Source organism: Haliotis cracherodii, unplaced genomic scaffold (assembly GCF_022045235.1).
Source record: "Haliotis cracherodii isolate W230 unplaced genomic scaffold, xgHalCrac1.p SCAF_30, whole genome shotgun sequence".
NCBI classification, from domain to species: Eukaryota; Metazoa; Mollusca; class Gastropoda; order Lepetellida; family Haliotidae; genus Haliotis; species Haliotis cracherodii.
This window is the reverse complement of record NW_027266287.1, coordinates 2,827,133-2,892,753: the sequence shown is the minus strand read 5'-3', so window position 1 is coordinate 2,892,753 and position 65,621 is coordinate 2,827,133. Positions and strand designations below refer to the sequence as shown.

The 65,621-nt window shown below is 38.1% G+C and overlaps 1 protein-coding gene across 1 annotated transcript; it reads right to left on the bottom strand.

The window, feature by feature from the left end:
* Positions 1 to 46,182: 46,182 nt before the first annotated feature.
* On the bottom strand, positions 46,183 to 54,759 carry LOC139477053 (glycoprotein 3-alpha-L-fucosyltransferase A-like). The gene is made up of 2 exons (XM_071259615.1): positions 54,703 to 54,759; positions 46,183 to 47,461 (listed from the first exon to the last, which is right to left on the bottom strand). Exons 1-2 carry the CDS (start codon positions 54,711 to 54,713, stop codon positions 46,279 to 46,281), a joined length of 1,194 nt encoding a protein of 397 aa, XP_071115716.1. The 5' UTR covers positions 54,714 to 54,759; the 3' UTR covers positions 46,183 to 46,278.
* Between the last annotated feature and the right edge of the window lie 10,862 nt (positions 54,760 to 65,621).

The window sequence follows — 65,621 nt, the reverse complement described above, 5'->3', positions numbered from 1 at the left end:
AGTTATGATCTCAGAAACCGCCATGATTTTGTAGTTCCATTTGCACGGACATCTACGTTGAAAAGGTCTTATATTATAGATACATTAGGCCAATGGAATAATCTATCATCAGTAATCAGGGATAGTCCGTCAATATCTTATTTTAAAGCTGTCGCATCTGAGCAGCCTAGATCACCACCTATGCACTATAATTGCGGTGAGAGATCTACAAACATATTGCACTAGATTGAGACACAATTGTAGCATACTAAATTCCAACTTGTTTCGTGTTAATTATCTGATACTATTTCCTGTAAATGCGGAGCTCCTTGTGAAAATTCATTCCATTTCTTCTTCCAATGTACCTTATATGATGATATTAGGGAGACATTACTGACTGGATTTTATTAGCATATGTATGAGATGCACACTGTCTTCACTTTCCAGCACATTGTACATATCCTTCATATGAGCACTGTATATAAATTTATATTGCGCACTATGTTTCCACAATGTGATGCTTCAACTGTAAATTGTTAATTTTCATTATGCAATATTATTTATAACTGTGTATAGGGAGAAGGTGGTAATAAGTGCTGCACTTGTGCCCAATCCCTTTGTCTTCTTGGTCAATACAATATGTTTAATAATAATAATAAGCAACCAATGTATTATGATCAGGGTCCACTGGTATCCCTTCAGCAAGTGCGAATCAGGTCCTAACACATCTGTTTTGTCATGTATCACGCGCTATACAGTCGAACCTCGCTTATCCGGACAATTGCTTTTTCTAAAATGTTGTCCGGATAAACGAGTTTCTGGATATCTGAATACCTTGTTAACTGACCAGAAGTCCTTCCCCTACATCAATTCTACCGAGGCATATGTGAAATGAATGGCAAAAATATTATTTATGAAGGATCGACAAAATACTAATAAAATACATTGTGCTGTACAGACCTACGCAGCATGCTGTGACAGCGCACTGCATTATTGAAACGGCTAAAGAAATGCATATGTAGCCTAGTTTAGACAACGCACTTGTTTTGTGTACAGATACGACGGCGAGGTTGGGGCAACCTGACACACATGAGCATTAATAGTCACGTTTACCTGTACTAGTTGACTGCCAAGGTTGAAGTCATTCATTTGTGAAAAATGTTGTCAAGGCATCTATAAACGGCTAAAGAAATGCAAATGTAGCCTAGTTTAGACTATGCGCTTGCTTTGTGTACAGATGTGACGGCGAGGTAAGGGCAACCTGACACACATGAGCATTAATAGCCATGTTTACCTGTACTAGTTGACTGCCAAAAATGCTTTCGAGGCATCTGTACATCTTCTTTGTCGAATTGCATTATTAAAGTACATCAAGATGAGACATCATATACATTCATATATATTTGTTGAGCACGAAACCTTGAAGTGTAGCCAGGACATTTCCTCGAAACTATGGGCGGCCATGTAGCTTCAATATCTTATCAATTCTATCACTGAACATAGGTCAAGGTGTATTCAGTAAACAAAGATCTGACGGATTACGAACGAACTAGCACTTGTTTGGCATGTAGGTTTTGTTAAGATTTGTTATCTTTTTCTCTCTTTACCCTCTACTTCCTTCACAATTTAAATCCTAAATAGACTTTCGGGCCTAACACTGTGGCAATTTTAGACCCTCTGTTTCTGTATTTACTTGAGCTCATTTCCCCTAATGTTTACAAATCTCATAAGACTAAGTCATCAATGATGTCAAAGCTGTCTGACATGTTTCTTATGAACAGTTTATGAAGAACAATGTCCAAGTGACTTAAGCACAAAAATACGCGATATCCATTTGATCGACAGTCGTATGTGATTTTGGGGGAGAGGGGGTGCTTACTACTTAAAAACAGAGATCATATTAGATTACTAATCAGATGGTGATAAGGCTCAGGTTATGAAACAATCTGAACTCAGAGTCTTGAAATACTACACAATACACTGCCTGGGACCCCAGCTTCAATGGCTACAGTGTGCAAAGATTGTTTTTGAATGAGATAAGCTATAGTGTTAGATTTAGTTCTCAGGATATTAGTTCTTGAAATGCGTGACGTAGCATTCCCCTCATGTACTCAATATATGCTATTTCAGTATCCAAGTATCTTCAGGCGACATTTCCCAGACAGTGGAAAATATTCATCCTTATTCCAACACATATTTACAAGCAAATGAGGAAAAGAGACAAACGATTTCTGTGAAGCACCGTGTGTGTGTGTGTGTGTACGTGCGTGTGTGTGCGTGTCTATGTGTGTGTGTCTATATATATATATATATATATATATATATATATATATATATATATATATATTATATATATATATATATATATATATGTATGTATATATATATATATATATATATATATATATATATATATATATATATATATATATATATATATATATACTTTTTGCCACTTCCACGCTATATATTGTATATAGCGTGGAAGTGGCAATAAGTATGGCACTTGTGCCCCATCCCTTTGTCTCCTTGGACACTATTTGGAACAAATAAAAAAAACCACACACATCATACCCTATTACATGTCTCTTATTCCTGTGTGTAGTATATTAGATACACTGCAAAAAAACAGAACAAGTATGTGTGTAGACTTTATGGTCAAGAGCGGATTAACAGTGACAGTGACAAGTGACAAGTGACAAATTGTTTATTTTTGTCTCATCGGAGATACAGATTGTAGGCATATACATTATTATAAAGGTACACTATAAAGTATCTCTGCCACCAACCATGTGGGTTATAAGAGACCATACATAATGCATAGTAAAACAAATTGAGTTAAAACATATAAAAAGCAGTATAAATATATATGGTGTTATTGATAGTGATATTTTCTTCGAACAGCCGTTTTGTAGCACATACTACCTAGTGTTGAAATAATATTATAATCATTTAGAATATATACAAGCTCAATATTATCATTTAAGTTGCCATTTGTGGGGTTAAGTACTTGTGGAAGGTGGTTAACACGAATATCATCATAAGGTGAGCAGTGGAGAAGAAAGTGAGTTTCATCTTCTACACATCCAGGGCATTATTTACAAAAACGTTGGTTAACTGGCACAGGAGGATTAGAATAACGTCCCAATTCAATCTCGAGCTTCATTGATCCGCATCTTAAAGATGATAAAACCGACCTTTTATAACGGGGAAGGAGGACATAAGGCTCTGTATAAATAGCTGTTTTAAATGTTCTATAGGTTCTCATTTTCAGTCGGGGGTGATTGCATTGCATTCTTAATTATAATCACTTGGTTTGAGCTCAGATTGGTTTGTACGGGATGCCGCGAAGTGATTTGTAACATGCTCTCGTGCGCATAGCAGATTAGCCAACTGAGGGGATTGCACCGAGGATAAAAGCTATATCATTATTACTTAAATGTGTTGAATTTGGTCTGAAGGTTTAATTGTACGGTATACATTGTTGTAATGTAAAATCTCCGCGGAAAATCGCGTTTTTTGAAACAGTAGTCCGCGGAAAAATCATCCTACGCGTAAAAATCTAATCAAAGATTTAAAAGTACTCCAAAAAATCGTCGCGGATTGTCCTGTTTTTTATAAGAGCTTTCAGCACCAAACATACCTTTATTATTATTCATAACACAATACCATTATTGTCTGATCTTAAGTTTCCGGACATCATACGTTTTCTATCACGAATACTTGCACTATAACGAGGGGTGTGGCATCACACAGAAGTTGTAAATACTCCGATCATGACTTGTTTTTATGATAACGTTGTCTTTTATAAATGAATGAGATGTTTTACAGTTGTTCATGTGAAAAAACTATGAATATTTATTCAGCGTCCGAAAACTCATAACACGGGGATATATGTTGTATTAATGTCTTATGTTTTACAAAAGGTAAGTAAGTACAAGGTAAGCTTTTCTCAATATGCTTTAACATGGGAAAGGGTCAGACATTGCACGTTTGTAGCAGTATTGCTCGCAGACCTGGCGGGTGCGCTGAAGCTATTCCCAATTTTTTTTAAAGGACTGATTTAATTTCGAAATTTTACTGCATCCGCCACCTTTGTTTATTTGACTTTACTTTTGCCACTGACTTATTACATTTGTTGGTATGAATATTGTCCAAACGGCACGAAATTGCTAAAAATGCAATGTTTAAAATGTTTCTGGGCGCTCAGTCAACAAACTACGACTGTAAATGTATTGTACAACCGATGCAAGAAAATAACAAAAGATGTTACAAATCCAAATTATGAACATGTGGAATATGAATACTAATACCTGTACTTTTTAGAACAAGACATTTACACATTGACGTATTCAGATTTAATTGATATTTTGCTTTACTTATATAAATGCGAATTGTATTTATTGTGTTTCTTCTTCATCTACAATTCCACAGGGCACAAAACTTGCTTACATTTAAAACAAATAATACTCTGGTTATTGCGCAAAGAAGTACCATAGGAATCATATAACATATCGCAACTCATGGTTGTTAACAATCAGGCCGTCAATATAATGACGGTATTAGTGGGCACATCGTAGTATTTGAAGTTAAAAAATGATAACTTCGTATTTATACTCATACAAAATGAACTCTTGTACGGTAATTCAGTTCATGCTTTAATTGGCAGCTTCAAGATAAATATTGTGTATGATTAAAATAGATGAGAGAACGACAGTATCGCTAAATGATCCCCCGTGCCGTACCAATTCTAGGAAACGAGTGAACAGTTTGGTATCAACTGTTTGGTTTCGCAAGGTTCGTAAAACATGCTATTACACATAGGCTCGTTTCGTATTTTATTAATCGCCTCTTTTATGCAAACCCAATTATCGAAAACGAACGGAGAATTCCATGCTTGTTTTTCAATAGGTCAAAAAGGGATAAATCAGCCTTCGCCCAAGTCCGAGCAGCCAGGACAAAAGTAAGACAACTCATAGACGATTCTAAAAAAGAGTCATGGCAGACCTTCTGCAAATCCCTTAATGAGAAAACAAATGCTAAAACAGTCTGGAGCAAAACACACGCAATCAGGGGTAAGCGTAAACCCACAAAAAGTCCCAAGTTAGCCAACGCCCATACAGTCAAAGAAAAGGCCAACATTCTAGCCGAGCACTTCTCATCTGTCAGCAGCAACACAAATTGCAGCGAAGAATTGCCATGGAAAAAATGCTTATGCCTAAGACCTCAAACCCGCCGCAAAGCAAGCATCTGGTATACAATATACCATTTACTGTGACAGAGTTTGATGATGCGATACAACATAGAAAAGGCACAGCACCTGGTCTTGACACAGCCAGCTACGAGATATTGAAAAACCTACCTGATCAAACCAAAGGCTTACTCACTGAGTTGTATAACACGATATGGTCCAGAAGTCCCAAAAGCATGGAAACATGCTGCGGTTATCCCGCTGCTAAAGCAAGGGAAAGACGAAGCCCTACCAAACTCTTATCGACCGATCTCACTCACCTCAAACATGTGCAAAGCCATGGAAGCCGTGGTTACAAAAAGGCTCATGCTTCACCTTGAAACTGGCAACCTGACCAAAGTGGCTTCAGGAAGGGACACTCGTGTCTAGATCATATTCTAAGACTGGAAAATGAAATAAAAAAAGCTCAATTAAACAGACAATACCCAGCCGTAGTATTTCTGGACTTCAGCAAAGCCTTCGAAATGGTATGACATGACGGAAACTCTCAAAACTAGCACAAAATGGAGTAGAAGGGAACATGGCAAACTTCATAGACAGCTTCCTGCAAGACAGGTCGCTATCAGTTAAAATAGGGAACAATCGATCGGATCCTATGGCACTGGACAATGGCACGCCACAAGGCAGCATTATAAGCCCAACGCTGTTTAATATCATGATCAATGATCTTTTTGACCATGTCAACTCTCCTACCCAAACTTCTAAGTTCGCTGATGACGGAGCAATATGGGTAAAGCACAGAGATATTTCCCAAATCAGAAAAAAATTCCAGTCAGCCCTGGACGGAGTAGAGCAATGGTGCAATATATGGCGATTCACCCTCTCAAGTGAAAAAACTGTTGGAATTCTATTCAAACGCCGGGGGAAAGATGCTATGATACCCCGTGTCTCCATAAAAGGCAAACCTATCAAATTCGAAAAATCTGCAATATTTCTTGGAGTGATCCTTGATCAACACCTCACTTGGCGCAAGCATATAGAATATGTGGAAAACAGATGTCAAAAAGAGCTGAACGTATTACGGGCAATTTCAGGCACATCTTGGGGCACATCGAGGGACACTCTGCTGGACCTCTACAAAGCTCTTATCAGATCAAAAATTGAATATGGTTGTGAGGCTTTTCATTCAGCATCAAAAACTGTCTTGAGGCGCCTGGACAGAATACAATACAAAGCCCTAATGCTAGCCACAGGCGCAGCGACAGGCACCACAATAGAAGCACTACAAGTAGAAACGGGAGAACTCCCATTGAAACTAAGAAGAGAGCAGGCAATATTATCGTTCTGGGGACGAACATCAAACCCTTTGGTTAAAAAGATATGGCAAGACAGAAACACTCGAGATGAAGCCTTAGCTCGTAAAAATCACTCACTAAAGCCATCTGGGATATTAGTACGTGAACTCATTCGAAGTCACAATTGCGATGACATTCAGTCTCCAGAAAGTCACTACAAAGGGTTACACCCTCCCTGGACTTTAAAATCTCCCAAAGTTGACACTGCTTTAACATCAGAAGTCACTAAAAGAGAAAAACCCAACCCTACTACGATCAGTAGCTATCACTAAAATTCAAACTACCTGGGACAGCTGGGCCCATATATACACTGATGAATCCAAGAATCCTATCAAGAACAGTGTTGGTTACGGGATCCATATCCACAGCTCCAAACCCCAAGCACATTCAGTTCGCTTGCCTGATGGTCAGTCAGTATTCACGGCTGAATTGGAGGCAATTCATCATGCACTCAAACTCATACCTACCCGGAAGCAAAGGCAGTCGTCCTATCAGACTCGCTAATGCACTTCAGGCCATCAGTGGCAGAAACTCAAACTCCAGGCCAAACACAGTCAACAATATTCTATACGAATATACAAAACTATCGGACCAAGGGCAACAGGTGGAGCTGTGTTGGATCCCCTCTCACATAGATATTCATGGAAATGAAAAAGCAGACTCACTTGCGAGTCACCTAATGCAACAACAACAATGTAGATACTTACTTACTTACTTACTTACTTACTTACTTTGGAGATTTAACGTGCGCTTTCCGACTGATGCTTATTTCGCACACGGGCCCGGCCAGGCCATTTAATGTGTTTCCGAAAGGGGCGAAGGTCGTCTGTGCAACCCAAGAGGGGACTTTAGGGGTTGCTTGTATATAATTTGGGAATTTTGAGATTTGGAATAGATGCCGATGGGGTTGGGGAGGAGAACTAAGGGAGCTGGGTATGGTTTGTTTATGTGATTTTGATTTGGTAGGTTATTATGTTTTTAGATGCGTTTTATTAGTTCCGTTTTTATTAAGAATACGCCTAAGGCCTTGAAGTTTTCTACTTCATTTTGTGGGTTTAGTATTGTTTCTAGAGTGAGAGCCTTGTTTAGATTGAGGGTGGTTTGTAATGCGGTTCGATGTGTGAGGTAGTGTGTGCAGTGGATGAGTTCGTGTTCTGGGGTTTCTAGTTGTTTGCAATGTGGGCAGTTACCTGTAGTGTGTTTTTTTTAAAAATTTAGGTGGTTATTTAGGTTGGTGTGTCCTGTTTGGAGTTTAGTGATTACTCTGTCGATTTTTTTTGATGGATGGAGAATTTTTGGTTTGGTTAGTGGTTTGTTGAGCACTTTTTTGATTTGGCTATTTGAGTTTAGATATAGGTTATGCCATTTTTTGGTGATTTTTTGCTTGTTTACACTTTTAATTTCTGATTTTGAGATGGGTAAGTTTAAGCTTATTTCTGGGATTTTGAGGGATAGTTTAGCTGCTTTATCGGCGCTTTCATTACCGTATATTCCTACGTGGGCGGGGATCCACAAGAAGGTTATTTGTTTGCCTGCCTTAGTTAGGTCGTTGGAGCTTTTAAGTATTTGATTTATTAATTTAGGTCGGTTTTTGGTATTTTTGTTTTGGAGGGCTTGCAGTCCACTTAGGGAGTCGGTAAGTATTAGGATTTTTTTTGTGTTTTTGGATTCTTGATTGTGGAGGGCTGAGGCCATGCCCATTAGTTCTGCCGTGAATATTGACTGGTTATTTGGGAGTCGGAAGGATTGGGTGGTTTTAGTTGGTTATGTGGTATGGACTCCGAAACCCGTGTGTTTGGAGGTCGGATTTGAGGATCCGTCCGTGTAAATGTGACACCAATTTGGCCAATTTTTGTGTATGTATGCTAGTTTGGTAGTTTTAGCTATGTTTGGGTCGGTTTGTTTATTTATTTGGCTAGCTAGTGTTGTGTCTATTTTGGGTATTTTAAGTTAAGGGGTGAAGATGTTTGATTGTTTGCAGTTTTGTTTAAGATTTTTAATTTGGTGTTCATTTAGGTAGTTTGTTATTCTTTGGGATATTGGGGTAAGTAAGGGATGTTTACGAGCTAGAGCTTGGTTTTTAGGGCTGATGTTTTGGTTTATTAAGTTTTGGATGAGAGGGTTTAATCTGGACGCGGCCCAGAAATTTAAGCTTAGCTGTTCCCTGCGTAGACTTAGGGGCATTTCTCCTGTTAAGGCCTGAAGTGAGGTGTAGGAGGTGCCATGTTGGGTGCGTGTAATGAGTTTGAGGGCCTGATATTGTATTGAGTCAAGTTTTTTAGATAGAGAGTTGTTTAGGGTGTTGTATATGGCGCAGCCGTAGTCTAGTTTTGATCTAATTAGTGATATGTAGAGAGAGAGGAGAGTATCTTTGGAGGCTCCCCAGTTAGAGCCAGTTAGGCATCTTAGGGTGTTTAGGTCTTTACTCCATTTAGTTGTTAGGTTTTGGATGTGAGCATCCCAGGTGAGATGTTCATCGAAAATAAGTCCTAAGAATTTGGTTTGTTTTTGAAATTTGATTGTTTGATTGTTTAGCTGGAGGATTGGGGAGGCGGGTACAAGATAGATAAAAAAGTTGCAATTTTTATATATACCATCAAATACATACTGTATGTATTCCTCTCCTCTCCTCTGTTTGAACAGCACGGGCGCTAATCTAAACTACGATAATCCGGTGTTTTTCTAGCCATTACTCATTTCTCGTTTTCGTAGGACAAATACCCCAACTTGGGTTTTCGCTTTACTGATACTAGGGAAAATTGGATTTTCGCTAACCCGGCATGACCCCGTATGGCCTGTCCTCATTTCGCCTACACCTCATTTCGCCTACACCCTTATCAAAACAAATTTACAGCTGACTGCACATAAGTCAAGTGCTGTGTTACCTTTAAATTATGAACTGACCCAAAAGAAGGTTAAACAGACAAGACAATCTTAAAGCTTCATACATTGTTTAATAGCTGATATTTACATTATGCAGTAATAATAATAATGACTCATGATTACTGTAGCTTTCGTACATATCCAACGGCATCAAGAAATTGCATTACAGTTTTTCTTCCACTAAGAAGCTGTGTCTTTAGTCTTTTAATTTTTTCGTCCCTTTGTCTGTCAACACGAGCTCGGGGTCTGCATGATCCTCCAAGATCAATTTGTTTCCTGGAGCGTCTGTCTGCCTTTTCTATCTTCTTAATCTCCTTCAAGAACTGATAGATGTTAGGGTGAGATCGGGGCATTCTCTTTTTCAGTCCACAGTGGAACCCTTCCAGATGGTTGTTGGATCGGTGACCAGTGTTGTCGTGCTGGTTCCAAATATGGCTGGGGAATCTAGCGTCGTCATGTGCTGGTGACATAGTCGTTAAAATCACCAATCTGTTGATCATCAGGTCCTTGCTCCATCACCTCAACCCATGCATTCTGTACCTGGTCAAGTGGAAGAAGTGGTAGGGCTGCGGCACGTCGAACATGGGACTGAATTGCTGGATTGTTCGTGTATTCTCGTACAAGACAAGACATTCCACACTGCAACACAATAGATTATCCATCATTATGCCTTTAATAAGAAACACACAGACACACATATGTTATAATTCACATTGAGTATCTATAGTTTGTTGCGGTATTCGGTGTATTATTACTCTCGTCCCGTCTATAGGATAATTATTAAATTTTCACTGTGTTCATTGAAATTCCTGCATTCCGATTATCTAAATTGTTCACATGTTATTGCATTCCTTTCCCAATGAATGTAAAAACGTAAGCCATGCCCACCGAGGCGGACTACTTTTATTACTGCGGAATGTCGGGGAATCCGTATATTACCATCGAGGGAATTCCCTTTTTTGCTTACGTGTATCATGAACAGGGCATTTAGCGACTTTCATGCATATTCATTGTCCAAACAAACCTTTGAAACCGAAGGCCGAGAAGGAATGAAACAGCAAACGTGCAGGCTCGCTCGCCTGTTTTTTTCAGGGAACATATCTATTTCTTTTGAGTCATTGAGTGATTATTGTTTAACGCCGCATCAACAATCGTCTAGCTATTTGCGTGGATTGTTCCCAAGAATTATGGCTCACATTTTACCGTACCGTTATTTTGCAGATTGTTCTCTTCATTGGTGAAATAGCACACACCTAAATCCTATTCACTTCCCCCAACATTGTTAAATAAGTATGCAAACTGATCAACATGTCTTTATGATATTTGTGTCAAGGCGTTAAACAACAATCACTCAATCACTCCAAAGAAATAGACATGTTTCATTTTGTAACACCCTAAACAATACAAATATAAACCATGTCATAATTACTTATAAGCACCGCGCCAGGAAAAGTACCAGACGCCTCAATCGCTTACCCGTCAATATCATTGCAAGGAGAGAAAGGACTTCCGCTAACAGTGAGGAGTACTAATTAAACATTCCAGTAATGTTACAAGCCACTATATCAGTTTTATTTGTAACTTGCTAATAATTTTGATCGGCTTTTTGCACATACAAAACAATTATAGAATAATACATGGCAATACCCCCCTTTACCAACATTTACAATGCAACACAGTGCTCAACTTAAAACTCTTCATTTTGCACATATACAATAATTATACACGAATACATAACAATTATCTCCCTTTACTGATATATACAGAAGAAAAATTTTGGATACATCATATTTACAAAATTGTATATTTTTGTATAGTCATATATACAAACTTGTATATTTTTGTATATATCATCATTCCAAACTTGTATATGCTTTGGATATATCATCTTTCCAAAGCATATACAAGCTTGTATATATATATTTTTTTGCAGTGTGAATGCCCCAGAACACTCTTCGCAGATTTATTCGATCAATGAGAAGACGTTGCATGACCTGTGTTGCTGCCAATGGCGGACATACCAGATATTGACTTTACATTTTAACCCTATGTGTCTTCCTTACACTGATGACGTAATTGTAATCAATGTGTGGTATTCCTGTTACCTTTGTCGTCTTTCTTCATAATCCGTCTATGTCTGTTCTAATTAAAATCGGTCATTGCTCAAGTTGTTTTTGTAATATTTCAAGATTTATTGCTGGTGCGTTTTCAATGCTGTTCAGTATATATATCAAATATACATTAACACATGTTACCGTTCCAGAGTCACATTCTCATATAACCTATTATTGTTCATAGTATCAAAGTTTAATCAACAATATCAAGAGCCGCAATTTCAACTACTGAAACACCCAAACACAAGGCTGTTAGCAAGCGCTAGTGCAGACGTGATGCATCGTAAAAACTATATCGTGATGTCTTCAGAAACACAATTTCTTGCAATATTTATACTACGAGATAGTAAAGCTAACGATTACGCACCGGTGGAGCGTAGACAATATCGCTAATACAGATATAAAGTATTTGAATGTTAATACTAAAGACAAACACTCATTATTTTTGCAGTGACGATATAACACTTATACACGTTTATTTGGGAACTTTCATCAGTTTTGCTCTTCATTTTAATAACTTTGTTTTCAGATATACATGTTATACCCGACTAGCCTGTCATACATAATTATGGGGCAGTTTTCAATCTTGTACTGACTTACTCTGGTTTTCCTGAGCGAAGCTCATTGGCTTGGATTTTATACCTCGTTTTTCTGGTAATCCTATTTTATATTAATTTATTTTTATCTAATGACACCCTGTTCTCTGGATCACGGCTCTGTGGCTATCCATAACAATTAAGATGAATATTCAGTTCAAGTAAATGAATGAGTTTGTTTTGACACCACAGTCAGTCAAAGACCAATGCTGTGAGGTTTGATTACACACTTCTACCAGGTCGAACATCGTGGACCCTCATTTTCTACCTAAAAAGAATCATAGTTCATATGCTAATCCATTTACCGTCCCGCTCAAGATGACATTACTTGTTGTTAAATCCATCATCTATCCCCACGCCCCCCCCCCCCTCCCACCCCAACACATACACGCACACACGCACGCACGCACGCACGCATGCACGCAGAATGTTCGTCCAACACTGCAGGGGGCATTCTCAGTGGCTTCAAACGCGCTGAAATGTTTTCGCCTTACATCCAAGATGGTGGACAAGTGAAATCGTATGATATATGACTATCTTAGGTCACTATCTCTTTTTGGATTACCCAATAAAGTCAATTCATAGTTACACGGTAGTGAAGGAGCTTTCAACTTTATAACACTTATTCATCTCATTCCAACAGAGCTACTCGTGCTCAAATAAAGTTGTTATTATTTCACAGTTTTATTTATTTAAAAAATATATTACGTGTTCATCAATAACAATTGAGATGAACATTCAATTTCCGATCCAAGTAAATGAATAAGTGTGTTTTGCCACGATCAAAGACCAACGTTGTCCGGTTTGATGACAGACAATATACCAGGCAGCACATTGTGTTCACCCGATCCCCATTTAAGTCTCCTCTGTGGATATTCCTGGTGCCGAAAAGGTCCCATGTACCTGGGAATCTCAATAATACATTCATGCCTGTCATTCGCTACCTTAAGAAGATCATAGTTAAAATTCTTATCCAACTCAAACTACCATCCCGATCAAGAGGAATGTTTTATGTAATGTACAACACACACACACACACACACACACACACACACACACACACACACACACACACACATTAATTGTTTTATAAAATGTATCCTCGAGAGTCATGTGTTCTGTTAATCTCACAAAGTTTCAGCTATCGCCTCTTCCTTTGTGGAGTGAGGTTTCACATTTATAAAATGATCTCTCTTATCTCTCTGTACCATCAACTTAACTGCCCTCACTCTGTGCAGTTTTCCCGTTCCATATTGCCAAACGGGTGACCCACAAGGAAGATTACTGCCCTCCCCCAGTCCAGTTATACTGTGCCTAGCACAATATGTTGGGAATATGTAACGTTGCTGTGGCCAAACATTATGTACCAATTTGGCAAATTTGGCAAACTTTCAAACCCTCCTGTTCATAAAATGGATTTATTGCCGCGGTCGGATTCTATTCAGGGAGTCATCATTATGTACGGGTAAATATTTTTAAAGCATGCACTTTTTCCTAATCTAACAACCTTAAAGAAGATGTACTAATGTTGATATCTCATATAAGAAATAAACGAGTCGTGGTCGTTGTTTATCGTACAATAAACAACACCCACTCGCGGTTTGTTTCTTAATTACATGACCATATACACTGTCATTATATTTCATGTAATCAGTTAACAAAAGCGACATACGAGTAAGCCGTTCCATCGTCATAAGAAACCCTTGCCAAAAGTAGCGCCAACTGCACGATTCCGACAACACCAGGAGCATGTTTCATTATTCACCATAAAAATGATGACTCTGGGTGCTCGCAAAAAGGCGAGCTCATCCCGATCCACTAGTGGCACCCGCCACAAACACATGCAAAGGCAAGCCAATTGTTCACCCAAAAGGCACGGAAACACACGGTACAAGTCAAATTAGAGAATTCCATCAGACATCATTTTGGTCATTGATACGTCAAACCTGGAAATGCCGTCTTTACGTCCAACACCAGGACCCGAATCCTTCAACCCGGCCAAACATCCCCCTGAGCACGAAGCTTGCATACATTTTCCCCTAACCTAAAGTAATCTATACCAGTTCTGAAGTAAATCGTATTTACCCGCATGAATCGCCTTATGTCATTTATTGCCCATAAACAGAATATGCACACTTTCTGACAGTAATGTGTGATAAGTCACGCACCAAACCTATACTCTCGATACCCATGTTGCTCTTACTTGAAAAACTATTTGGCTAACCAGATACGTATATTAAAGTGCCATGCTTTCCTGATGTGCTATCATTCTAATTTGAAAGAATGACATAAATAGTTACCACTCATCCTTCAATATTTTTCAAGGTAGGTATAATCACAAACATATATGAATGTATGCAACAGCTATATTTACTTATCTTTATACTTAAAAGTATTAGGTTTGTCTGTCATACAGACCACGAAACAAATATGTCCAATACAGCCCAGAATTTTGCAAAATGAAGAAAGTTTCTTGGCTAATCATTTATTATATTTCTTAACTATTGTTTAACAACTGTTTTTTTTCTGTAAAATATGTTCATTTCAGAGATTAGATGTTATTCTAGCATCAGGTCTGTGATACGTTCGCTGCATCAGCGCTGACATTAAAACGATATTTACATATATAAATACATTCAGAGGAAATGCTAAGTATTTATCTTTTAAGGAAGAATGTGGGACATGCTTAATACATATAAATGTGGATATATATGTATGGACATTTGGATGAATATAGATATACCTCCTTATAGTTAGTGATCGTAGATGATTGTAGAACGTGCATGAAGAAAATGGAATAATTATGTGAGTAATCGGGTAAATACCACGTTTAGCAATATTCAGCCATTTTGCGATATTGGTTTCCAACACACACGACGGACCATGAAATTATGACTTGAATTTGAACCTGGCTTTCTGGTGTGATGTAACACCCCATAATCTCCTGCAGAGAAAGTGCTAAAAGCACGAATAAAGATCACGAGATGAAACTGATGTGTACATCTGGACATATATTTGCGCTGTATTACTAAGTTTATTCATCAGTATATAAGTATTTTGCGCAAAAGAATATTGTAGGATCGACGCTGACATGCCCATACAACCTAATCACCAGTGCTGTAATATTTAATTCATTTGACTTTTGATACATATCGATAGGAACATGGAGAGTCTGTCTCATTTTGATATTCATGATAACTCCACAAAATCTACACAATGGCGACAAAACGGTACCAGCGTCACAGATACCTATAATACATTTTTGAACATGAGATACATACAATTACTTTAAAGTTAAATCATGTATCTAATTAGTAAATTAGAAGGATCAAAAATATACATTACTACAGTAAACATGTACCTGATCATGTCCTTCGTAATATCAAATACTAATATGTTATTTTGTGATGAGTTTTACTTGATCATTGGTGGCATATTCCATCAGTTTATTTCCTGGTTGGTCTATCCATGTCTACAAAATAAAAATAATAAAATTAAAAAGGAGGACAGAACAATTCTTAATTTCAGACTAGAGCTGTGGAAATCTAGACTTTCCCAATCATTGTAGCCTTGCGTTGGTCTCATGTTTTACTTTATTCTCTTGGGTCTACGTCACAGCTCATAACACACAATAACAAGACCAGTTTGCCCCCTCCGCAAATCAATATGACATGCGGTATACAGTATATCAACTGCAATATACTGTATACAACATGGAGTATACAGTGTGTCGCGAGCTCCGCGCTGGGCTGGACCACACATTTCCTACCCCTCTCCCTTCCGCAAACACCTCATGGGGGTTGTAACGAGGTCACAGGTCAGGCGTGCTCTCGTCAGTTGTCTTATACGATCAAGAGAAAGATCTTCCGGACGATCACTGCACTAGAGGTAAATGCATGTGGATTTTTGATGAGGTACTACGTGTTTGGAACTGGGAGTTGAACACTAAGCACTGAAAGAGAAGAGCTCACAATATAACGTTACGGACTCGCGGACGGACTTGTGTTTTCAATTCAAGACGTACATGTACCAGGTTGAACTTCTACGACAGATAGAACTTGGTTACCGCTCCCTAACTAACATTACCTGAACTTTAATGCGACAATGCGACAACGAGACATATTTTCGCCCTTTTGTAAAATATAGAAAAAGATTATTCAGAGAGCGACAATGCGACCACGCGACAATGCGACAAATGACCAAAATGTCGCGTTGTCGAACTGTCGCGCTCTGGTTAATTTTGACACGTTTCGCTTGTTTTTTTTAGGGCGTCAATGCGGCAATACGACAACGCGACAATGTCCTTTCCAAAATTCCATAGTGATCTGTGCAAATAAAGCTGAGTTATGAAATAGAAGTATAACATGCCAATTAAAAGATAAAGTGTAAAAATGCTCTATAGCAGCTTCTGATTTCATAGCTCTTCAAGAAGGATTATCAATAATGGGATGGGTGATGAGTTCATCTGAATGCCGAGTCTATACACCTGTCTAGCAAGATACGCTCACCTTTTCTCGAACACATCAGTCTGATACACCGTGATATAACTGAAATACTGTTCAAAGGGGTGTTTCATGGGATCACCGTAGTGTGTTACTGCAACTGTCCAAATTTTGTGTAATGATGTTATTTAATATGTAAAATAAAGCATATTCAATTATCCAATTGATTTGATGAGAATATACTTGCGTCAGTGTATTTTATTAACGTTCAAACCCGTATTTGTTAAACAACGTGAAAAACGCCATGTGACCACCTCTCGTCCTATGGAAAAGCCGTATATCGTGTAAACTTCACATTACAAATTTAGTTACTGTTATAACCAAATGAAACACAACCCATTATCCGATAAAGGTAACTGTGCATAGCGGAGGGATATGTTATCTCAATAAACTTGGTAACATGGTTTGGTTTGACTTCTTGGCTCGTGTCTGAATTCCATTAACATGTTACATATCCTAAAACTGACTAATCAGCAAATCTTGCTGCACTGCGCGCGACAGACACTAGAGCAAGGCATGCCAGATATACGAAACCTAATAATTCCGAAAGGAAACCCTGGGCATCTCGTGCGTCGCGTGACCAGCGTCATCTGATTACCGTTAACAGTTGTACAAGTCGTTTTCGCATCGTTTTCCGCCCAATTTACGCTTGAAAACCTCTACTTTTCCGTACACTTTCTTGACGCTAACCATTTAATAAATTTTAATGACTTTTTAGTCGTTTTTCCGTCCAAAGACCATATACGGAAAAAAACGACGTTTTCGTGTTTGCAGTGTAATACTCTTATCGGTTTCTTGTGGAGATTGAGTTCTTTACTGGGACCTCTAAAGGAGAGGTGGCCTTTCGTGTTTGCGTGGTTTGTTCTTTCTGCTGCTTCTTTTTCAATAATTTCGTTTCCCTGTTTGAAGTTTAACTGGTTCTGGTGTTGGTTTAGGAGTCTGAGACTCACCATTCATTACAGTTTTGCGTTTGGGAGGCGTCACAGACGATGGTGTCACAGCTTGTTTAACGGGTGAAGCAATGGAAAGTGGCTGGACAGACTTGACCCATGTCAGGACAGTTTGGCTGTCGATAGAGGCAGTGGTGACAGGAGGACGAGAGACAGCAGCAGAATAGGAAATGGCAGAGATGGTTACCAACAACCCTCTGTTTTGCTTCATGGTAGGAGAGATTGTGTTCGTCTTTGACCTTCATTAAGAAAGACAAGTTCTATGGATGAACAACTTCTTAATTACAATTAGTGCGACATTTCGGGGTAGATCCTAACACCTTTATCAAGCAAGCGATGAATAGTGCTTACTTACTTACTTATATTGGAGATTTAACGTGCGCTTTCCGACTGCAAGCGTATGTCGCACACGGGCCCGGCCAGGCCATTTAATGTGTTTCCAAAAAGGGGAAAAGTGAGTTTGTGCAACCCAGGAGGGGGCTTTAGGGGTTACTTATATAGTAATTTTGAAATTTTGAGATTTGGAAAGAATGCCAAGAGTGGGTGGGGGACGAACTAAGGGAGCTGTGTGTGTTGGGTGGTTATCAAATAAGGTAGTTTTGGTTTTAATATTTTATTTGGGGTTTAAATGCGACTAATTAGTCCTGTTTTTATTAGGTATATGCCTAAGGCTTTGAATTTTTCTAATTTATTTTGTGGGTTTAGGATTGATTCTAGTGTAAGTCCGGTTTTAAGATTTAGGGTGGTCTGTAGTGTTGTTCGGTGTGTTTGGTAGTGTGTGCAATGAATGAGTACGTGTTCTGGTGTTTCTTGTTGTTTTCAATGTGGGCAGTTTCCTGTTGTGTGTAGTTTAGCTATTTTACGGTGATTATTTAGTTTGGTGTGGCCTGTTTGTAGTTTGGTAATTATTCTGTCGATTTTTTTGGATGGGTGTAGTATTTTGGGTTTATTTAAGGGTTTTTTGAGTACTTTCCTGATTTGGCTATTTGAGTTTTGGTATATATTTTGCCATTTTTTGTTAATTTTTTGTTTAGTGACACTTTTGATTTCTGATTTTGAGCTGGGTAAGTTTAAGCTTATTTCTGGGAGTTTAAGGGATAATTTTGCTGCTTTATCTGCCTTTTCATTTCCAAAGATTCCTACGTGGGCGTGCAACATAGGTATACATACTTATTAACATCAATGTTTATACAGTAAATTGATTGATGGACACAGAGAGCTGATTAAGATGATTGGGAGCCAGTGAATGACTAATGGGACAGGGTAAACAACCACGGAAGCTGGTTAGGATGATTGGAAGCCAGTGAATTAGAAGCCAGTGAACTGTCTAATGGACACAGAGTCAGCAAGCAGACTGATAGAGATGATTGGAAGCCAGTTCTTGTTTACCCTTCAAATGATGGGTAGTCTTTAAGATACTTGTAGTAATTCCCTTTTGAAGAGCTGACGACACCACTTCTCCATGACTGGATAAACTGAAGGCGGTGGGTTTTAAAATATAAATAACATGTACGCTTTGTTATAATCATCAGGTGAATCAAACTGCACGTACCAATCATCAAATATACTTTTGATATACTAAAGCGTTACAAATAGGGTTTCCTTTATGTAATTGTGATTCATCATAACCTTTAACATACAAAGCGCGATACTATTTTTATTTTAAGAAGGCTGACTCAACTTGCACCAATAACTTACCATTCTTCTAGCAAACGCTTAAACGGAGCGGTTCGCCACATACCATGAAGTTTGGCGTGGACCGTCTTATACCTGCAGCTAATTTTAAGAATTTTAGATGTACCCTTTCGACTATTTTGGTGTTATGAATGATCCATATTTCAGAATCAAAGAGAAAGATAGGGACAACAATTGTATCAAACGTTTCGATAAGGCAGTCCAGTGGTAAATGTAAATTGCTGGAACGTTTTAATAGGCTCATTATACCATTCCTGCCAATTGCAGCAATATATTTAACATATGTATTCATTTTAGTATTTCGGTGAAAAGGGAGTCCTAAATTATTATAAATTAAATTTGTCTTTTCACCTCGAGCTGGTCTAACTAGCACTTGTTTGGCAGATAGGTTTCGTTAAGACTTTTAATCTGTTTGTCTCTTGTTACCTCGGACTTTCTTAATGACAAGTCAATACGCTAGAATCCCATTGGCTCTTAAATTGTCTACAGTAAACTACGGTTATAACGAACATGCTTATAACGAACTAACGGATATAACGAACTTACTGTTTTGGTGCCGACTATTTGCTGTAGTTATGCTGTATATATGCTTATAACGAACTACAGTTATAACAAACTAAAATTAGTAGTCCCTTTGAGTTCGTTATAACCGTACTTTACTGTATATGGTCTAGCAATTGTAGACCCTCTTCTTCAGTATTTACTGGGGATTTTTTCCGTAATGGTCACACATCTCATAAGAATGAGTAAGGTATGGTAGTTAGTTTATAAAGCTACACACCGTCCAAAATGTTGGGTTTTTTTCTATGATAACACACATGCTCTGTCCATTTTAAAGTATTCTTGTGGTATGAAGGTTGGTATGTGACCTGGACAGGTGTGATAAGATCTGGACAGTAAAGCAGTAGAAGAATGTGCAATAAACATTTCAGGACATCGTCCGGTGTTGTGTTCATTGTTATTCACAGTTACAAACCAATATTATGAAACCTGTATCCGGTTGAAAAGCAGTAATTTAACTTACTGTAAGAGACACCAGACTATCGTTGTCACAAGAAAAATTTTTTTTTACGGCTATGTAAAATTGTATTGTTTGTCCACTGCACATCAACGTTCAAGGTGACTGTAGTGTATTCTCCTTATAGTTGTTTAGGGGCGGTCGGGTAGCCTAATGGTTAAAGTGTTCGCTCGTCACGCCGAAGACCCGGGTTCGATTCCCGACATGGGTACAATATGTGAAGCCCATTTCTGGTGTCCCCCGCCGTGATATTGCTGGAATATTGCTAAAAGGGGCGTAAAACCATATTCACTCACTTATAGTTGTTTACATCTTGTGTGATACAGTTTCCCGCAATATCCAAGTACACATTATCTCGTTACGTCATATGATGACGTCATGTATGGATGCAATGTCTGAGTAAACTATGATGGCTTCCTTCGAATTCCATGTTCTGTTGTGTTTGGCGTGCATACTCCCGAGCATAAATGTGTGAATACATGACAGTTTTGGCGACGAGGATGGGATCCCTAAGGAGGGGATACCTAAGGGAGTATTTTGGAACTGTTTACTGAATGTGGTAATTCAGGAAAAGTGACAGAACGAACACATCAGCTACGGCTTTGTGTGGTTGCGCGCCATGTGACATTCGTTCTTTCGGAAGGAAAATACTGAAGCCAGTAATAATATTGGAATATCACACATAGTGAAGCCAGTGATAATATTGGAATATCACACATTCCTAGGTTGGACAGTAACCTATTTCACGTTAAATGAACAGTGTTAGTGCTAAGTAACACGACCAAAGTTTGTCGAAGCGACAAACAGGGCTGACCCGAATTCTCCAGATTTTAAGTCAAGTGATCCAATATGGCCGCGCCCATGGTAGGATGCGATGTCTGAGTAAACTATGATGAATGTGTGAAAATATGACAATGACGAAATAATTTATTCATCTAGAATATATAGAGGCAAACAAGAGTGGTGCATTGTCACGAGAATCGTTATATGGATTATGCTACATTTCAGTGCATTTTAGTGTAAATATTTCAGCAAATAAATCATATGAAATCTATACCTAGAAATGGTCTTTGCTGATGTGCTCTCTGCTGTACGGTTGTTATGTTGTTATGGTTGTCTCAAACAACAAACCTTGGGAATCAGCGGCGTTGTCTTTTAGAGGCGAAATCGAGTGCCAACAGTGGCCTGTCCGTAGCATTGATCGCTCAGCAAGACTCGACTTCCATTCCAGATATATATCTCACTAATTTCAGAGACGTAATCATTTTTGTCTGTACATTGCAGATATTCCCAGGAAAAAGCACTATGGTTAAGACAGTTCTTGCAAATTAAAGTAAACTAGGCTTTTATCTATATAGTCAAAATAAAGCGAATATGACATGTGTGCAATATATATCGAGTTTCAGAAAAAAACGTGGTACTGTCACTGTACGCACAATCAGAAATGAGAAAGAAATATTACATGCTTTTGCTTCATGTTAGAAGCATAATTTATATGAAGTATGTTCAATACTGTATCAGAGTATTGTAGCTACAGCACGGTGTGACGAGGTGGTAGGTTACTTTAAAGTAACAACAGCAACAACAATGCCAGCAAATGAGCTATAATTCATCATGACATAAAAGAACCCTGCACCTATCCTGCCATATTGCGTTCGAGTCATTTCTTCCATGAAAATAAATTAATTGTACACGGTTTAGTAGAACCGTTTATACTCGTCCGGACTAATGCCGGTTTTATAATGCTAGTCAACGGATATATTCGCCGACGGCAGGTACCAACTTTTAACGTCTTTTGGTAAGATGTGGTCCGTGATAATACACATTTTGACAGTAAAAAAATAAACACAATATAAAAAAAGCAATGCTCAGGTGAAATATTTACTTTGTGTTGCAAGTCAAAATAGTGTAAACGAAAATCGCAAAATTAACAAGCAAGTGACTCATCAAAACCCACAAAGATACCTACATTTCCTTATTTACTCGAAAACTGTATTTCATTTTGTTGATCAATGTGACCATACGCCCTTACTACTACACATAAAAGTGACTAATGCGCTTACGAATAGCGCAGCAGATGTCGCCATCTAGTCTAGATTTCTGCTATACACCCGGGTACTCACTGGGAAAAAACAATAGCAAAGGCAACAACCAGTCCCGGGGAATTGCTTTAGATCAGTGCCTCTTTAAGGTCGTTTCACAAAGACAGACCTCTTAGTTTACACAACGTCAGAAAATCACCCTAAATCACCCGACAGCACTGGGGCTCTCTTAATGTATACAATATAATACATCATGCTGTTACAGATATGCATGTCAACCACATCTACTGACCCCAGTACTGAACCCAGCCAACTCCAGTGAGGTGAGGTACAATAGGGCCCACACTTGTACACGCAACACCATAGAGAGGGCCTTAGGGGTATGTAAATCAAGATTTAGGTAAGTATATACATGTTATTTGGGGGGTTCTTTATCAAAGTATTCTTGAATGACTAATGTATATTTACAGTAATTACAAATGCAGCGAGTGATGTCAGATTCTGAGACAGAACATATTCTACAGGTGCTTGCACAAATCCTCCGCGTGCGTTTTATTTGAACCTGAAAAATGCATAGCTGTCATCACTGCATGTATACAGCTTCATAACCTGCAGTAAGCCTAAGACTTTCAGTTCCCCACAACACACCTGACACTGGTATAGGAGGTGGTGAGAACCACACAGTTCATCAGCAGACCCATAGTGATGATGGCAAACAAGTCAGGAGACTTCTCATCCAGTCTAGATTTTCAAGTATGACAAAAACACACAATCTATTTAAAATGATTTAAGTTGCTTTTATCATACATTTATTTCAATATTTCTTAAGGTCCATGTATTGAAAACTTTATGATTGAAGACAGCAAGCTCTTACTGTTGTCCATATTTTGCATGAACTGACATTTTTCCCTTTGAGCCTCTCCTGCTGAATCTGTCCTCAGCTCGCACAGAATGCTCCCAAGGATTTGACCTTTCCTGTCTTCATGTAGTCATCGTCTTTATCTGACAAACAGAGATTATTTATTTCATTCAGTGTGACAACTTTGTTAAGGGGGTCATTCACTGTGGGACACCAGAAAACTATGTCTGAAGGGAATTTTATGTCAAAATTTAAAGGATTATTCAAAATAATAATTGTTAAGTGAAGGTTAATATTATTATTTACCTTGAACTGATTGTGATAATCTATTCCTTATATTTCCACCAGCAGCTCTATGGGATGGGGTGGCCTGATTGTTTGATGCCGCTGTAACATATTTATACATTATATGTATTTACATTAAAAGGGTGAGTGAAAGAGAATAGTGAGTGGTGTTCTTGAAACACAACTTCCTGTCACTGATTACTGTGAATGACTATTTCACATTAATATGACTGGTATATGGTGTCTGAACTACGGTGGCCCATACACGCCACTGCTGAGATCATTTTCACTGTATGCCTCTATATTTATCTCACATATACATTTTTCCGATATTGTTATTTTAATGTTTATAAATAGTTTTAAGGTTCGTCCGCCTATTTGATGGGATTCCCCTTTCCCCTTTGTACATGACACGTTAGCAGTGTCCTGTTACTGTAAATAGATTAGTTTCAAATTCCAAACTGGTGATGTCTATTCAGACTAATGCTTAGTCTCTAAAACTGTATAGTTTTGAAAAAAACAAGTAACTCCATTTACATTGAAGAGGAGCCCCAGTGATATGGGAGATTCCGAGCCTATTCTATGGCTATCTGGCTGCCACCCAAATCGATTCAAACGGGACCCCAAAGCTTGTTGTATGCTATATACCCAAACACAAGGCTGTTAGCAAGCGCTAGTGCAGACGTTATACATCTTAAAAACTGTATCGTGATGTCTTCAGAAATACAATTTCTTGCAATATTTATACAACGAGATAGTAAGGCTAACGCTTACGCACCGGTCGAGCGTAGATAATATCGCTAATACAGATATAACGTATATGATTTTTAACACTAAAGACAAACACTATACGATATAACACTGACGATATTACACTTATACACCTTTATTTGGTAACTTTCATCAGTTTTGCTCTTCATTTTAATAACTTTGTTTTCACATATACATGTTATACCCGACTAGTCTGTCATATGGGGCAGTTTTCAATCTTGTACTGGCTTACTCTGGTGTTCCTGAGCGAAGCTTATTGGCTTGGTTGTTATACCTCGTTTGTCTGGTAATCCTATTATTACTTAGTTTTTTTATCTAATGACACCCTGTTCTCTGGATCACGGCTCCGTGACTATCCATAACAATTAAGATGAATGTTCAGTTCAATCAACTCCGCCGCTCTACCGCACGCAGAATGTTCGTCCAACTCTGCAGGGGGCATTCTCAGTGGCTTCAAACGCGCTGAAATGTTTTCGCCTTGCATCCAAGATGGTGGACAAAGTAAACCGTATGATATATGACTATTTTAGGTCACTATCTCTTTTTGGATTACCCAATAAAGTCAATTCATAGTTACACGGTAGTGAAGGAGCTTACAACTTTATAACACTTATTCATCTCATTCCAACAGAGCTACTCGTGCTCAAATAAAGTTGTTATTATTTCACAGTTTTATTTATTTAAAAATATATTACGTGTTCATCAATAACAATTGAGATGAACATTCAATTTCCGATCCAAGTAAATGAATAAGTGTGTTTTGCCACGATCAAAGACCAACGTTGTCCGGTTTGATGACAGACAATATACCAGGTAGCACATTGTGTTCACACGATCCCCATTTAAGTCTCCTCTGTGGATATTCCTGGTGCCGAAAAGGTCCCATGTACCTGAGAATCTCATTAATACATTCATGCGCGTCATTCGCTACCTTAAGAAGATCATAGTTAAAATGCTTATCAAACGCGAACTACCACCCCGCTCAAGAGGAATGTTTTATGTAATGTACAACACACACACACACACACGCACACGCACACGCACACACACACACACACACACACACATTAATTGCTTTATCAAATGTATCCTCCTGTTAATAAAATGGATTTATTGCTGCGGTCGGATTCTATTCAGGGAGTCATCATTATGTACGGGTAAATATTTTTAAAGCATGCACTTTTTCCTAATCTAACAACCTTAAAGAAGATGTACTAATGTTGATATCTCATATAAGAAATAAACGAGTCGTGGTCGTTGTTTATCGTACAATAAACAACACCCACTCGCGGTTTGTTTCTTAATTACATGACCATATACACTGTCATTATATTTCATGTAATCAGTTAACAAAAGCGACATACGAGTAAGCCGTTCCATCGTCATAAGAAACCCTTGCCAAAAGTAGCGCCAACTGCACGATTCCGACAACACCAGGAGCATGTTTCATTATTCACCATAAAAATGATGACTCTGGGTGCTCGCAAAAAGGCGAGCTCATCCCGATCCACTAGTGGCACCCGCCACAAACACATGCAAAGGCAAGCCAATTGTTCACCCGAAAAGGCACGGAAACACACGGTACAAGTCAAATTAGAGAATTGCATCAGATTGTCATTGATACGTCAAACCTGGAAATGCCGTCTTTACGTCCAACACCAGGACCCGAATCCTTCAACCCGGCCAAACATCGCCCTGAGCACGAAGCTTGCATACATTTTCCCCTAACCTAAAGTAATCTATACCAGTTCTGAAGTAAATCGTATTTACCCGCATGAATCGCCTTATGTCATTTATTGCCCATAAACAGAATATGCACACTTTCTGACAGTAATGTGTGATAAGTCACGCACCAAACCTATACTCTCGATACCCATGTTGCTCTTACTTGAAAAACTATTTGGCTAACAAGATACGTATATTAAAGTGCCATGCTTTCCTGATGTGCTATCATTCTAATTTGAAAGAATGACATAAATAGTTACCACTCATCCTTCAATATTTTTCAAGGTAGGTATAATCACAAACATATATGAATGTATGCAACAGCTATATTTACTTATCTTTATACTTAAAAGTATTAGGTCCTTCGTAATATCAAATACCAATATGTTATTTTGTGATGAATATAACTTGATCATTGGTGGCATGTGATATTTATATTCCATCAATTCATTTCCTGGTTGGTCTATCCATGTCTACAAAATAAAAATAATAAAATTAAAAAGGAGGACAGAACAATTCTTAATTTCAGACTAGAGCTGTGGAAATCTAGACTTTCCCAATCATTGTAGCCTTGCGTTGGTCTCATGTTTTACTTTATTCTCTTGGGTCTACGTCACAGCTCATAACACACAATAACAAGACCAGTTTGCCTCCTCCGCAAATCAGTATGACATGCAGTATACAGTATATCAACTGCAATATACTGTATACAACATGGGCTGGGCTGGAGCACACATTTCCTACCCCTCTCCCTTCGGGAAACACCTCTTGGGAGGTGTAACGAGGTCACAGGTCAGGCGTGCACTCGTCAGTTGTCTTATACGATCAAGAGAAAGATCTTCCGGACGATCACTGCACTAGACGTACATGTATGTGGGTTTTTGATGAGGTACTACGTGTTTGGAACTGGGAGTTGAACACTAAGCACTGAAAGAGAAGAGCTCACAATATAACGTTACGGACTCGCGGACGGACTTGTGTTTTCAATTCAAGACGTACATGTACCAGGTTGAACTTCTACGACAGATAGAACTTGGTTACCGCTCCCTAACTAACATTACCTGAACTTTAATGCGACAATGCGACAACGAGACATATTTTCGCCCTTTTGTAAAATATAGAAAAAGATTATTCAGAGAGCGACAATGCGACCACGCGACAATGCGACAAATGACCCAAATGTCGCGTTGTCGAACTGTAGCGCTTTGGTTAATTTTGACACGTTTTGCTTGTTTTTGTAAGGGCGTCAATGCGTCAATACGACAACGCGACAATGTCCTTTCCAAAATTCCATAGTGATCTGTGCAAATAAAGCTGAGTTATGACATAGAAGTCTAACATGCCAATTAAAAGATAAAGTGTAAAAATGCTCTATAGCATCTTCAAGAAGGATTATCAATAATGGGATTGGTGATGAGTTCATCTGAATGCCGAGTCTATACACCTGTCTAGCAAAATACGCTCACCTTTTCGCGAACACATCAGTCTGATACACCGTGATATAACTGAAATATTGTTCAAAGGGGTGTTTAATGGGATCACCGTAGTGTTTTACTGCAACTGTCCAAATTTTGTGTAATGATATTATTTAATATGTAAAATAAAGCATATTCAATTATCCAATTGATTTGATGAGAATATGCTTGCGTCAGTGTATTTTATAAACGTTCAAACCCGTATTTGTTAAACACATATAATAACAGATCATATACACGCATGGTGCCTTGACATACTATTAGCTTTAATAGGCCATTTCGGAAAAAAATAGTTCCCCAAAAGCGAAGAACATCTGTTTTAGTTTGTTTACAAGAAATGTATTAAAAAAAATATCCTCATTAGATGACAAGGTCTGTTAAGAACTACCTCAGTAAGTCAATCACAATGACAGAGCGTCGTAATACATTTACATCAAGTACAAGACGTCAAAAAGGCCCACACGATAAACGTGACGGGAGATATTTCCGAAGTTGTTAATTAACCCTTGGCGATGTCAAGCCTTTGTCATCACTGATAAATTGTCCGATCATTGAACAGTGATTGTAAAGATGTGCCAAATAGATACTAAGGTAAATTCAAAGATTGCTGTAGATTGTCACTACGATAGTTTGGATTTTTATTTTTTCGTTTTTTTTTCTCTAGGATGTGTTGTAGCGAGGGTATCCTTGAACGGGCATGCAACCAAACTCTATTACTTATCCCAGAGTATGCTAAGACGCTAAGTCTAAATGATGAGAAACAAGGCTTCTGTATGAATTCAGGAATGTTGAAGTAGTCAGTGTTTACGTCATTTCAAGAATACAGTCACGTGAAAAACGTCATGTGACCACCTCTCGTCCTATGGAAAAGCCGTATATCGTGTAAACTTCACATTACAAAATTAGTTACTGTTATAACCAAATGAAACACAACCCATTATCCGGTAAAGGTTCGCCACATACCATGAAGTTTGGCGTGGACTGTCTTATATCTGCAGCTAATTTTAAGAATTTTAGATGTACCCTTTCGAATATTTTAGTGTTATGAATGATCCATATTTCAGAATCAAAGAGAAAGATAGGGACAACAATTGTATCAAACGTTTCGATAAGGCAGTCCAGTGGTAAATGTAAATTGCTGGAACGTTTTGATAGGCTCATTTTAACATTCCTGCCAATTGCAGCAATATATTTAACATATGTATTCATTTTAGTATTTCAATGTAAAGGGAGTCCTAAATTATTATAAATTAATTTGTCTTTTCACCTCGAGACTAGCACTTGTTTGGCAGATAGGTTTCATTAAGACTTTTATTCTGTTTGTCTCTTGTTACCTCGGACTTTCTTAATGACAAGTCAATACGCTAGAATCCCATTGGCTCTTAAATTGTCTACAGTAAACTACGGTTATAACGAACATGCTTATAACGAACTAACGGATATAACGAACTTACTGTTTTGGTCCCGACTATTTGCTGTAGTTATGCTGTATATATGCTTATAACGAACTACAGTTATAACGAACTAAAATTAGTAGTCCCTTTGAGTTCGTCATAACCGTACTTACTGTATATGGTCTAGCAATTGTAGACCCTCTTCTTCAGTATTTACTGGGGATTTTTTCCGTAATGGTCACACATCTCATACGAATGAGTTAGTTTTGGTAGTCAAAGCTATCTGACATGTTTTTTATTGACAGTTTATAAAGCTAAACACCGTCCAAAATGTGTTTTTTTCTATGATAACACACATGTTCTGTCCATTTTAAAGTATTCTTGTGGTATGAGGGTTGGTATGTGACCTGTCCCCTCCCTGTTCCGAAACATCTTTGTAGATATCACTGATGATATATATTATAACAAGGATAAAATATACTGGATTTTATTAGTATGCTTACATGAAAATACCATGCTAAGTTTTATTCCACTGATTCAAGTATTTACTAGCGCACACGCTAGACAGAAGGGCAGATAACCAACGAAGCATAGCATCGTGTCCTGGCGTCGGTGGAATAAAACGCCATATCAACTGTCAGCCATATAAATCAGGAAAAGAAACATGACAAAACTTAACGATCGTGACATTTATATTACGCATCATTAATCTGACTTGGGGTGATTAAATCATGCTGTAGTGTGATAACTATTTCAGGACATCGTCCGGTGTTGTGTTCATTGTTATTCACAGTTACAAACCAATATTATGAAACCTGTATCCGGTTGAAAAGCAGTAACTTAACTTACTGTAAGAGACACCAGACTATCGTTGTCACAGCAAAATATATGGCTGAAATATTGCCGATGTGACGTAAAGCATAAACTCACTCACTCACCCACAGCAAAATATTTCTTTTACGGCTATGTAAAATTGTATTGTTTGTCGACTGCACATCAAAGTTCAAGGTGACGATATAATTTATTCATCTAGAATATATAGAGGCAAACAAGAGTGGTGCATTGTCACGAGAACCGTTATATGGATTATGCTACATTTCAGTGCATTTTAGTGTAAATATTTCACCAAGTACTGTTGTTGTGTTGTTAAGGTTGTCTCAAACAACACACCTTTGGAATCGGTGGCGTTGTCTTTTAGAGGCGAAATCGAGTGCCAACAGTGGCCTGTTCGTAGCATTGATCGCTCAGCAAGACTCGAGTTCCATTCCAGATATATATCTCACTAATTTCAGAGACGTTATCATTTTTGTCTGTACATTGCCGATATTCTCAGGGAGAAAATCACTATGGTTTAGACAGTTATTGCAAATTAAAGTAAACTAGGCTTTTATCTATATAGTCAAAATAAAGCGAATATGACATGTGTGCAGTATATCGAGAGTTTCAGAAAAAACGTGGTTCCATCAGAAATCAGAATGAAATATTATATGCTTTTGCTTCATGTTAGAAAGCATAATTTATATGAAGTATGTTCAATACTGTATCAGAGTCATTGTAGCTACAGTTCGGTGTGACGAGGTGGTAGAGTACTTAAAAGTAACTACAACAACAACAATGCCAGCAAATGAATTATAATGTATCATGACATAAAAGAACCCTGCACCTATCCTGCCATATTGCGTTCGAGTCATTTCTTCCATGAATAATATACTAACTGTGCACGGTTTAGTAGAACTGTTTATACTCGTCCGGACTAATGCCGGTTTTATAATGCTAGCCTAAAGAGATATTCGCCGACGGCAGGTACCAACTTTTAACGTCTTTTGGTAAGACGTGGTCCGTGATAATATTACGAAACATCGCAATGATTAATTAACGAAGATAGCTGCATTGTGCTTATATTTATAAAGGTAAAACATCACCACGGAGTTTTGATCACGTTGTTACAAATTGACTGAGGACCGTCAGTCAGGTGACCACTAGCGGTTGTATCCAGCTCTAAAAATCCAAATCAAATCATATCAATACGAAAAAGGAAACCCTATCAATACAAAGTCAGAAACATTATCACAAATAAAAATCACAATTGATGTGTACCCTCCTCAACTCACACGCATGAGTCCCAAAGAGGGACTGGTCAGCCGAATTTGCTGAGGCAGAAGGCGACCTCTTAAACACCTAAAGCGAAAACAACAGGATTGACGTTTGAATATGGGACGGACTAAATCAGGGAGTTTGAGAAACATAACTGGAATCCTTTCTACAATTTAATACCAAGAAGGTTGAACACCGTTTTTAAGTGGTTGATTTTTTCTTTGTTCGTTTGTAGCAATCCTGACAATATGAATACATTCTCGTCACGTGTACCTTATCACTTACCTTATTTATTTCACGGATATATCCACTTGGTTGAAATATATGATATATAGTTTATGCCATTCGATGTATGAATTCACAACGAGGTAGACTTTTGTAAGGTATCAAAGTAATCCGCCAATCGTCCGGAGAAAATTTACCATCATTTTATTTAATCCACAAAACACACATGCACGCTAAACATTATGTTCTTACCCAATGTGTTTGTCATCCAGTCGATGGTATACTTCGGAATTGGCAGGAACAAACTAAGTCTGCGACGTCTTTTAGACGATCCAAGACACAAGGGTATGTAGATATTCCTAACTTCTCCAATTTTGTACAATATGAGGATAAAAAGTATATGTTTTTTTCGATTTGTTGTTTAGAAAGAAAGGCTGAACACTGCATCCTGACGACGGCCTCATTAATTATAAGAAGACACCGTTCAGGATACGGATCTCCACCGTCCTATATTTTATAAAAATAACATACAAAAATAATATACAAACACGATTAACGAACGCCGAATTATTAATAATCAAAACACATAAACACAATTCGCTATCGCAGTGTATTTATTTATGCCTTAGATGTTATATAATTTATGTTGAAATTTATTCGTATTTAAAGTGTTGAATTTTAGAATATCCAATATAGCTGAATTATTTCACTCCTAAAATGTATTGGCAATAAAATTAAAAACAAAAACCACAAATAAAAAATAGATATTTCTTCTGAAGGGTAGAGGGGCGCCTTTATAACCCTGAACATGGTCGCAATTGCCACAATCATGTATCTCAGTCTATTTTCTCGACTGAACTCGGGCTGCAATGGAAAGCTAAAACATTTAAACAATAACTCATCCGAATTAGATATAGTATAATTTTAATCTAGTAATCATAAAATGTATTATCACTAAATATTAAATCGCCAAGCTAGTGAGTTTCCAATGAAAGATCCCCTCGTCTGTCGACTGGGTAAAGGCAACTCGCAACTGAAAATAACGACAATTCACCTCGAATAGTCTTATTTGAACGGCGTCTTTGTTAACTTAAAAGTAAAACGCACTAAACTGTTAATTATATATCTTCTTATTCTTTTGTTTCTCGATGTAGATTAAGTACAACATTACCCTTTAATTTTTACGTCCTAATTTTATCCAAATGATACCAAAGAAACAACATTTTCGTCAGTGAATATGCGAATATATTCAAACTACCGTGCAAACAGATTAATGGTTGTTAAGAATTACGTTGCCATAAGTATTATATGTAGACCGTTATTATTAAATAATAAACGTATTAAACATAAGGACAAAGCTTTTAAGTTTAGTTCTTGTTTGAAACGATCGAGACATTCTTGTATCACGGGTACGGGTCTGACAATGCCTGCGTTTCTTCATGATTATCTTTTCCCAACAAAAGAATAACATTTAAATATTATAGCGTTGTGTTTAGCAAAATGATTTGATTGATATAGCCTTGACTGGTGTTTGAAAAAACAACGAGAATATTTTATGTTATTCCTCTTTAAAACATGGGCCTTTACAGGGCTTGTATACAAAACTATTTGATTGAACTATGACATTAACATACATTAAAATAATAATGAGTATCATTTGTATTCCATGACTGTTTCTTTTAACAACGTAGGGACAAAATAGTGTGTATTTGTTCACTATATACGCATAAGGTTGCAAGTTTGGTAAATTAAAACAATTAGTACAATAATTAGATTTTGTAACCCAAAATTGAGAAACCAGAGAATATCCATATGTATAAACAGTTAAAAAGATAAATAAAACCATGGATCACTGACGGTACTGAAACTGACCTTATGAAATGCTAGTCGACAGTCATCATCCTTAAACCGCGTGTGCTCGTCCCTGGGGAATATACGGGAGCTGCACATACAACACAAATACCAACACAACACAAAGCTCTTTCACAGTTGAGCAGTCACTTAAGGAAACTGATATGTGGAAATTGCACGGACGATAGACGGGTGGTGACACGATACATTCATTGCTTGTCACAAAGGTATGGCAAGGGAATAAAGATCTTCTTTCGTTGTAATCCCATTGTTAGCTTTTGGGACTTTTGTGTGCAGATCCGGGCTTCATAGTATTTATACAACGCCCATGCAAATAAGGCAAAAAGGACAACTGTAACATGAAACAGTTGACGTAACCTAATTTTTTGTGTGTGTGTGTTATTCAAAAATCTGGACTAAACTTTTGCAACGAGGACAGAGGCAGTATAACTACATTGTAATGATATCTGATAAGATTGTTGCAACGGAACTATATCAAAATAGAGAAATGTTAACAAATGATTATAAATTAAAAATATAGCTGCAAAGCAGCAATGGCGGGCTCCAAGCTATACTGTGCACAAACATCCATGTTCGAAGCCTCAGAGGGTTTCCTTGTACCAAATCCGTCAAATGTAGGCACCACTTGTAGGGTATCACCGCTACGAAATCATCGTGTGCCGGAGTATCCAAGTGTGTTCTTAACCCATTTCCGACCTCGGACATGTTCGAAACCATTTAAGGTTTGCTTGTACCAATTCCGTAAAGAAATAGTCACCGGAAATCGCCCTAATGAAATTGGCGTGCTCCAATGTTAGGGGTGTCCCAAATGTTAATCAAATATTAACACCAAATATTAACACCATGCAACCAAGAACAAACAATGAGATGCATATGGCATACTAACTTCATGAAAACTTTCAATAGTTTCTGTGGAGAACCTTACAACATGTGATCTTCAAAGTGAAGTTTCGGTGAAAAAAATGATCAAAATCAAAATCCAATAGGTCTGCCGCTATAAAAGATGTCCAAAATCGGCTAACCGAGTTTGATGTGCTATGTAAGGAGACCATTCTCAGAAAGTTTGAAAACATTTCATGCAATGGATTCAGAAGAGTATGCATTTAAAAACAGGTACCCAAAAGACACTGTGAAAACCTTGAATTCAATATGGCTGCCAAACCCCGTGACCAATGACCAAAGTCAAAGAACATAAAATGTCAAGCACCCAAAGCAGCAGACACATCTAAAGTTTGAAAGTAATTGGAATTGGAAGGGCTAAATATAGCTTTAAAAAATTGCTTATTTTTCAGTTATCTGCGCTTGGTCTTTGGGCCTACGGCCTTGGAATTTGTGTGGTATCTGGTACATAAGTATCTGGATACACATACAAAATTTGAACGGAATCGAGACAGTGGTTATTATGCTAGCTCTGGTACAAAAATCGACGGAATAATAATAATATTAAATCGAACGATAGCACTGAAGCTTTTCGGCTTGGTGACTCTTTAACAGGCTGTAACTTCTTTATAAGTTGAGCTCTAAGTCAAATGGATGAGCGTTCTGAGTTCGTCGGGCCCCGGGTTAATGTCGTATTGCTGAGATGAAGTGCTAAACCTGTTTTTTCGACCTCGTCCATGTTCGAATCCTGATATGGTTTGCCTGTACCAACGCCGTCATATGTAATGACCCGCTTGTCAGACATCCCCACATGTGTCCCAGTGTGTTCTTAACCCACGTTTGACTTCAACCATGTTCGAATCCTCAGATGGTTTGCCTGTACCAACGCTGTCAAATGTAATGAACTGCTTGTGAGACATCACCACATATGTCCCAGTGTGTTCTTAACCCATGTTCGACTTCGACCATGTTCGAATCCTCAAATGGTTTGCCTGTACCAACGCTGTCAAATGTAATGAACTGCTTGTGAGACATCACCACATATGTCCCAGTGTGTTCTTAACCCATGTTTGACTTCCACCATGTTCGAATCCTCAAATGGTTTGCCTGTACCAACGCCGTCAAATGTAATGAACTGCTTGTGAGACATCACCACATATGTCCCAGTGGGTTCTTAACCCATGTTTGACTTCAACCATGTTCGAATCCTTAAATGGTTTGCCTGTACCAACGCCGTCAAATGTAATGAATTACTTGTGAGACATCACCACATATGTCCGATTGTGTTCTTAACCCATGTTTGACTTCGACCATGTTCGAATCTGCATATGGTTTTCTTGTACCAACTCATCCAAAAGATAGTCACCGTTTGCAGGACATCACCGCTACGAAACTGGTGTGTGCCAGAGTTAGCCAGTGTTTTCTAAACCCATTTACCACCAAGACAATGTTCGAATCCCGATAATCGCCTCTTCAGACAAGCATGGGTTGCTGAAGACCAATTCTAACCCTCATCTTCAAGGGTAGTATACATACTGCAAAAGACACTTGACGGTTCGAAGGGAAATAACCCTAGATGTATTCGGTATTTTGTCAATATTACCACCAAGTGGTGTTACTTTTAGCATGCAACCAAGAACAAAATATCATGTACATATATCCGACTAACTTCATGTGAACTTTCAATAGTTTCTGTGGAGAACCTTACAAGATATGATCTTTGTATAAAGTAAAAATTCGGTGAAAGAAATCATCAAAATCAAAATCCAGTAGCGCCGTCACCAAGAAAGAAATAAAACAACGGCTATGGCAATTTGTTGTGTTCTGTATGGAGACAATTCTCAGAAAGATTGAAAGCATTTCATGCAGTGGATTCAGAGGAGATAGTATTTGAAGACAGGTACCCCAAAAACCCTGTGAAAACCTTAAATCCAATATGGCCACAACTAAAAAAGATATCCAAAAAACGGCTATGGCAATTTGTTGTGTTCTGTATGGAGACAATTCTCAGAAAGATTGAAAGCATTTCATGCAGTGGATTCAGAGGAGATAGTATTTGAAGACAGGTACCCCCAAAACCCTGTGAAAACCTTAAATCCAATATGGCTGCCAAACCATGTGACCAATGACCAAAGTCAAAGAACAAACAATGTCAAGGAACTGAAGCAGCAGATACATACAAGGTTTGAAAGTAAACGGACAAACGGTTATGGAGCAGCAGGGCAAAATATATATTGTCCAAAAATACTTGTTTTTCAGTTATCTGCCCTTGTCCTTTGGGCCTATGGACTTGAGTTTTTTGGGGAATCTAGTACTCAAAGGTCTCCATACACACACAAAATTTGAACAAAATCTGTCCAGTGGTTATTTTGCTAGCGCTGGTACAAAAATCGGCGGAATAATAAATAATAATAAATAATAAATCGAACGATTACAATAGGGCTTCCAGCCTTTCGGCTTGGAGCCCTAATGATATTGATCCTTAATAAAAATGTTTCAACAAAGATAAACATAACATACGTTCAGTTCTCATTGTCAGTTAACTACACAAATGATCGGATCTGTTTTCGTAATTAGTTAAAATATTATTTATCCTTGATAAAAATGTTTCAACAAAGATGAACATAACATACGTTTAGTTCCAATTGTTAGTTAACTTAATGTTATTAAGTTAACAAAGAAGATTGCTTTATGTCAACAAAAGACGTGTTCTATTCCTATTGCTAGTTAACGTAACAACATCGTCATAAAACTTATAGGCTGTGGTCAGTGCTAGTGAACGTAACAACATCGTCATAAAACGTATAGGCTGTGGTCAGTGCTAGTGAACGTAACAACATCGTCACAAAACGTATAGGCTGTGATCAGTGCTAGTTAACTTAACAACATCGTCACAAAACGTATAGGCTGTGGTCAGTGCTAGTCAACGTAACAACATCGTCACAAAACGTATAGGCTGTTGTCAGTGCTAGTTAACGTAACAACAGCGTCATAAAACGTATAGGCTGTGGTCAGTGCTAGTTAACGTAACAACATCGTCACAAAACGTGTAGGCTGTGGTCAGTGCTAGTTAACGTAACAACATCGTCATAAAACGTATAGGCTGTGGTCAGTGCTAGTGAACGTAACACCAGCGTCATAAAACGTATAGGCTGTGGTCACTGCTAGTGAACGTAACAACATCGTCATAAAACGTATAGGCTGTGGTCAGTGCTAGTGAACGTAACAACATCGTCACAAAACGTATAGGCTGTGATCAGTGCTAGTTAACTTAACAACATCGTCACAAAACGTATAGGCTGTGGTCAGTGCTAGTCAACGTAACAACATCGTCACAAAACGTATAGGCTGTTGTCAGTGCTAGTTAACGTAACAACAGCGTCATAAAACGTATAGGCTGTTGTCAGTGCTAGTTAACGTAACAACATCGTCACTAAACGTGTAGGCTGTGGTCAGTGCTAGTTAACGTAACAACATCGTCACAAAATGTATAGACTGTGGTCAGTGCTAGTGAACGTGAGAACATCGTCACAAAACGTATAGGCTGTTGTCAGTGCTAGTTAACGTAAAAACAGCGTCATAAAACGTTTAGGCTGTGATCAGTGCTAGTTAACGTAACAACATAGTCACAAAACGTGTAGGCTGTGGTCAGTGCTAGTTAACGTAACAACATCGTCACAAAATGTATAGACTGTGGTCAGTGCTATTGAACGTGACAACATCGTCACAAAACGTATAGGCTGTTGTCAGTGCTAGTTAACGTAACAACAGCGTCATAATACGTATAGGCTGGGATCAGTGCTAGTTAACGTAACAACATCGTCACAAAACGTATAGACTGTTGTCTGTGCTAGTTAATATGATGTACTTTCTCAACATAATTTCCCAATCCCTTCCACATGCCTCAGAAAAAAACAGTAGTTGAGATGTTTGCTTAAATACAGGATCTTCTTCGCTCTCTACTTACCCTTAGTTCCCTCCTCCACCCACTTCGGCATTTATTCCAAATTTAAAAATTCCAAAAATTCAATATAAGCAACCCCTAAAAGCCCCCTCTTGGGTTGCAGACACCACTTTCACCATTTTCGCAATACAGTAAATGGCCCGGCCAGGCCCGTGTGCGAAATACGCTACAGTCGGAAAACGCACGTTAAATCTTCGATATCAGTCAGTCAGTTCGCTCTCTACCTTGAACACAGTGTTTGTTCTGAATGTTCCGAATAAAGGAGACGCACTCTTTATTCACTCCATTATTTCTCTTCACAGCCCAATTTCTATTCACAGCCTTATTTCAGTCCTCTTTGTGTAAACATGCATGTAGGAAAACCCTTTCCATAGCCAATAGAAATCTCTGCTTAAAGCAGACTCGAAAGGAACGCCTGGTAAAAAGGCTGACATGGATAAAAAGTCTCAGATGCCTGCTGAAACAGTACTTTTGTAAATAAAACTTCCATTTTGTGTGTTTGCAAGTCTATGCATTAAAGCAGAACGCGCGATAATAACATGGCGACTTATCGATCCTCGATGTGGTGTATTTGTGAATGAATTGGTTTAACGCCGCAGTATTTCAAGGCGTGTCAGCTTCAGGTGGAAGAAGTGATCCAACTCTTAGACGAGACAAATGGTTAACCTCTGAAATATACATAATTTTCATAGAAACAAACAACTCCAATTTAATTGAAAAAGAGCCCCAGTGTGGTGGGAGCCTGTTGAAAGTCTAGACTTTCTCAATTTGGGGCTATAACATTTCAGTGAGATCTGAGCAGGAAAGAACATGGCATGGTTCAGGAAAAGTGAGACAGACTAGTCTTAGATGTGTACTGTTTTGATGAATTATATATTCAACGCACGCACGCACGCACGCACGCACGCACGCACGCACGCACGCACTCACTCACTCACTCACTCACGCTCAAACCATTACTCCTTTGTGTTATTAGCTTGGTGTGACCTGTTTGTAGTTTAGTAATTATTCTGTCCAAATGAACTCTATTTGTTTACCTGCCTTAGTTAAGTTGTTTGATCTTTGAGTATTTGATTGATTAGTTTGGGGTGGTTTTAAGTTTTTTTTATTTTTTAGGGCTTGTAGTCCACTGAGGGAGTCGGTTAGGATGAGGATTTTTGGTGTTGTTTTAGATTGCTGATTGTGTAGTGCTGAGGCCATGCCCATTTGTTCGGCCAGGAATATGGATTGGTTGTTTGGGGCTCGGTAAGATCGTGTGTTTTTGGTTGGTTGTGCGATGTGGACTCCGAAACCTGTGTGTTTTGAGATCGGATCTGAGGATCCGTCTGTGTATATGTGACACCAATTTGGCCATTTATTTGTGTCTGTATGCTAGTGAGGTGGTTTTAGCGATGTTAGGATCGGTCTGTTTATTTAGTGTATCGGGTAGTGTTGTATCTATTTTTGGTATTTTAAGTTTTGGAGTGAAGATATTGGATGATTTATTGTTTTGTTTAAGATTATTTATTTTGTGTTCATTTAGGTAATTGGTTACTCTTTGGGAAATTGGAGTAAGTAGTGGATGTTTCCGGGCTAGGGCTTGGTTTCTTGGGCTAATATTGTTTGTTATTAAGTTTTCGATTAGAGAGTTTGATTGGGACGCGGCCCAGAAGTTAAGGGTAAGTTGTTCCTTATGTAGTTTAAGTGGCATTTTTCCTGTTAAGGCCTGGAGTGAGGTGCCATGTTGAGTTCGTGTGATTAGTTTTAGGGCCTGATACTGGACTGAGTCTAGTTTTTTAATGAGAGAGTTGTTTAGGGCGTCGTAAATGGGAGAAATAGAAATGCCCCATTGCAAAGGATATGGTCGTTATGCAATTCAACCTTACCTAAATACTTCTGCTACATTACTGCTGTGCATCCACCCATGGTACGAGCAGTATGCGCCCGTTGAACACACATGTGCAGCTCGTAAAGCCCCGATGTGCAACGCCTGACTAACAGCTGTGTCATGAGTATTGGGGTTCAGCTGAAAGTGCGTGTTTAGGTAGCTTCTTGTACTTATCCGGACAAAAGCCGTTTTATAGTGCGCGGCCACTGAGATCCCACCGATACACGAGATACCATGACTCCAGTTTAACATGAATACCCCACTCAAACACAATATACTGACTCCGAGACGACCAGCCCTTGTTCTACTCCATTAATGCCGGATTAAAAGGATAACAACATCTTTTAAGGTCTTTTGGTATGAAGCAGCCGGGAATCGAACCCCTCATCTTCCGCTCTCCGGGCCGACGCTCTACCGCTAGACCAAGAAGGCAGTCATGAAAACAATAAGATGTCAATCTTAGGTTAATAAGTGTCCATAGGTGTCCATAGTGTCCATAAAAGTATCCCCAAACGTTGTTTTTTTTAAATTTTGAATGTAGAGCGAAGGTCGAGGCGCGGTTTATTTCACGATAAAACATAGTCATGGCGTCATTTCTGGAGATCCACATTTCATGAGCTCACAACTTGATGACATCGTAAATTGGACGACGATATTTTTTTGGGAAGTATCTAGTGAGTTGTTCCTTATAGATGTAGCTGGACAACGCATATGAACGTAATGGCCGAACCATCGCATTCAAAAGTGGGCGAGATATAACAATCGGTATTTGGAGTAAGGATAAGAATTTATGGATGAACAACTTCTTTTATTACAATTAAGAGCGACGTTTCGGTGTAGGTTCTATCACCGTTATCAAGCAAGAGATATCAAGAGTGTGGTTGGCAAGTATAGATACAAGTAGGAGGCCATGTTTCTGCAGTAGAGTAGGTATTGTTAAACTGGAGTAGAGAAGCCTGTTATGTCCACACAAGGGTAGTGATGATAATGTTTATGTCTGGATTGCACAGGATTGTGGAAACACGGAGAGTTTCATAACTATGTTTAAACAGAGATGTGTATATATGGAGATAAAGAAATGTTTTCAAAAGATTATCAGCTCAAAATTCCTGTCACATCATAATTCATACAAGTCATTACTAGTGCCAGAGATGTATTTCACATCGGGTATTTTAGATAAAGACTTGATCTGTGTATTAGCTAAGTTCTGCACTCTTTCTCATAGTTTGAAAATACAACTGCATTATAGTAAAAATAATGTGAAAACAAATGTTCATCAACTGCTGCTATACTGTGACCATTTGGATGAATTAATTGTTGAGAACGAGTGCCTTTTTGTACAAGTCTGTTCATATTATAAGCAAAGTAGAAATGCATTCATTCAACAATATGATCATAAACATACTTTGTCCTAATGGAATGTACTATTTCTAGTATAGTATTATACTGTCGATATGACAGTCGAGCAATTCTCTTTCTGCTCACATGTATCGGATGGACAGGACATTTAGCCAAATGCATGCATATACATTGTCCAAACAACCCTTTGAGACCGAAAGCCCAGAAGGGATTAAACAGCAAATGTGTCAGGCTTGCTCGCCTGTTTTTTCCCCCACTTGCCTGGGTTCCACAATTTCATGTCCTCGTGTTGCATTTCTAATCCGCCTTTTTCCAACTCTATCTTCACATTCTCATGGAACTAATGTTTGAATCTGACTGTAGCTGACCATGGCATTTAAAACAGCCGCCTTCTCCCGGACATACTTGTTCCGGTTCGTTACAGTGTGAATGGTCTTCTCGACTCTTGCCTTGATTGACAGGTCCTATGAACTTTGTTTTTACCCTACCCTCCGTTGATTGGCTACTGACTTTGTGGGCGTGTCAACGTTTGCGCATAAATTAAACAATCCCCTGATTCATGTCACTCCACAATATGTATTCCTACACAAGAAATGTTTATCATTCTTGTCATTTCTGTCTGCTTTGATATGTGCAACTTTCTTTGGTTAAACTATTGTAGATAACACGTTTACGTTGTCGAGTTCAATTATAAGGATTGACTGTCTATTGTTTTCGGTTTATTGAGATATGCAATGTGCAAAACTTTTGTAAGAATCCAAAGTAAATACTATTGATGTTCAGTTATTTAAGCGGAATGCCATTGAGGTAAATTGGAATTATATTATGAATGATGGATACATTAACATAACTGGCATAACGTTAGTAGATACTATCACTGGATTCTGCCAAACAAATATTCCCCCAGAGATGCTCCCCGGATGAATGGGAATATTAGAAAGCTCATGCGTAAGGGAAGTGGGATTCATAACAAAGCCAAACGTAGAAATTCACTTGATGATAAGAATTTTATTTTAGAAAATATCGTAATTTAGATATAACTGTGATAAAGAACAAAGATAGAAGACTTAGATAATGTGATAAACACGGATCACGGTAGCAATTCATGGTGGCGTATTTTCGAGTATTATCCTAAACAGACTCATAGAATTAAGGACATTTTCCAAACATAAAAAAATGATTTTGCGGTTAAAGATGATGTTGATGAAGCAATTATATTGAACAATTACCACGTAGGCATTGCAACTGTTGATAATCCTAATGATGACATTAAGATGATGACACAGTTGAAAACGCTGACTATTGCCTTCAGAGTATGTCACCTAAAATCTGAACCGAGAGACATTTTGCTTCTTCTCAACGTTTCCAAGCAACTTAGGACTGACAAATTTAGTAATCGTTTTCTAAAGTATTTTGCAGAACAAATATCATTTCCGTTATGTAATTTCTTTAATTCCTCTTGATTAATTATATTCTTATTGTAGAACTGTCTCTCTTACCAGTTCGTTATCACCTGTTTGAGAAATGTGTGTTTAAACATGTCAAATCATTTCTCAGATGATGGAATTATTACTTCTTTGCAATCGTGATTTACAGCTGGTGATTGTACTGTGTATCAACTGACCCATTTATATAAAAATAAAAAGGCAAAGTGGACGATGGTAAACAAGAACAGAGAATAGGTAAAGAATAAAAAAAACAATTAACTGTTATAAATGGATGTAACACACTTTATTTGAAACTAAGATAGGACTATATGTTTGCCCTCCTTGAGCAATAGGGATGTACAAGATATTAAAACTGTGCGTTACTCATGGTAATGTGGGAAACAGTGCACTGATTTGGGGACAGGGGGACAGGGGTTGTAGAAAAAATCAAATCCCCCTGAGTGAGTTGGGGTGGGTGGGTCGTTGATTGAGTGAGGGACAATTCAAGGTCGCATCGGCATTTTTACCATCTTCACGAGGCTAGAGAGTTCACTGACCACTTAAAAAGTCCACTTTCCACCCTTGCCGAACTAGACCTATGTTATGGAGTTACATTTTGGCTGGACTAACGAGTCTTTGCATAGTCCAATCAAAATCGCGCACCGAAATCGAAATCTGGTTCGTAATAATGGTGCTCACGTGATTTGATGATTTTGCGATGTAAGACCCGTTTTATCACAATATAGATCTTGATTATCGAGCAGATCGTCCTGACTGGGCGCGACCCTTTTGTGTGAAGCAAACGCAAGTGATACGAGAGGTGGAATCTGATTGGTCCATAGGAGAGGCTTAGAAGGGACATCACTGGTAATAGCTATAGCCACTGGTTGCTACGATCGAGTCAAGTCTAGTTCGGCATTGGTGGAAACTGGACTTTTAAAGTCAGTTAACTCTTTTGCCTCGGGAAGATGCATTTTTACATTCATATAGTATTTTGAACAAGTTATTCATTAATAATAACACATAATCTTCACTTAAAACCTGTCTATCATGGACAATAAAGCAACTAGAACTTTACAGATGTATATTTAAAACCAACACTCGTCCATAAAAAGACATCGCTATGTGTGACAATACATGATAACAACGAGCTAGAGCATCTTCAGCAACCAAAGTTAGGCTACCCATGCCCATTGAGACTTATAGTATTTCTGCTACCTGCATTGTACCCTAGCAGGATTTACATCATCCCTCTGGCCAACAATTATATGTAGATATAAGTGAAAACACACATCAAGACAAGAGAAAATAATATAAGTTGATAAATTTCACTGAATGTTCATGTCAAAAAGAGAATAAAAAACCTTTGGAGTATAAACACCTTTATAAATCAAATTCAAATATAAATACTTTTAAAGGAGCAAAGTACTAAATAGCATCAAAAGAATAAAGTTATACTTCAACTGTTTTAATTTGTGGAATAAAGGAAAGGGCAGCCGGATTTTACTACCTTTTAAGGGTGTGATTATTAGACATGTTAGAATGTTGTTAAGAATTAATCAATTAATTAACATTCGTATTACTAATCTCTGTTATACATTTTTTTTTGTGGGCGTATATTGTAGAATTTCGTCATAATAGGGTTTGGATATAAACATCAGCCCACTCATTAAGCTCATTATGTAGATGTTGAAGATAAGAGTCATGTCATTTTATGTAAAATTGAAATCAACTGTAAGGAAACAAATATTTACCTCGTTCAATTGCTATAAAAATGGGAGAAACGCTTTTCCCATATTCATCAGAAATCTCAGCCACTTTCACTGTTCAGTTTGGACCCGGCAAAACCATAGGTACTTCTGATTTCTCATCGCGTTTGACACACCAACCGGATTTGGTTGATTTACGCAGTCGTGTTCCCTGTTTGTTTGATTGTACTGATAAGAACAGTGTTAACACTGACCTCGCCCTATCCGCGTCCAGATAGCGTTTAAGTATTAAGTGAAGTATTATTTTGCTGCCATCGCAATATCCAATCATTCTTAATGCTGAAACCAATTTATCATTTTTTGACTGTCATGTTGGCAGTTTGGTTTGTTATGCTTCTCAGGTGTGGCGTTCGTATAAGGCTAGATGTATTTAAAAAGAATAATCTTGATTATTGTGAGAAATATAAAACATATATCAGAATGTTTAATAAGGATAGAATAGTGGATACTGATAATTGTATGCTAAAAGATTGCTATGGATTTGTGTATGTGAAAGCTGAAAATGGAAAGTAATTAAACACTACAGGACACATTGATATTTTGATAAAGTAAAAACTGCATAAATAAAGGTTATCACGCGAGTGTGTTTGGGGATGGTGAATATCCTGTATTAGGAATAAATTCGGCGAGCTAAATACATAGTCTTTATTCCTAATACAGGATATTCACTATCCCCAAACATTACCAGTGATGACCACTTTATCATATCCAACTATTTTTGTGTGTGGAAAGGATTCCAAGCCGCAGAGGTCTACAAGCACAGATATGGCTAAAGATCCTGCTTGGCCAGGCATAGTGCCCTCACAAAATTGTTTCGCAATTTATATCTCCAAAGTTGCCGAAACTTGTAAAATACATCAGCTACGTCACAGTTAGACACTGATTTTCAGTATATGAGACTAACTTCTTTTGATAATGATAGCAATTATCCCAGTAGTTTCTCCAGATTCCCGATGGTTACTTCTGTATCGATGGCTGAATGACAAGGGCAACGTCATGTTTGTTGACAAACGCTGAAAGTAGTCCCTACTTGACCTTTGATATTTGCATCTCAATCCGCATATGACCCCAACGGATATCGTTTTTATCAATTGCCTTTATCCTGCCGAGAAACTCACCTTTTATATGATAAAAGGCATTTACCTATTGTTAAACAGTGTGTATTTGCCCAATGTATTCATGCAATAAGATAGCAGAAATCAACGTCAGCAAAATGTGCTTTATATAGCTACTTTATGTCAGACATTTCTCACAATTATATTTGATGTAAAAAGTCAACGCTTGAGAATAACCAGTCTCGATAATCCGACGAAACAAATAAATCCATTTGGCGCCAAAGGAAAAACAGAAAATTGATACCCCTCTTTATAAATCAATATCTTGTAAAAATTTGACCATCCTTACAGATGTTAGCAATAGAAACTGAAGATATAAAGGGTTAAATGTTACTGAAGGAAAAAGTACTATTTGTTTTGATGTTGAAAGGGAGTCATTTCATACTAAAATGTTTCATTAAATTCTGAATGTCGTCTTAACAATAGACACATTTGCCTCATGTCTACAGTTGAGACCAGGAAACCCGTATGTTTTTACATGTTACAGGAAATGGGGAATATACAGCATAACATCCTCGTAACTCAGCTTTTACAAACGTACCCCACCTGGGACATCCCTTGTTGCTGTTTGGCTATTCTCTAAATACACGTACGTATGTTGGCATATTTTATAGACATATGATTCCTTAATCAATGATGTTTTAATCCCGACTGAACTGAACTGAACTTTTTTTTACACTCAGGCCACTACCAGCGGCATCAGAGGTACACAGTTATTTTAACAACACAATACATATACATATAAATATGGAATATGTACAAAAACATCTTGGCCGAGCATGCATGCATATTTATACAGATTTATGGGTACTCACGAGCAAAGTCCCGATTAATGAGGTTTTTCACTGTGCATGTAAAGAGTCAAACTCTGGTTTAAAAGGGTTTTGTAGGATTTCTACAAATACCATCTTTCCACCATGGAATAATGTCTGGTATTGTTTTCGAGTGATTTTCAATGTTTTTTAGCTTCCTACAAATTTCACATAAAGACTCCTGTTCATAGTAGTGCTCAAGGAACAGAGATCCTCCAGGATCCGTGTAGAGGTACTCTTCTGCTTCATAATAATATTCCTCTTTGCGTTTAAGGATGTCGATGTACTTATCAGTATTGTTGTGTAGAAACCATAAGTACTCAGCCAGATGCTTGGGAGACTTGAAGTCGTCAACGTTGATGTATGTACCTGGTGGAGCATCTCGACTGTAGTTACCGCCGCCACGAACCACGGTCACAAGGTCAAGGTTAAAGTTATTGAAAAACTTTTCAGTTATGTAGTCCTTACAATAATTATTTTCAAATCCAATGTAAAATTTGTAGGTTTCGTTTACAAGTTTTAGCCAATCCTTATTTTGTTCTCTGCGAAATGTCATTTTCCCACATAGGCCATAAATATCTACTGGAATGTGTTTCTGCAGTTCCTTGCCATACGCCATTCTTTTGCTCCAGTCAAGACAATTACTGACCATCCATGCAACCAATTTCGTCTTCTTCTTGACAATAGCACTATAGTTCTTCAGAGGCACTGTTCTTGTCTTCTTCAGTAAAGCATACGGCCTGAATATGTCAGAATCATGCCTAAAGGTCATGGTCCAGTTGAATGCGGACGACCATGGTTGTTTGTAAAAATCTCTGTCATCGGCAAATAGATAAGGTGGCTCATTGTTGTGAAAAATCCACACTTGGCCTGCCTTTCGAGGTGGAAGGGCGCCCTTGATGTACTGTGCGTTAAATATCACTGCATTACTGCTTTGCAGAAATGTTCTATTTCGAGTCACAAAACAATTGGATTGAGGGCAAGCACTTACAGGGACCCTGCTTGTGAGATTCATGGGTAAATATCTCGGTGTAAAGTACCAAAGGATTGTCTTGGGATCGGTTGGGACCACCTCGTTGGTGGCTCCAGGCCCCGTGTGCTGTAGTCCATTGAATGCTTGTTTGGAATTTTGGATGATTTTGAAGAGCAGTTTCCCTTGGGTATCACTTCGAGAAGTTACGTATAGTATTAAGATACACACGAGCAGCATTCCTCCACATACTGTGAACGCCCATCGATTTGCACTGAAACAAAGAAGATTATATATGAATGTTTGTCCGAATCGTTCCTGTTTTAAGTTCAAACAAGCTTCATTTATAGTCGACTCTGTCGTTGGCGGAGAATTCTTATTAATATCGAAAGGGTTTTGTCACTTTTATTCTATTGTACAACACAAAATGGCAATGAATGTTATATTATATGTTCAGGCTTTGAAACACATATCTACCCTCTAGACATCATAACATAAAATTTGTATCCTATATTATCAATATTATGGAGCTGTACCACTTGTCGTTTGCATGAATAGGTCAACTTTGAATTTCATTCAGCTGAATCAATATGAACAGTAGATTGTTGTGTCGAACTCTGATGTGTCAGATTCACGGTCGGATTCCTTTAAACTTCTCATTATTTAACCTCTGATAAGTCAAAGTGGATGATGCTCTTGTCAATCACATTTCTTTGTCCGAAATGACAACTGGAAGCACAAAATTACCCTAAGAAGTCCGCCCATCGTCCATCTTCCATCATAATTATCTTGTCATCAGAAACCACCGGACAAATGAAGCTAAAACTTCACACGCTTGTTCCCACCAAATCAAAACAATGATCCCAATTTGCAGATATATCCTTGTCACTTTTCTTCAAATATAGGGTTCGTGATGCCACAATTTGTCCGATGTATAAAACTTTATGTACAACATTGATGGATGCATTTTATAGTTGACCATGGTCTAGCTCTAAAGGTTAATTTTGCGTTTTTGACAGATGTCTTACATTGATGGAATTCTCTTGACAACTGATAATTTCAAGGTCCATAATATCTTCTGTATCCTTAGTCCGTCCAAACTGGATTCAAACGCGGCAGGTTAGGAACATCGTACGAATGTCGCAAGTGAGTAACGTTTAGCAATTTATCAACATCCCCCGGCTCTCCTAATGATCTGTTTTCCATGACATGAATAATACCACAATCGTGCTCTTGGTGTCAATCACTAGGTTGTCTTGTTCAGACTCGATTATTTCCAGACTGTCGTCATATAGATGAAATATTGCTACTAATATGGGTACCACTGCTACTGATGATACTACTTCTACTGTAATGAGTGACGTTGTATATTTGTGTGGTTCACAAGGGGTTCAGTTTGGGTTGGGCGGCGTCATACTTGGTTGAGTTAAGCTAGCTGTCTGACGGGGAGAAGCGTGGTTGTAGGGTGATTGGAGTTGGCTTGGTGATTGATTAGTGGGGGCTGATCAACCTTCTGTTGTGTGCTAAAGTAGACAGTTTACTTGGAATTTTGTATTACTATATGAGGGCAAGTTATCTTATAAAAAAACGGGGAAGGAAAAAGAATTGGAGAGGGATATATATGGTATGACTGAACGAGGGCAGTTCAGCCAAGCATTATTCCTGGAGACAAAGTTAGACAAAAAGGACAAGAACTATGTGAGACTGAATACGTTGTGAATGTGATGTCAAGGAATCTGAGGTGACTATTATCTATATTGTACATTTGCCATATAGCTTTGCCTAAACAGATTAACTTTGTATATGAGTGTCTTACCCAGTAACTGAGAATTGTTGTGAATTTCCTTTGTTTTAATTATTAAATCTAGCTTTAAACTTCAGAAATTATTGTGAGATTCTTGTAATGGTTATTCGTGGTATTAGCAGGAACCCCTGCCGTTCATCCCACGCGTAACACAACTACTACTACTATAGTAATAATATAAATATAATATTCCTTCCACCTATACAGACCGCCTCCGTGGTCTAGTGGTAGAGCGGAAGGTCCGGGGTTCGATCCCCGACCGCGTCATACCAAGAGACGTTAAAAAATGGTACTTGTTGTTACCCTGTCTGGCGCTCGTCATTAAGGGGCTAAAACAAGGACTGGTCGGTTCGGAGTCAGTATACTGTGTCTGAGTGGGGTATTCATGTTCAACTGCGGCATGGTATCTCAGTGAGCTAGCACTATAAATCGGCATCAGTCCGGACTATTACAAGCAGCCACACAAACACACACACACATGCACGTCACTATACAAGTGCAATTATCTTGGACGTGACGATAAACCCCATTTCACCTCACCACAGATAGGAATTGTTATCTTAACAATCACTGGGGATGGGTTTTACTTCACATTAGGGGTTGTGATTTTTACAATTGCCCAAATAATCCTGCTGAGTATTGGTGCTTAGTGATGTCACAAGGTAACATTTCATCATTAGAGGAAATTAGTAGTGAATACTTCATACCATGTATACAGGATATCTATACATCCAGGACTTCCTAAACAATCGTAAAATAACCGTGGGTATAGACCAAGCACTATGTCCCCTAGAAAATAGCACTCCCCAGGGCAGTATCCTCAGCCCCACACTCTTCAATAAAATGATAAACGATCTATTCGAGGGCCTAGCCCCTAAAATAAACACATCAAAATTCGTGGATGATGGAGAACTCTGGATCCGCACTAAAAGCATTAACATGGCCCAAAATTTACTACAAAAATCTCTTAATAAATACAACAATGGGCTGACAAATGGGGCTTCTCCCTTAACTCAGAAAAAACAACAGCAATAGTATTCAAACATAAAAACATGAAACCCGCCTCCCCAATGCTCCAGCTAAACAACCAAACAATCAAATTTCAAAAACAAACCAAATTCTTAGGACTTATTTTCGATGAACATCTCACCTGGGATGCTCACATCCAAAACCTAACAACTAAATGCAGTAAAGACCTAAACACCCTAAGATGCCTAACTGGGGAGCCTCCAAAGATACCCTCCTCTCTCTCTACATATCACAAATTAGATCAAAACTAGACTACGCCTGCGCCATATACAACACCCTAAACAACTCTCTATCTAAAAAACTTGACTCAATACAATATCAGACTCTCAAACTAATTACACGCACCCAACATGGCACTTCCTACACTTCACTTCAGGCCTTAACAGGAGAAATGCCACTAAGTCTAAGCAGGGAACAGCTAAGCTTAAATTTATGGGCCGCGTCCCAATCAAACCCTCTCATCCACAACTTAAAAAACCAAAACATCAGCCCCCAAAACCAAGCTCTAGTTCGTAGACACCCCTTACTTACCCCAATATCCCAAAGAATAACAAACTACCTAAATGAACACCAAATTAAAAATCTTAAACAAAACTGCAAACAATCAAATATCTTCACCCTTAAACTTAAAATACCCAAAATAGACACAACACTAGCTAGCCAAATAAATAAGCAAACCCACCCAAACATAGCTAAAACCACCACACCAGCATACATACACGAAAATTGGCCAAATTGGTGTCACATTTACACGGAGGGATCTTCAGATCCGACCTCCAAACACACAGGTTTCGGAGTCCATACCACACAGCCAACTAAAACCACACAATCCTTCCGACTCCCAAACAACCAATCAAAATTCACGGCAGAACTAATGGGCATGGCATCAGCCCTCCATAATCAAGAATCCAAAAACCATAAAAAAAATTCTAGTACTTACCGACTCCTTAAGTGGACTGCAAGCCCTCCAAAATACCAAAAACCAACCCAAATTAATAAATAAAATACTTAAAAGCTCCAACGACCTAAATAAGGCAGACAAACAAATAACCTTCTTGTGGATACCCGCCCACGTAGGAATATACGGAAATGAAAACGCCGATAAAGCAGCTAAACTATCCCTCAAAATCCCAGAAATGAGCTTAAACTTACCAATCTCAAAATCAGAAATTAAAAGTGTAAACAAGCAAAAAATCACCAAAAATTGTGATTAACATATATCTAAACTTTTAATAGCTAAATCAAAAAAGTACTCAGCAAACCACTTTCCAAACCAAAAATTCTCCATCCATCAAAAAATATCGACAGAGTAATCACTTAACTCCAACCATGACACACCAACCTAAATAACCACCCAATTTTTTTTTTAAAAACACCACAGGTAACTGCCCACACTGCAAACAACTAGAAACCCCCAGAACACGCACTCATCCACTGCACACACTACCTAATGTAACACATCGAACCGCATTACAAACCACCCTCAATCTAAACAAGGCTCTCACTCTAGAAGCAATACAAAACCCACAAAATAAACTAGAAAACTTCAAAGCCTTAGGCGTATTCTCAATCAAAACGGAACTAATAAAACGCATCTAAAATCACAATAATCTACCAAATCAAAATCACATAAACAAACAAACATCCACCATACCCAGCTCCCTTAGTTCTCCTCTCCAACCCCATCGGCATATATTCCAAATCTCAAAATTCCCAAATTCTATATAAGCAACCCCTAAAGCCCTCTCTTGGGTTGCACACACCACTTTCGCCCCTTTCGGAAACACATTAAATGGCCTGGCCAGGCCCGTGTACGAAATACACATCAGTCGGAAAGCGGTTAGAATTCATGTTTATCCGTGACAACTTCCCACTCACATTTTAGTGAACTTGGCTAGTGGTGATGAATTTTTGTATATTCATATTATTATAAACTGTACATAAATATGTAATTTTATGTTAAATCATAAAATCCAAAGGGACTGTTCCCTACTCCCATCGATATCTTATTGAATGGTCATTAGTTTAGTTTATGGATTATATATGGATCTCACTGAGTATATGTTTTGCGTATTGCATGCATGAAAGATGGGATTAAGGGAGAAAAGAAATATTTCCTGAACGTTTCCAATAACGAGTTGAAATGGCTGTACCTGTAGATGGCACCAAATCCGTGATAGATTTGACAGATCTCACAGCGTAACATTCAACATGATCATCACGTTGTGATCATGTCAACGTTTTTCTTAACTGTTTAGAAAAAGAGAAGAAATTTGAAGGGAACTGCATTGAAAAATGAGAGAAGAAATTTATAGTTAATGATTTATCAGAAAAGAACTCTCTGTTCAGTAAATAACAGTTGTTATTTTAGTACTTTAGTACTTTCAAGAGGAATTGTATATCCGCTTACTGTTGATATTTTTCAGATTAATTAAAACATATACTATATCAACTATAAATTTCTTCCGTGTGTCAATGCGTGTAATACTTGCTATAATGTTTCATCCCCGCGATCTAACGTTATAACGTTTCAGGTCATAGACATCCTCTTATACACAACAGATGCCTTCTGAACATATTATCTCTCCGCTCCAAAGCTTGTACTGTCTTAAAATTGTCTCTATTAATCTTCGGATGTTACTAGAACATACAAACAGTACCGTTTAACCCATATAAGGAATGTAGCAGTCAGTGGGTATGCCAGTTAGCTGACTTACTGTTGGTAATATCCGTTTTCCTATAGCAAATACGAGGATAGTAAGTAACAAAAATATACGATATACAACGAATATTTCCACAACTATCACAAAACCATTCGACACTGACGCCACATCAAAGCCCGCGGTAGACTGGACACATGTATATGCGCACTGGATAAACAAGATTCTTTCTTGTTGCATATCAAGGCATCAAGTCATCGGACATGGGGTTTTGTTATGTATGTGTGCCCAGTGTATCCACAGTTAAGTAGAATGATTCATATCTACAAAAATGTATATGCGTCAGTGTGGTTTATCAACAAATGTACTGAAATTGAACTTTATGAAAGTGCCAACAGGGATACTAGCGGTAATAAGACATAACTTTATTTGCTTTTCTGGTCACAGACCGTGACATATGAAGATCATACATAAATAAGTTTAAGTTACATGGGCAGCAGGCTAGATTATTTACATCAACAGTGAGACAACGTGGCTGTTCACATTCATTTCCAATATCCTCTTAGAATTAGTGATAAATGTTAGCGTCACACAAAAAACTTTCTCTTCATAATTCTTACAAAGTACCAAACAGAGAGTGGGGTGTTTGGAAATGGGACATAATCCTACGTGAAATAATAGGACATAAGTTGTGGTAACTTTTCTATCATAATTGTACTATCTAAAGCATAAATTTGGCGAAAGAAAAACGTTATATTTGTAGTCACCTGGGATGACTCACGTGGGCAAAACTTAAAACGAATATGTCCGCAAACCACAAACGATCACTATTAAAGGCGAATATTTACCGAAGTCATATAGCTGAAATATTGCTGAGTACGGCGTTAAACATCAAACCAACCAACCAACCGACGTATGCAGGTCGGCGGGATATGTTTATCCCAGGCAGTTGATCATCATTATTTTTGTTTAGAAAGACTCTGTCAATTATCCAACAATGATACAATGATACATTTTGCAAAATTTCTAATGTCCGTGTTCTCAACAAAATTAGATATTACTATATTTTGTACACTGGGTCAATTGGCCTTCATACAAATAATTCTGTCTATCTGTCATAACATAACATAACATAACATAACATAACATAACATAACATAACATAACATAACATAACATAACATACAAATAAATCTGTCTATCTGTTTGTCCGTCATAATAACATAACGTAACATGGCATGACACGACACGACACGACAAGACACGACATGACATGACATGACATGACATGACAAAAATTAACATACTTTATGAGATATGATATAATATGATATGATACGATATGATATATGATGTCAAAAGTTACAGAATGTAATGTAGTACAAGTTAATAATATACATGTGCTCAAGATATATATAAACATCCAATTCATTTGAATTTTCGCCATAACATATGTTGAGGTCACCTCCCGCTACAATGGCCGACGGTTGCTACAAAAACTGTTCAGATCTCCATAACACATGCAGCTGCAATCTAACTTGTCTTGTACGTGATGTCTCAGGAATACTCCTCTCTTTTTCATAAGAAAGCCCGGATATAACCGACAGAAAGTAAATTAACTGGACGAGCAACTGGTTATTACATTCCTTTTGTCGTCTGAACGATTCTGTTTATGGAGATATGTAACAGACATACTATCTTAATACAAAGGAAATCAGGCATAAGACAATGAGGGTGCCGAGATGGATTGTGTGGTCAGGCTGGGGGACTTGTTGACCGTATGTCATAATTATCGTATTCCTATATTGTTTGAATCTATGCCGTTTGGAGTAGACTTAAGTATTTACAGACCACGTCATACAGCTGGAATACTGCAGTTTTAAACAACAAGCAAAAATAATATGTACATTATCTTCATTCTCTAAACCTCTAAATGTTCAATATAACACTATTTCAGAAGAATCCTTCGAGTACATCTCTATTTCCAGACACTGACATGTTAGAAAGTCGAATCAAACTTACAGTTTCGCCATCGCCCTCTGCAATCAGTCTGAGTGCGGTATTGCATAACTATCCATAACTGATTCACGCATGCGTACAATTTAAACAACCACGTGACATATCTTCAACAAAGAACGTTTTATAAAGCAGTTCAACATCGATCAACACAGGTGGGCCTGAAATGGAATAATTTTCAGTATATTGCATAAGATCATAAATCTGTCTTGATTATTTCCCAATGTATCACCCAGTCATAAAACATTCATGCTCTTTGTTAAACAGTATATTTAAAACAGATACAGTATCGAAACAACCTTAAAGAAAACCGATAATTATGACAATAGAAACCATTTTGTTTAGTTTAGGTAGTGTTTTGATTTATTGTCTCTAGGTACACACGTAATTTGTGAGTTTTTGTGTCCTCGTTTTTGAGAGTATTCAAACGTGAGAGATCTTATTAAGTAATTACCTCTATCACCCCAGAAGACCTCAAAGAATCCCTCAGTACACCCATCCGGTCCAGGACTTCTCCCATTTTTCAGACATTAACTACTTCGAGGACCTCATCCTTCTTCAGTTTGACTTCATTTTTGTGACACAGTTAATAAATAGTTTTCGAACTAAATCCTTGACACATCGTGTTTAGAGTAGAGTTTCAAACTAAATCCTTCACACGTCGTGTTTAGAGTAGAGTCTACCATACAACTTGCTTACTTCCTAAAAAAAATATCCTCCTGTTGGTCCACGATGTTACCTCGATTTTCTTCTATTTATAGATTTATTGGGGTAGTTTCTAACTTTAAACGTAAGAAATATTTGGATGGACAAACGCCACCAAGAAGATAAAACGTTATCTCATTGGCAGTAGGCAGTGGCAGTCAGTATATAAAAACTACATAGGGCTCTTCTGTAAACTGATTTTGTTATATTTGCACAACATGCATATTTGTAAGGACTGAAATACCCCAATATGCTGCCTGCGTTATGTATCGCCTTGATGACATCAATGTAAACACATTGTCTTCTGGCATTCTGCATTAGGTGTACATTTTAGACACAGTCATTGTAGACAAATTCAGTGAAATTGAAATTCTTGTTTCTCTTTAATAAACTGTAAATCAGATCACCATCATGTTGCAAGAACATGGTTTAGGTAATTTTTCTTGTGTCATTTAACATCAATGTTGCCTAAAATCCATCCATGTCGCCTCAGTTTTTGTGTGTAATATATGTTGTATGTAACAATGTCACATCAAACACACACACGCACCACACACACACACACATCAAACACACACAAGCACTACACAAACACACACACACACGCACGCACACACACAAACACACCAGACACATACACACAGCTCACATATGCACCGTACACATATCACACACATGCACATCAACTCTCGTACACATACATACATTCTGCCGAGGCTAAACCCCATTTCACCTCACCTCACCTCACCATCGCCACAGAAGAGCATTTAAAGCTGTTGTTAGAACGGGTTTGTTAATATTTTACGTCCGTTTCAGTTACTTTTCTCATTTTATGACCCATTTAGCAATACTCTCACCATATGATGCTTAAATATCGCACTATCGTTTCACGTCAACAGCTGTCTGTAATTAATCGAGTAATTGTTATCATCTTTGACCTGGCTAAGTGGGTTTTACAACTTTAATTCACAGATAATCTGTAAATACTCGTAGCTCGGAGGCTATTCTCTACATATACAGTAGTATGCCCTATAGAAAGAATCGAGAAGCCTAGGAGTTGGAAACTTGCTGATATGTTTGATATCAAACGACACCCGGCAAGCATGGGTTGCTGAAGACCTATTCTACCCGGATCTTCATGGGTTGCCTGACAATGATCTACGTCCTTGGGGCACGATACACTTCTGTCTCACACCAAAAGAAACAGAATCCGAAAAAATGCTTGAGACAAGAGGTAAACATGAAACCCTCTTCCTTAGAGATAAATATGTAATTGTTCGTTATTTGTTCGCATAAATTGACAGTTTGGACAGTTTCGGTTAGTCTTTACAACATAAAAACAAACAAAGACGGTTTGTATTATAGGCATTAAAGGTATGATATATTGGTATCGATCACGAATAGACAGCACATGCGTTTGCACGAAGGACACAACCTGCTCAGGACAACCTTGTTTCCTTGCAAAATGATCTGGTTGCTGCCTTAACAATCGATTCTACGGCAGATATTAAATCATTTATGCACCAGGTTCACATTTCCAAGACATATCCATCGGTACACAAATTAACCAGCTGCTAGGAGGTCGATTGGCATATTTACATGTACAATATAAGACCTTGAGGCTTGATCACACTGAACTACTATCATACAGAAACAATGCATATTTTAAAAACGGTGGATACATCATAACAAACAAACAAGCAAACAAATACTATCATTATGTCCCTAGTGTTACCTCTGTTTTGAACTTTGCGACATGAATGGCTATTTTTCAGCCTGCAGCAGTCCGGGTGTACGGCAACTGAGCTGCAGAGTGTTTCTGTATATCTTATCCATTCAATTAATACAACTTTCATTACTATTTTTTTCTTTTTACGCCATAAGAATCTGTTTTGGCAATATTCGCAGCTCATTATCCTCTGACGCTTTGAATAAGTAAAACAATGGTAAATTCGAAAACATCATGTAGACAAATAAAATAATATTTTAGTTAATTAAGAGCAACATTAATACCTGTGAACGTACTTGGAACACATCCTGCTTCCTCGAGTTCTATGCCACAATAATCCTCAACACTGCACGACTATCTCGCTGGTGCCATGGATCAATAGGGGGCGTTTTGCCTGTTATGTGTAACGGGCCCGTTTGCTATTGTCACAATGACTTACGATAGTCGAGGATTTAATTTGGAAGAGCTGACTGCTCGGTTATCACCTTGAAACAGAAAGAAGGCTGTTGAGTCGAGTAGTCTTTATTCGTGGCAGTTAAAATATATAGAGAGACAATTTTCAAACAACATTTAAATGTACAATTAAATATGATGAAATGACTTAAATGTTTTAATATAAACATTAGTAATCATAGACCTTGGATGATAATGATTATCTAATTCCGATTTCCATGTTAAGTAACATCAGTAACTTTAATTGGCATAACTTTTAAATAATCAAGATTTCGACTAACACCTAATTTACATAATGTATAATATAATGTATAATGCAAATTCAATAAATAATGCATTAATAATAGATCACAAACGTTATTTGGATATGTACGGTGTGGGGACGGCTGATGGATTGAATGTTTCTGAACGTTAATGGTTATTTTAATAGATACGGTAATGTAATTACAATACGCGAATGGTGCATTAACAATAGACGTTTATATTCAGAGGCTATCTGTTGATCATGTGACCTTTTTCTTATCTGAAAAGGAAGTAGCTGATTGCTCGACGAACATTATAAGTTGTGTACAGTACACTACAACCCAAACGTTTGTAGTTTGCAGTAAAATTACGAATAATCCGCGGATAAGTCCAAGGATTTCAGCGAAAACTATTTTATTACTTTATTGCACTAATTAGGAGTTTAATGGGTCTATCACGCCGTCAACGCGTGTCGGGCCAGGAAATAGTCTCCATGCATACAATGTACGCTCTGGTGCTACACTGTTAATGGATTGCAGGTTCATGTAATGTTCGATAAATACATGGAATATATTCCTGCAATAATAATGCTCTAATTAAATATTCTTTTTAAGATGCATATTTGTGATATGATCGACTTGCGTCGTTCCTGTCTTGTACAGATCTACATGTATACATGTATGGACTAGGATATACTTATGTAGTGGTTTGATGAATACCACTTCGACACTGGTTATATCACAGTTGATGTATGTACATGTACCTGAGTACAAAACACATACCCTGTACATGTATGGAGGGACGTCCTGATTAGTGTGGCCACACAGTTAACGTTGATAACAATTTGAAGTGAATGACATTAAGTCCTACAAAACTGATTACTGTCCCCCGCCGCGCGAAAGCGCGAAGCGGGGGATAAAGTATTCACGACTGTCCGTACGTCCGTACGTCCCACCTGTTTGTTGCCACGATATCTCAAGAACTAGACACTGGTTTGTCTTCATATTTGGAATTATGGTGTATATACACACTGCGCAGACACCAGTCGATTTTGGTGACCTTGACCCCATTTTCAAGGTCACAGCAGGCAAATATGCCTTTGGAGTTGGAAAACGGTGTTGCCGCGATATCTCAAGAACTAGACACTGGTTTGTCTTCATATTTGGAATTATGGTGTATATACACACTGCGCAGACACCAGTCGGTTTTGGTGACCTTGACCCCATTTTCAAGGTCACAGCAGGCAAATCTGCTTTTGGAGTTGGAAAACGGTGTTGCCGTGATATCTCAAGAACTAATCGCTGGATTGTCTTCATATTTGGAACTATGGTGTATATACAGACACCACAGACACCAGTCAGTTTTGGTGACCTTGACCCCATTTTCAAGGTCACAGCAGGCAAATCTGCTTTTGGAGTTGGAAAACGGTGTTGCCGCGATATCTCAAGAACTAAACACTGGATTGTCTTCATATTTGGAACTATGGTATATATACACACTCCGCAGACACCAGTCGGTTTTGGTAACCTTGACCCCATTTTCAAGGTCACAGCGGGCAAATCTGCCTTTGGAGTTGGAAAACGGTGTTGCCGCGATATCTCAAGAACTAATCGCAGGATCGTCTTCATGTTTGAAACTATGGTGTATATACAGGCACCGCAGACACCAGTCGGTTTTGGTGACCTTTACCCCATTTTCAAGGTCACAGCAGGCAAATATGCTTTTGGTGTTAGAAACGGCGTTGCCGTGATATCTCAAGAACTAATCGCTGGATTGTCTTCATATTTGGTACTATGGTGTATATACAGGCGGGGGACATTTCGTCACTTTGTGACAAATACTTGTTATATACGCATTTGCACTGGACACAAATACAATTGCCATGTTATTTAGATAGAAACTATCTATTTCTTATGGATCTTTCTGTGCGTAGCATTTGCTCAGTGTCATTATGACATAACAGTAGAACGTGTACATTCAAACACGTTTTACACGTTCTGCACATGGTATAAAAATCAGACAGACGGTTAGTAAGACAACTAATTATGTGTTGTGTACATCAGTTGTCGTCCGTGCATCTTTGTGTTTTTCTCCAGATATTAAACACTGCATTCCAATAATGGTTTCGTAAAAATGTAGGGTGGTAGTTGAAGCATTATTTTGTCACGCTAAAATTAGGTTTGATGTCCCATTTGAGTACATTGTGAACCCTGTAATCTGGTGCATCTACATGTATACGTATCCTGTCGATATATTGCTGGACTATTTAATAACGCAGTGTATATCCATGTTATGTTCAGAACAAACCTACCTGTATATTGCCAATTTTAAAAAACACACACTTATACACCTGTTCTATATTTTTTTCCAATGGACATGGACCTTTCAACTCGCTCGCAAAGGTCGTATACGACGTTAAAGTGAATACATTCGTAGAATGTACACACACACACACACACACACACACACACACACACACACACACACACACACACACCATGTATATGTACATATCTTATATCATATATGCTCTTAACTGCGCAATATTTATTCATGATCCAAGACATTACGCACCAGTGATATAACAGTTGGACTTGCTAAACCAATACAAGTATGAGCATGACGGATGCTAACTTGGAATGGATTGCCAATTCAATTTTCTCTTGTTTAAATTAAGCTGATCCAAGATGGCGTCTAGTTGTGCTGCGGATGATTCATCAGTCATGTTGTTAATTGAACTGCCATGATTGCAAGCAAGAGACTCTTTTCGTATTGACAAACGATTTAGCAGATGATTCTGACGATGATAAGAAAATTACAAGGGCTGATTTAAAAGCAGTAAGAAAAATCGAGCAAAAACGAAATCGGAATGCGCCGTATTCGACAAGACGACTTTCGCTACACAGCCCGTGCAGTTTGCTTTACCTGCTTCTTCTGGTGTGCAGTCGATTCCACCAATCAACAATCAGATTTTTCGAGGCAAAGGTCAGCGACAAGGATCATGTTTTCACTGCGGAGAATTCACGCACTTCAGAAGAGACTCTCCCTATCTCAACGCAAATGTCCAGACTGCAAGGTTATCAAGCAGCGTCCTGTCAGCAACCGCCACGCAGTAGAGAGGGCACATGCCAAGGGGTATCAGTTAAGTGTTCATCTACACAATGTTTCGATACATGTAATCTTAAATTGACTGATAATTATTTTGAATATGAGCAGAGTGCTGCAGAAATTGTCGTTAAAGGTCGTTTGAAACAGAATGAAAACTTTTGGCAACAGATAGGTGCAAGTGACTTTGTTTTAGATAAAATCAAAAATGGATACAAAATTCCATTTTTGTGTATGCCACCCAAAATGTACTTGCATAATAACAAGTTTGCCTTAAATAACGCTGATTTTGTGTGTGAAGCTGTATCAGAGCTTGTCAAGAAACAACTAGTTGTTGAGTATGATATTCCGCCGTATGTTGTTAATCCTCTATCTGTCACTATACAGTCATCGGGTAAAATACGCTTGATTTTAGACCTGAGTATCGTAAACAGGTTTGTGCTCAAAAAGACTTTGAAATTTGAAGATTGGAAAAACTGCTTTAGAATATATCAGTGCAAATGATCAAGTTTGACATCCATTCAGCATATCATTATATAGATATCTACGAAGGGCATACTGACTTGTTGGGCTTTGCTTGGAATGCCCCTGATGGAAAAACACATTTTTATAAGTTTATAGTACTTCCCTTTGGACTGACTACAGCTCTATACGTATTTTCAAACGCCACTCGCCAGCTTGTCAAGAAGTGGCGTTTTGAAGGACATAAGATAGTCACATACATGGATGATGGTATATTATCAGCAGAGACAGAATTAAGAGCTCTAAATTCAGGTTCTGTCATTAAAAATGACTTGATTAAGTCCGGGTTTGTACTTAAAGTTGAAAAAAAATCTTTATGGGCACCATTGCAGTCCTTGGAATGGCTCGGTTTTCATATTCTGACTACAAATATGACTATATCTGTGCCTCAGAGGAAGATAAAAATGGTTGGGAAACTGTCCATCTTTGGAGGCCTGGAAATAAATGGAATTTTATAGCCATTGTCTATAATATCAATTATGAATTGAGACGCACCAACGTTGTACCAGAATTCAATGCCGACCTGTTATTTCTTAACTCTGTACAGATCTGGACGCTTTTTCCCCGACGACTGTATAAACACCGAAAAAAGGTTAACGATGGAGACTCACATTCAATTATTAATTGTTTCTTATGCAATTCTAAAATAGCTTGGTTGACAAACTCTGCATGTTAATTCTGTAACTAGTACGGATTCACTCATGTCAGACAGACAGCGGCCTAAGTCTCTAATAATGCATTTGCTGCTGTTGAGAGATGTATGTGGTGAAAATGAAACTTCCGAATTCACCAGGTGCTTCGTGGTCAGAAGAGTTGCAGATTGTTTAGCCGTTTTACATTTCATCAGAAGAAATCCTGATCTGATCTTTTTATCAGCTTGCATATGCCCATCGATGCCATCAATTGCTTTTGATGTGGCAAATGGATTTAATCTTAGTGGTTAACGATCAGTTGAAGATACCACCAAAAATCTACTCCACGTATCAGGTGATCTGTATCCTCATCAGAGGACAAACACTCATCAAATGCTCTTTTCAAAAATATATTTTGTGCAAATACTATTTCTTCACAGGGCTTGGCATGACCAGCCAATTGAAAATACCGGGTCCATCCTACCATCCGTCTAGGGGAAGTAAGGGTCGAAGTGGTGTATTGGGCAAAGAAACCCTATTCCTGGAACTACTGCCCTCAACCACCAGATTTCCGTCCTCCGCCGACACTGTGGCGCAACCCATGGCAAACAGGTTGCCTAATTAGTCGCCTTGTACGACTTATAGAATTATATAATAATCTTGCAACTGGCCAATACGACATTGTTTTTGTTGGTTACACAGCCATATTGGAGTCGTTGGTAACACAATGGCTGATGCTGCAGCTAAACAAATATCGATTACACTTATTTGGGTTGTCAGTCCAGATTTGAAGAGGTCATATTAAGATGATGTCGTATTGGTCATACCCGATATACTCATGACTATTTATTAAAAGGTGAGGATCCTCTAATCTGCATCCCTTGTAATGAAAGAATCACAGTCAAGCATGTCCTGCTTGACTGTATTGATTTTTCCATTACAAGGATCAATGTTTCAAAGTTTCATCATTGAAGGATCTTTTTAACAACATCAGCTCCTATTCAATCCTTGGGTTTTTAAAAGAAATAGAACTGTTAAATAATTGTTAAAGCTCTTGTTTTGTAATGAATAATTGATATTTTAATATTGGCAGAAGAAATTGGATAACTAAGATTGTTAGTGGCTGTACCTTGAAGGGGGTTGAAGTGGTGTAAAAGGATTGTCCCCCGGAGATGGTATGTAAGTATACGTCATTCACAGTATATTTATTACTGCCTCGGTTTTCATTCGGCAAAATTGTCAATAATCGCCAACACCTGATGGGATTAAGTAAATCCTACTGGGATTCATGCAGGAAGCAAAAGTACTGTAAGTCCCCACGGTCACTAATATGGTGACCTACCTTCAGTTGCTGGCTAGTTTATGATGCATTGTCCTGTCAAAAGACGTATTTTTATGTCTAGTTATTTTACTGCCCGTTGTTGACGGGTTCTTATGGTTAACATGCATTTATTCTATAATATCCTCTTAAAGTCACGATATGCCTAAAATACTGCCGATGTGACTTTACATTTTAACTCACTCACTCACTCATAAAATAAGCTTAACATCCAAAAAGAACAATATATGAAATTGAAAATTCTCCAAAAGTACATGCCCATAGATCCCAGCTTTAGGAGGCTATCTACAACTAAACTAACACAGAATATTACAACAGCTATTTTATATACCAAGACATGAATAACATTTTCGGATACCTTCAGCAGTCTTAAATTTTCTAGGTATTTTCAAATACTCTTTTATGTGTTTCACACACATATGTGAACAAAATTCTGAGGCGCTATGGAGTTCACAGAACAATGGTGCTGTAAAACAATGGTTTAATCTGTACTCATTTTGGACAACATTTTAAAAGGAACAAGACTGAAGTTGGGGGACAATATTTAATGGCGAGAAAGCAAGGGTCTATGTTTACTATATATGTTTATTTGGTGTCCACTTAGACGACAACATGGAAACATTTCATAAATGCATGCAGTATTGAATGGTCTGTTGCTGCGAAATTTTTTTGATAATGGCACATGGAGGACATATACAAATGTCGCTTCCGTTTCTTTAGACATCAAAGGATCGAACATTCGAAGGAGAATTTGACAAGCCTGAACAGGAGCAACTATCACAACCACATGCACAAAGAGATGAAATGGCTGGAACACACATGATGATCAAGACTACAGCTGAAATCCAACACATGAACATATCTTGGGCTGCAAATCATGCTCACAACGACCAATGCAAAGACAACATCGCTTCTCAATCAGCTCTTCTTGCTCTGTTCCAGAACTCTGCTCGAGGATGAAAGCATCAGCCATGGCACTCGTTAAATCGGGACTGCATGAATGCGCTCTAAACCCCATGACAAGCTAAAAACTTATTAAGGCAATTTGTATCTCAAAAGACTATGATCTTGTAGCTTGTTTGCTGTCCTGTAAGCCACTTTTGGATACTGATCCAGATACCAGTCGTTCTTACTCGCGAACTGTAATTCGAGGACTCTATCGCTTCCAATAAATGGACGGAATCTACTAAGAAAGTGCGTTACCACATTGGTATATGGTGGTATTCTCTGACAATGTAAATATTTTCATGTAATTATCCGTATGTTATACCTTATAACTCTCCTATGGAGGAATAGTATATATATATATATATATATATATATATATCATATATATATATTAACGTATCTTGGGCCTGCATATCATGCTGACAACGACCAATGCAAATCCAACATCGCTTCTCAATCAGCTCTTCTTCCTCTGTTCCAGGGTGCCGATTCTCAAAAGCCTCTTAGTGCTACGACCTCCTTAACCACGTCTTTAACCACGTCATAACTTTTAAAGGGGCACTGATCTAACGCAATTCCCCGGACTGGTTGTCGCCTTTGTTATTGTTTTTCCCCCATGAGTACTCGGATGATACGCAACGCAACTGAGTGTGACCAGAGACTGAGCTACCGTCTGCAAGGACAGCTAAATAAACTTGGAGGCTGGAGGCAATATTTGTTTTACGCCTTTGAACACTGATTGGTTAACTGTGATCTATAAAGATTTCGACAAAGGGCGCATGTTAATTAATTTCTTCAGCCTAAACAAACAGACAAAAAGAACGGCAGAGCTCATAGGATGTCGTCATTTGGAAATACCGAAGATGGTTATAGTTTAATAATAATAAAAAAGTATCCATGCAGTGAAAGCATTTTCGGATTTTGGATTGCGTCGATAATACGATTACTACTCCTTTGTTGTCATCCACGGTTTCTGGTATAACCCTACACTTGTTTATTTGTCGTCATTCACTTGATGCTCGGTAAATGAATTTATTACAGGTACAATTAGATGGTAATGTTTTTCAGTCACTTTGTAAAATAACTGAATATTTAGGCATTTAATACATTTGAAAAGTTACACATTTTGACAGTAAAAAAATAAACACAATATAAAAAAAGCAATGCTCAGGTGAAATATTTCCTTTGTGTTGCAAGTCAAAATAGTGTAAACGAAAATCGCAAAATTACCAAGCAAGTGACTCATCAA